The sequence below is a fragment of the Pyxicephalus adspersus genome, chromosome 9 (genome assembly GCF_032062135.1).
Source record: "Pyxicephalus adspersus chromosome 9, UCB_Pads_2.0, whole genome shotgun sequence".
Lineage (NCBI taxonomy): Eukaryota > Metazoa > Chordata > Amphibia > Anura > Pyxicephalidae > Pyxicephalus > Pyxicephalus adspersus.
Window position 1 is genome coordinate 43,783,229 of NC_092866.1, and position 72,089 is coordinate 43,855,317.

Here is a 72,089-nt window from a genome sequence, read left to right on the forward strand (position 1 = left end):
AGGGCAGTATATTAGGTCAGAGTAGGAGGGAATGCAAGTTTAGTAGTAGTGGCTTACAATGGCTTCTGTAATGCTAATCTTTTGGTTTGTTCAGTATGGCCAATAAACAGCTACATTCATTGTTCATAAATAAATACCAAATTGTAGAAATTTGGCAGCATGCTTTGTATACCACAATTCCTAGCTTTTATATTTTAGTGCATCATGTATGCATTGATACTAAGGAAGCCTAAATTATTTAGACTGAAATTCTAACTACAATATGTACATCGGTTTTGCTTTCATTTTAGCATTTTATAATGTTTCAAATCTAGGGAAGGCTTAAGGAAAACTAATTTACAGTATGTTTGTCCCAGGCCTACCAGAACATTAACATGGTCCCAGATTATGGTAAATGAAGTTTTAATAGTCAGAGATCAGCTAATGCCAGTCCAGCACCTTTCTCTTCATAGCCCCCAGGGACACTGAGCATGTGTTAGAAATAGAGAGATATGAGGGTAACCCAGGCTGTAAAAAGGCAGGTTACAGGGGGCTCCTGTGTTTATGTGACATCCAATGACACATTGATAATGTTACATTGGGATCAGGGGTAGGGCATGCTACCCTGGGGCAGCGTGTGTGCCGGATGCTCAGTTGTCCTTTTCTGCAATGACATATAACAGGAACAGGTCTGTGTACAGATACGGGAACCACTTAACTGTAGACAAGAAAAAAAGCCTGGGGCCGTGTAGAGAAAGATCAGGATAAAGAGGGGCATGACATCTAAAATTATCACTGCAAATGTACACAGGCAACTATTTTAGTGGTAAGGCCAAAAGAGAACAATTCAATTGATTACCTAGAAAAAAACCCTTATAGCTCTTACATATAGACTTAAATATAAAGTATGAACAACATTCTATCTATTCTGTTTGCTTAACTAGGTAAAATCAACAGTAGATATAAGGTTGATACAACCTGCATTTCCATGTTATGCAGTATAGGAAACCTTGAAAGTACACAAAGATGCCATAAATGTAATAATAAACCCAAAATTTGTCGCTGATTTGACTATACAAGAGTAGGCTTCAGCTTCATATGCCATCAAAGTACAGTCACCTTCTGGAAAAGCATGATAGGGGATGAATTCTGTATGAGGCCAAACATACAAGCCAGGATACAACAGAGTTTTGTGCAGATGAGATCAAAAGAGTTGATATTGTTGTGCATTATTGAAGACCAAAGGAGCATCACAGCCAGGGTCAGGCGGGGGGTCTGTGGACCACCAGAGGTAGTAAGAAGGAAATCCCACCAGGACAACTTTCTTAGTATTTGGTATTTTTTTTGAAAGTCCGTAGGAGCGCTGGGGCTTCCCAAAGAGGGTCCAAAAATGAATTTTCAGGACATATGACTGGGACCCACGAGATGTTTTTTTCTTTTTTCCCTGTGGGCCAGTATGACTTTGATCATAGGGATTGACTGGTCATAAAGTAATAAGAAAAAGATTGTGAATGACATCATTATGATCATTATGGTTAAAGGAGCACTCTTACCCCTGACTAAAAAGTAAGCCGAAACAAAACAGTACAACAAAGACTACAGTAACTGAGACTTAGATACAAGCTGAACCATTAGGAGTAAGGTTGATTATCTGTTTCTGATTTTCTCAGTGGACTATGAGAGAGAAAGTGATGTTTTACAATGGACATAAATTAGGTTGTGCTTAAGTAATAAAAGGACTAGACATTTTGAGATAATGTTTGACATAGAATACGGCAGTGGTCCTCTCTATTCAATACAACCGGCACAAGCTTATAATTGCAAAATAGGGTGATTGCCATGTGCCAATTATAACAGAGATAGCTATGTCCTCCAATAAACAGATCAGGAAAATGTGTGCGGAGTGAGAATCTAGATGTCATCAGAAGCTTAAATAATGAAGAGAAAAAGGAAATGAGGTAAGTACAGGACTTCTGTTGCATTCAGTGATAAAAGGGATGAATGGTGAAGAATGCCTTCAGGTCACAGGTGCTGTATAATAGACAATAACTCCTGATAACATAGCTGACATTGGCTATTTGTGACCTGATTAGGTGTTTATTCCAGAGATAAGGCCAGGCTGAGAGAAGGTCATGGAGAACAAATGGTGCGGTATAGTTACAGATGTCATTTCTATGAGTAGCATTTACAGGGTCACAATCTACTTTCAGTGATACTTGCAAATGCCACAATCAAGGAAATCCCGGGATCTATTCAACTCCTGTCTGCACCAGATTGGTGACATAATCTCAGCCTAGAAAATGTAAAAATAACTGTGTTTTAATGGTATAATTTATTATATGTTAGAATTATACTGGTGCTCCAAACTGAGACATGCATGTAAAGAAAATTTCCAAGCTGATAAAGATGGTATACAATGAAAAATGTACTGAAATGAGCCTCATAATAATGTCATAGAGCCATAGAGTCTGCCAGCCAGCAGACATAGATAAATATATTGGAAGTTGTCCTGGTCAAAGCAAAGTTTTAATAAGGAATGAATGCACGCTAGCTATACTCGGGCATCAATGTGTCTGGTTCAGATTATTATGTATGTGAGGCTCAGAAAACAGGACAAAGTGCAGCAGTTATAAGAACTGAAAAGGTCCAGGATATTATATTGTACTACAAAGATTTAAATCAAAAGTACCAGGAAAAATGTCATGATACACATTTAAGGTGCTCAAAGACTTGAGAGAACAGTTGAGCGTGCAGAGGTAAAATTAAATTCACTTAGCACTATAATAAAGTATAAGCTTTTTTATTTATTCAGCCATTTCTATATCTTTGCAAATACACAGGGCGACAGATTTATTAAAACTCTCCAACCTGGATGATTCAGCGAACCTGGAATGGATTTCCTAAAAAATCCTTTGCTTTTAGTTAGCAATTTTTTTCAATCCTGGACCAGATCCGTTACAAGTTTTTTTGGGATCACCCAGGTTCACCCATGATAGTCTATATTCTGCAGTACATCTAACCTCCATTGAAGTTTCTGAAGAACCTTCCTACAGCTTCCGGTGTACTCATCCACCATTACACTTCCTACATCTTATGCAAATAGTCTTATTTTTGGCAATAATGCAAAGTTGCCCTTAATCTATTAGAAAACATTTTACCAAATGTTTTGCTTGCAATGGGATGTCAGGGCATTAAGAAAAAGAAGTATTTATTATGGTGAATATGTGATAAATGGACAGAATATGTAAAGATTTTAAAATGCGTGTCAACCAGGCAACCAAAAAGAATGTTACCGCTTCTCTCTGCTCGCTCATAGAGCCTGATTTATTAATGCCCCCTAAGGCTGGAGAGGATACTCTTTCTTCAGTGAAGCTGGTTTATCCAGAAAACCTGGAATAGATCTGTTCCAGGATTCAAAACATTTTCTAGCAAATAGCAAATGACTTTAAAAAAATCCATTCCAGGTTTGCTGGATCACCCAGCTTCACTGATGAAAGTGTATCCTCTCCAGCCTTGGAGAGCTTTATTAAATCAGGCCCATTTTCTGCAAAAAAAAAAAAAATACTTTTGCAGCTCAGCTTTGTCCTTCAACACTAAGAGATTTATTTATATTGATATCCCTCTCCTGCTATGCACATCTTGGTCAGTCCCAAATGCCGGGCCATGGAGTGTTGGCAGCAGGGTTGTAGTGGGGCTTTTTTTGGGACCACCATAAACTCCCCCTGTGCACTTGCGATGGATAGCCTTTACTATTATCGTGCCCCTCTTTCTTTTTTACGACTTCACCCCTGGTTGGCAGCAAATATAGAGTTCTGTCTTTTACAGATGCAAGTGCTATGGAATTGTGACTTTGACAGGTCCTCCAAAAAAAAGAAGGAACCCTCTTGTACATTCTATAAAACGCTCATACATTAGTTGAAAAAGTTGGCATTAGAATATTTATCATTCAATAAATACCATTATTTTTTTTCTAAAACTACATTTTTAGTAGTATTCAATATATTATCCTAAAACTATTAGGAAATGTTACTATGTAATATGAGATATTAATGAACTTGAAAAGTAATCCAAGTATATGTGTTAAAAAAATGGGAATTGGCAGATATACAATATCTGAGCACTTGGAAAAGGTGATTGTATATTTGACAATGTCACATTAGAAAAATATCTGTATGTATTCAGGGTCAGGGTAGTAGGAAAGGGGTATCTGTGTATATGAAGTCAGCATATTAGGAATAGCTATATAGGAGAGGGAGATAGGTGACCTAGGTCGTCACGTCCATGCAGGAGAAGATGCTCTGTGTATTTGTCCCTGGAGGGAAGGGAGGGAGAGCTTTCTCTCTGGCAGATGGAGGTAATGACAGTGCTGGTGACACAAGATAATTGGCTGCTGATTGCTCGGCTGCTGTAAAGAGCCCGGATGACTAAGAGCAATTAAAAGATGTTCAAAACAAGAAAGCAACAAAATGGGAATAAAGGTAGCATTTATATGCAGAATAGGTGGAACATGTAGTTATACAGATGACAGGTGGAACCTGAATATTGACTGATACCTAAAAACAAAAATATTACTGTAAACAGAATTGTGTTAAATATGTAAATGGCTGGGGATGACACAGAAATGGATGTGATATTAGGGTATATATTGAACCACACAATCCTCTGTCAAGTGACGTGACTCAACCAAACAAGTATTATGCCTCATTCATAAATTGATAATTGATAATGGAAATTGCAGCCAATGAGTGTGGTTTTATGGGGAAATTAGAATTCGAAGGCTGACACTTGGTTGGATGTTGGGTTAGCTCACCTTTCCTCACTCAATTATATATGATAACCCTATAGGAAAAATATAGTGAAAATGTTTACTGTTTATTGAAAAGTTCAGTTTTATGGAACCTATAAAGTATCCTAGGCTAAGACCTTTTACTTACCCCCTTTAATATTGGTCTCCTTTCTTGTTGATTGGAGCAGTGAACGTCAGAGAACATCAGGCCCTTAGAGACCTTGGCTACTACTACTTGTACGAGCAGTGGTCTGATGCTTCAACAAGCTGCCAGGTTAGGTAGCTTTGGACTAAAGATTTGGGACTCAGGAAGACCCACCAAACTCCATAGCTTTCCTGGCACAGTGGCATTTTCTTTTGAGGCAGCAGGGTCTGGGGATCCACCAGAGGGCACAAAAACTTAATTTTAGGGTCTAATGACTAGAGCCCACCAGAGGTTTTTATTAGTCCTACTATGGGCCAGTCCAACCCTGAAAACAGTTTTATTTTATCCTGGGTGATGTAATGAGCCTAAGAGAACATTTAATAACTACAGAATATCCTGATTGGATGAAAATAATTTGCTTATTTCTGTTAATAAACATTTTTATTTTTTTTTCAATCCGACTATGTAACATTTTGATTAATATGAAGAGACTTGGACCTAATTGCTATTGCTTCATCTTTGTACACATGATTTTATGTGGAAAGCAGATCAGACAAAGTATCCTCATTACTAATAATAGAATTCTCTTTTCAGTTTAAATGGAAATATAAGATGGGTAATAGGTCTGAAATCTAGTGAGCTGAAAAAGTATTCTGCCTGTGCTAGACACATATCAATTGCAAGAGGAGAGGAAAAGGGGTTCTTCATTTATGTTTTAGGTTGATGAGGCTTCTCCAGTATGGATTTAGCTTGGTCAGCACAAATAAGTTACTGTTTGAATCATCAAGTGAACAAAAAGGTAAAAAGCCAGAACAAAAGAACAGGGATATTGCAAAATATTTTTTACTGGATTTAGATATGCTTAGAGTACAAAAACCTTTGCACCCTTCTGATCTTCCAATATTCTCTAATACAAAATAAGTCCCACCTAAAGGTAAAATGCATTAGAAGAGGGACAGCATTCAAATGGAGTACTATGTGCCCTTTGTGTATAGAAAAGGAGTGTGCAATTAGTGAGCATATGACGTGAAGTTTTGGGAGGAGGCGATGGATCCTATGACTTATTCAGGAACCAGCAGTCTGTGTGAGCAGCAGTACCATGCCTGGACCAATAACATTTCTTGGAATTTCTTAATAATAAATGCATTTGAAAAGAACCAACATATTACACAGCGCTTTACAAAAGTCTATAAGCATGTCACTAACTGTCCCTCAAAGGGCCTTAGAGTCTAAAGTCCCTACCATAATCATATGCCACAGTCTAAGGTCAACTTTTGGGAGAAGCCATGTAATCTGCATGTTTTTGGGATGTGGGAGAAAGTCTATGCAAACACTGGAAAACAAACAAACTTTTTGCAGATAGTGCCCTGGCCAAGATTTGAACCATGGGACCCAGCGCTGCACAGGCAAGAGTGCTAGCAATTTAGTCAACTACATCTTCACCCATGACTACCCTGACCACCATTTCATTTTTTCTTTTCTTCTTGTTAAAGAAAGTAGAAAAGAACAACTATAATGGCAGGATCAACAGGTCATATTAGGTCATTTTACCAGAGGATGGGGGGCTTAGAGAACTAAAAGGTGCTCTGTTAATTGTGACAGCCACATATATTATTTCTGATTCAGCCCAAAAGTACACTTTAAAGCAAATGTCAAGATAACATGACAGTACCGTAAAAATGAAATGTCTAGGGATCCTGGGAAAATACCATCCTTGGAATTTAAATCAGTGGCAGCTGGCTATGGAATGATAGTTATGCTGGATACATCCCTGCCCTGCATTTAGTGCATTTATCAAAGTGCCTTGTTTAAACCATGACAGCTAATGGTGACACCATCAATAGTGATAGCATAAATGTAAACACATTACCTAACATTACCAATACAAACTGGACCACCCTATACAGCATCCTGTGTGCTATGAAAGCATTATTCATATTGGCCATTGTGGCCATGTGTACAAATTTGCTTTTATACCCTATTCCTGAAACTATTATGCAGGGTTTCTGGAATTGGCTGTTACTATCTTATTAGTTTTCAAAAGGGTTTCTTCACCTCTCTAATCTCAGAAATGGGGAATACAGAAATGGGGAGATAGATGAATGTCATTGTGAAGACGCTGCGTCATTGATGTGTCTGTATCTTATCGCAGAGTTTCAGCTATTGTAGACCAGAGGAAGTGTTTGCACAGTGTGGCTGAGACCTGCAGATACATTCTGTGCATGTGTATCATAGGAAGGGTTCCCATGGACAAGATGTGTAATCTGTATAGGGAGTAAATGAACTGTTGTCTTGGGCAGCCATTTGGATATATATATATATATATATATATATATATATATATATATATATATATATATTTCTTGTTATTTGCATCAGAACAAAATTCTTGTCTGGTAATAAACATCTTCATGGCATACCAGGTGTACAGAAAAAGAGGTTTATCAAATGTAAGTATATGCTGATGAGAAATTTGACTAAGCAGTTTTTTTAAGGAATACAAAAATTCTAATAATCAAGCAGAATAATGATGACAAATATATATATAATATTACAAATATATAAAGGGTTTTTTATAAATGTGTACTGTCTAGCAGGTAAATTAGAGCCACTAAAGGGTTTATGTGGCAGCCAATGATTCTTTCTGCTGATCAAATGATGCTCTACAGCAGGGGTCGGCAAACTCTGGCCTTTACGTTAGATACGGCCTAGCCGGTAGTTCGTTCCGGCCTAACACCCCCTGGCCGATCCGGCCTAATGCCGGCCAGCAACCCTCGGCTCCAGAGCTGCGGGTTGCCAGCAGATCGGCCAGGGGGTGTTAGAAACTACTGGAGCTGAAGGTGCCGCCCCCCCCGCCCCCCTGAAATTGCTCCCCTGTTTACCGCGGCCGGTGTTGAGACTTCCACAATGCATACAGAGGAGAGGGATTTCACTTCAGGGGGTGTTCCCTAGTGAGGGGCGGATCCGGCCTAGTGTGTTCCCGCCCACCCCATAAATGGGCTAGTGGCCATTAAACTTTGGCAACCCCTGCTCTACAGTCTCACCTTCTACAAAAAAGTACAAATATCTCCTGGGTTACATACAAGATAGGGACTGTAAGTTTGTTCTTAAGTTGAATTTGTATGTAAGTCGGAACAGGTACATTATTTTAATAAATACAATTAGGACAGATGTTTGTCTCAACATATTATTAGGCAGTGTGGTGTCAGTTACTGTATAAAATCCTCACTGTTAATCACAAACAAAGCAAAAAAAACAACTTTATGGAGCCTAGACATTCATTAACTTCTGGAGCAAGCTGTGATATATATGATATGATATGCAAAAAGAAACAACTGCAGAGTTTGTCTTTGTCATTAAGAGTTACAAGAGGCTGCAGAAAGAGCTCTGGCTCAGCTGTGTTTAGCAAAAGATTTCTTCTGCAAGTCATGCAAACCGCCCCCTCCCCTCTCCAAGCCTCCGAGGGAGCAGGGAAGCCCCGTTTTTATGGAGGAGTCATTCATATGTCGGATGTCCTTAACTCGGGACTATATACTGTATATACACTTTATTAACATTTGTGTTTAAGCAGAAAGAACTATCATGTTAAAGTAAAGCTGCGTACACACTTCCAATTTTTGTCGTTGGAAAGGATCTTTCACGATCCTTTCCAACGACAAGGGAGTGCACGATGCATGAACGGTGCTGTACATACAGCACCGTTCATGCTCTATGGAGAGGGGAGGGGGAGAGCGATGGAGCGGCACCCTGCTGCGCGCTCTCCCCCTTCCCTTTCATTAGGATCGGCTGTCGTCCATCGTCCGTGGATCCGGCAGGTCGGTCGTCCGGACGATGGACGACACCGACTGTACACACGGCAGATTTTCGCCCGATAATTGGCCGATGCCGATTATCGGGCGATAAAAATCTGACGTGTGTACGTAGCTTAAGAATTATGTTTCATTAATAACGAGCATATATATATATATATATATATATATATATATATATATATGCATAGGTTGACTATTGAAATAAATGAATAACAGTAATAACAATGTAAAAAGAAAATAATATATTTTAAGCAGCAAAACTAATATCTAAGTTTAAGTTAATTTGTATATTACATTTTGAGTGGACAATATATGTTGAGATGTTAATATTAAATCACTGTGATTGTTTGTATAATGTTTATTCTCATCACAAATTCTTTTGAAGAAACAGAGGAGGCAACTGCAAAAGGCGTAAAGAAGAGATTTTATAAATGTATATTGTGATATTAGTATATCACTAATGGATACGTAATATATGTTTTAAAAGAAAATTTGAATAAATTATGTTTGCATGGATAATAGGTGTTTAATTGTGGTGCCACAAAAGTAATCATAGTTGTGTAAAGTATTCATTGAAGATGTTATAAATGACCCCTTTTAAAAATTCAGTGTCCTTTCTGTACACTGGACTAAAGTATTAAACAATGATATCAGCCTTCCAACCTTTACTCTCTATATTGTAAAACACATGTGATAAAGATGAAGAGAAGGGGAGATGTTTGTAGTCCAATCACCCCCACAGATTAAATACAATGGAGGGCACAGCCACCCTAGTAAAGAAAGTGAATTAGTTGCTGAATCACCAGGTAAAAATAAACTAAAACAATAAAATTTAGGAAGCCACCAAACCTATACTATTATCTTATACTATTAATATTAGTTATAATTATTACTAATTTATATTATATTGGTTACTGCAATATATTACATTTTAAGTTTAGGATTTAAAAATACCTTATGCATTTTATGCAATTTACCACTTTATTTTTTTACATCCTTCTGTTCTGTGATCACAAATATTATTTTGTGTGATTATTCCCACAGATATTTTCAGGCACATCCTTGGTGCCACTATTAAAAATGAATGCTCTTGTTGCTGGGTAAAAAAAATAATGCAAAATTTTCACAGAGAAATGTGTATAATGTATGTACAAGTATTTAAGAAACAGAAACCCTTTATCTTTCTAACTGCACATAAATTAGGCTTATTTGTCTACATAGCTTTATCACAAAATTTTAAGTAAATAAGTAGTAAGTCCCTATCTTGAATTAAAAAACATATGCATATATTAGTGAGCCTAAATATGGGTTTACACTCTGGTCACACCAGTAGATGGTGCTGTGTCCTCATGTACAGTGTGTAACAAACACCTGCAGTCTGATACATTATTCAGAAGCTTGTTACACATTTTACATGAGGACAGAGTGTAATTTACTGGATGAAGATAATCATGCACAAAAGGTCCAATTTAACTCAAAAGTACAAAATACTTTACCCTCTAAAAAACGGGAAAATGATACAGACTGAACAAATGTGATTTTCACTTTTCTCTTTTTAAATAAATATTTTAAAAATACCACACTATGGATATTTTTATTCACAATAATTTTATTGCCATTTCTAATAATTATGATGGTGGTGATGGCTGCATTTTGTCCCCCTAGGTTTATACTCAAGTCAGAGCATTTGCAATTTTTTCAGGTAACATAAGTACTTTTGTTTATATTTGGATCAGTTTATATTCGAGTATATAAGTATATGGCTTCTGAACACATGGCCTTTGTTTTTGGTATTGTGGATAGAATATTATTATTAATAGTAATTAATAATAATAATAATAATGATAATAATAATAAACAGTATATATATTGTGCCAACATATTAGGCAGCGCTGTACATTAAATAGGGGTTGAAAATTAGGTACACATGATTATCAACATCTTATCTTGTTTGAATATTGCATTTTGAACAATTCAGCACAGATGGTATTAGTTTTGAGCATTTCAATCAATTGACAATATCAATTTGAATTGTTACCTTTTTTCTGATCACAAGGTGATTTGTTTAGTCAGATGCTATAAATTTGATTGTCTCACCATAGTCAAAATAGTTCACCAAATTCAAAATAAATAAAGGATCTTTGGTTTGTGATTTTTATTTGGATATTGATATGAATGATTATTTGTCTGATTATACCAATACATTTGTAGCCATTTTCAAGAATCGTGTAAAAAGACTTTTCTAGTTTCAAGTTTGATTTGCATTGCCTTACATGGGACCTAAATGGGAAAGCAAAACTTGTTGAGAACAAGCCAAATCCATCAGAGCATCAGAAGAATCTGAATTTCATCAACACAAACTGTAAGGGGATGAGCACATTACAATACAATGGTTGCTTCTATATTAGTATATGATTACAAAATAATCATGGCTTTTAGTTGGACAATCCTTCATTTAGTTAGAAGTGGGCTGCATTTGGAAACAGAAAAGAAATACTTGGATGCAAAATGATTCTTAGTTTTGCAAATATAGTAACAAATATATATAACAAATATAAGCAACAAGTATAGCACTTTATATACTATAATATATATTTTCTTACTTTCCTTATCATTTCATGTATGACGCAGCATTTTGGCATGAGGATCATAAGTGAACCTTTTACAAGATTATAGGATTAATGACGCTTATACATTCCTGTACATGAAGCACATTTAATTTATAGTGAACATTACTTTGCTGAAACAATTTACCATAAGGTGGTGTTAGACAAGCTTTGTTTTGCGGTATCCCCTATGAATGGTAATTCTTGCATTTGTTCATAAATGAAGAGCAAGTCACAAGCTTGGTGTAATTGGTTGGCCATGCTCTGCAAGCACAGCTATTGACACTTCAGATAATATTTGTAATTACAGCATCCTGGCTGTGCTGGCTACCTGCTTCAACTCATTCCCAGAGATTCTCTGTGCTGTCACTTCCAGAAATCATTTGTTATGGGGTTGTTGTGGGGTCAAGAAGGAATCTTGTTTCTCTTGTATGGATAATAAAGTGTGTTTGGACCTCAGAACCAAAATGTTATATGTTGCAAGTTTCCAGTTCTTAGATAAGGTGGATGCATTAGTTTTTTTCGGGCTTTGTTTCCTTAATTGTCACCTGGTGATCCTGCCAGTAGCATTATTCCCGTTCACAGTCAAACAGGATAGACAGCAGTCACTCACCTTAATGTATCCATATAGATAAGTTCATAAAGTTATGTACATATGTTAGATTATTGTAACCTAGGATCAATGATCAATTCAGGTGAAAATCTAGCATGTGTGCAGTGGCCCCCCAACATCATTCATCGAACTGCCCTGACTAATCAATGAAGGACTATGTAGGGATGACCCCTGCATTTTCATATAGAGGAGAGGTCATTCATCCATCCCTCCAGAAAGCAGAACAGTTTGTTTCACTGTTACTGGAATTTATCAGGAAAGATCATTTCCATTTGTCTGAGATCTGTACTGGTCTAAAAGAGTAACTAAAATTCCATAATTTACCAGGTCATTATTGCGGAAAAGGACAGGTGATGTTTTAACCCCCATAACAGTAATCCCGAGTGTGACTCGGGGTAGTTTTTACCTGCAAAAAGTCACACTCGGGGTCCCTTAAAGCTTAAATAAAAACTCACTTACCTTGCTCCGTCCTGGTGACGTTGGTGCATGCGTCGGTGCCGGCAGGAGGATCTGCGGGAAACTCAATTAATTTTGTATTGGATTCAATACAAAATAGCTGTATTGAGTCCAATACAAAAGAATCTTCGTACAATATATATATAATAATATACATATTATACATGCTACTGTACAGTTATATTACAATACAACTATTTTTTGCATTTTTTTATTTTATTATAAGTTTATTATTGAATAATAAGAATTATAGCCTACAATGTAAAATAAATTTCCATGCAAAAAATTGTAAAACTTTTTGCAAGGAAATGCCCACTGAATTAAAATGCTAGAGGGGTAATAATGCCTCCTACCTGCATGATTAATCCAGGTATCTGGCAAAGAGCTGAGCTGTGCATGTGCATCATCGGCATTGGTTGCCAGAATACCTGGCAATTCCGGCTTCCACTGCATATGCTAAGAATAAATGAGCTTATGGAATCTGGGCCTGGCCAATCAAGATGGCCGAAGATCTTCTACATCAAAAGAAGAAAGACGATGGCAATGTCCTATGAGGAAAAAAGGACAGGTGAGTAATGCGGGTTTAGTTCCGCTTTAAGGTTTACATACACCAAAGGCAGGTAATTCATATTTGTCAATGCTACATGGGCATGTGTATGTTTCGGTGCAGGAGTATTACCAGTACCTTTGGCACACTGTCAGGAATTTCCTTGTTTAGGGATTGTTGGGGAATGCTAAAGTTTGTTAGGATTGTTTGGGAATTTTAGAGTCCGTAATAAGCCTTAATGCATTATTAGGTGGACCTAGGCCAAAACAGTTCACCACAATGCACAGAACAGCAGATAAATATCTCAATTGTGCTGCAATGCAGTGCTGTGAGAAGGAGGCCATCTTGGTGGATTTGCTTCCTTGTGCCAGAGTTGCCTCCCTGAATACTGGTGACCTGATTACAGCAGAACAACTTCGACATTCATGAATGGAATTCAGATGCCTATTACATTTTAGTATTATATCTTTCTTTCAAATAAATAAAGCAAAGCTTGTTAGTGTGTTTCAGAGCAAGGCTGAACTTTCCAGCTATAAGGACAGTGACAGAGGAGAAGTAGACTCCCCTGTCCCCATCCACAGCTCCTCACATCCAGGATTTTTCATAGATAAACCATCTGGAAGTTATAGAATTTCAAGCAATAAAAATTATGATTGCTGATAATTCTGTGCATATTTAAACAAAATACCAATACCAATCAATGGAATAGTTGGGGGCTTCATCCTTGAGTTCAACTTCAGATTTAAAAGATATTTAAGAAGAAATCATAAAAGTTGTGACAGCAACTGGATGTTTGATCTGACCACTGAATATTCTTTATTTCTTTAACATCACATAGATCTGCCAACTGACAAGGCACCATAGACAGTTCTGCATCGTCATCTGTTCTTAAGAAACAGGCTATTTGCTAAAAAACATGCTGACATATGTTTCCATTTGTAAAGGTCTGCTACTGTCTGGTGTTAGTAATTGAATTTTACTTCTTTCAGCCTCGTGTTAACCTCTGCACATTAGAAGTCAGACCATCAGGGGAAAAACAGCACCAGTAGCCAATCAGGTGAGCTGTGTTCAGAAATACACATTGAATGGTTGGAAAAAAGCTACCATTTATTTTTTTTTTGTATGTCTTTTGTTTTTTTAGCTTTGATATGAATTTTCTATTGCTGACAGGTTTTGCTAGATTTTCACAATATTTCTAAAAAGACATAGTAGTTAAAAAAGGCTGCTCTCCGTTGTTCCATATGCAGCGTTTATGGCTCCAGCTCCCATGTGATGGTAATTGGGCTCAGTGATTGGATGCACAGAGCACCACTCTGTAGGAACACAAGGGATCATGAACATATATTACATCCTAGGATTATCTACAAGGCACTAATGGTGGTGACAATATCTGCACAAATCGTCTGTGTGGGCACAGGAGGGTCTGCTGTACTGCCTGGGGTGGGAAATGGTGGCTTATTTTAGTTTAAATGCCCTATAAATATAATTTCATATAGACTGCGATTGACAATAATTTGTGGATAAGAGGCATTGACCACATTTGTTTTTACCAACAGTATGTTTAAAATGCTACTTTTCAGTTTTTAGAAGTTGCTGGTGTTTAACATGAGGTCAGCCAAGGGTTAAATTTGCACCCTGCAGGATCGAGAGCGAGAAAAGAGAAATGGCTGGTAATCCTGAGCAAATATCAGAGATGCGGGAGCTCCGGACACACAAATGTCAACCTAATATTCCCGCTCTCATCTCCTCCCTATTGCTTATTATCACTTTCTACGCTATCCTGGGGTATCTTTTCTTGTACGCTTTATCCCCTGTTGTCAGTGTTTCATGTTTTACCACCACTTCTAATGTCACCCAGGATATAATCCATCCCTGATTCCCTGGGCTCTCTTCACACACTATGGTTTGTCTATCTGCACTATTTTTAAAACATAGAAAATGAATATACAAACTGCATGTTACAGACACATACATCCTTAAAGGGGCTGTGCCGGCCATTGGTAAATAACGGGTAATGTTTTGTATGTTTTAATTATTGGAACCTATTTTTCTATTTACACAGCTTTCCATACCTGTCAATCATTGTGCTCACATCCTGCAAGGTTTTCTGTTATAAAGAACACAATTTAACAAATTCACATAGAGAAACTAGACATGTCAAGCTATAGATGGAGGTTAGATATGCAGAAGGCAACCAATAGCCTATGGCCTACATTATATTCAGAATCATGTAGCTGTTTCAGTTTTGGTTTGCTCCTCTTGGTGATCACGACAGTAAACCAAACTTTTTTCCTGTAATGAAAAGCTAATTAAAAATGACTGTTGATACCATGACTTGTCACGCACCATCATCAATTGCCAGTACTGTAATATTAGCACTCACTATGAAATAAAATGTGCAAGATGACAGTAGGAAGAATGTTTCTTACACTGCTGGCTAGTGGCAAGAACGTCACCCTTACAGATAGCCGAAAAGATCATTAGTGTCACTTAAACTGACCAGAGAGGCAGAAATTGCTCATCGTTCAAGGAACCCCCAGCAACCTCTAAAGGAATGGCAGAGTTTCAAGGTTTTAAAAACACTGCTCTAGACTGAAGCATATTTATATATATATATATATATATATATATATATAAATATATTCTAATCTGACATCATTTTTTTAATTCAGGGTACGACTAACGATATTTGGGATAAGGATGTGATAGACAGAGGGCCCACTTTAGTGTATATGATCGACTGGTTTATTGGGTAAAGAGACTACTAAATGGGGCACTAAATTGATAATTTGCAATTGCTGACCAACCTAAATGTCAGCTGTGTGGTTGTCATGTTATTCTTCTGCCTTCGATATTGATCTTGGAATTGGGATGATGTATGAGGATAAATACATGTATCCAATAAAGTGGAAATTAGGAAAAAGATGGCTTTTTGGCAAAAATAAAGTAATTTACTTAAATTCTTCACTTAGAGCATTATAGGCTTCCTTTTGAAGCTGTCTGCAGGCTTCCCGTCCAGGCTATCGTACATCATTAAAGTACAAAATTTGAACCTTGAATATACCACCACTTTCTCCAGCACTTACCTTCCATGGGAATGACATTCTCTGTCCTCCAAGCATAATAAAGTCTATTTGGACTGGAATTCTATTCCCTCCCTGCTTCAGCAGGAGGGACTGAGTACCTCTTTATCATTAGTGGCCTTAATCAACTTTTTTGTCCCTTCAAAATTACTTCAAAGTTAGACAAAATTATAACCTTATCACTGGAGAATACAATCTACCTCCAACTACATTGCAACTGTGTACTACTACTACTTTACCAAGCATTACTAACTACCAATAATAGTCTGTAAGAATCCCCTGAAGAAGCCAAAACGGTGAAACCCAATCTGACTGTTAAGATTGGAACTGTATTATACCATATAAATGTCACACGTTTGTACATAGACTGGTTGGGCTATGTTTAGCCTAGAATGTTCTAAGTAAAGAATTTAAGTAAAATACTTTTTCCTAATTTCTACTTTATTGGATATTACTTCTAGTCTTGGCAACCTTATAACAATAGACTTCCCTAGGTCTCCCATCATTACTCTACTATATGTTGTATGTATTTCGGCTTCCATCACTTGGTAGGTTCTTCTGTTTTGGTCCCAAACTTCAATTTTTTCATTAGCATGTTTATATTATTGTTGTTATTATTATTATACAGTATTTATATAGCGCCAACATATAAGCAGGGCTCTACACTGAAAAGGGTTGGAAATGACAGACAGATACCGACAGTGACACAGGAGGAGGAGAGGACCCTGGCTTGAAGAGCTTACAATCTACATTACCCCAAGGTGCTTTTGGAAAGATAGGTTCTATTTTATTTTATTTGAAATAATCAAAAAATTGCCTTATAATGCATTGAATACATTTAGGAACTCCCCAAAGGTATATCCACACATTACAAGAACATTTGTCCATGACAGTTTAAGATTCCATGTGCATAGAACAATGTGAAAATGACAAGCAGCCCAAATAATCTGTATACATACTAACACAAATACTGTGCATGAACAAGGTAAAAAAAAATCCCCATTACTCACTTCTTCTTGCCATCAATACAGGTATACCCAGCCATTAGTTTTCTAATGAATAACTAAAACAGACCAATTCTTACCATGCTACCTCAATGTAAAGCTTTGCTTTTGTGGAAATGCTGGCAAACTGAATTGGGCCCCTTATACTGGAGAGTGTGGAAGTGAGTTTTGTACACTTGAGTTCCCAATCCTGCTTATTGATATACATTATGAGTGCATGTGCTCATTATTTCCAAGGTTTTGAGGATATCTTTATTTTATTACGTAGAAAGGAGGAAAGTGTATCCCAAAGGAGAATGTTTCAATTTCTACTGTAGTAGTTGCAAAGCCAGTTAGGGTTAAACATGTAGAAAAGAAAGAAAGCGGCTTTTTATGGCAAACTTGTACTGATTAAAAAACATAAAAAACTTTATTCTAAACAATATAAAGAAGAAAAATAAACAATACATATGTTTGATACAAAATGACGCTCCACACAGGAAATCGACAGTATTGTACACAATATAGGTGTTGGGATTCTTACATACAGGTATTGAAGTTCAGTACAGACAGACCTTTCAAACTTGATCAGATATTCAATGAATATATATTCTTTATTTTTTGATATGAAGAATGTAACCGCAAGTCTATAACTCTGGAAATCTTGGGATTTTTCCACTAGAAATATATAGGAGGCCCCTGAGTGAGCCATTCAGACCTCCACTCATCAATGGGGATGAGTAAAAATTTGAGTTTTTTATTTCCCAGAAACATGGGGAATAGAAAATTTAGTTGAAATTTTGCCATATTGGCTAGATATATAATAAAGTCAATGGATACCATAAAATAATTGCATTATGGGTGAGTTTTAAGAGTGAAAAAAGATTTAAATGGCTTCTGGGATTTATGGAATTCTTTTCAACAATTCCACATCTGCTCTTTGACCCTCATTAGCTCTAAAAATAAAAGTGACAAAGTAAAAAAAGTAACTTTCAATACAACAGTATACAATAAAATGATCACAAACTAGTTAATTAAATAAGCTAATTACCCCCAAAACTTCCTACAAATAAATGTAATAGGGAACCAAAAACAATTTGATTTTTGGTACTCTAATACATTTTATCAGCTTTATAAAATCATTAAAGTCATCCCTAGGCATCAATAACTATATATAACTAAATATCTGTATTGGCCAGGCCATCCTTTTGAAAAAAAAACCTCATAGATATATGTAATATTTTGGAACATATATTTAATCTCCAACTACAACTTGTATTTGCAAATGCAAAATATTTAGTAAGTGAAATTGCTACCCTGGGAATATTTAGCCTCATTCGTAGTTTATAAAAAAGGAATTATTTAAAAAAGGAATTTTCTGCATATAAAAAGTCCAGATTATTGCTTGGCTGCAGAGCTGACGCTCTCTGCAGTAAAGGAAAGCTGTGTTTTCCAGCGGTTGTGCCCTGTCATTATGGGTTATTAAAAGTATTTTTGTGAATGAAAGGAGTCATGACGGCAAAAAAGCCACCATTGCAAAGCGGTGCTAATTACTGTGTTTGACAAAGTCTAATTACCAAAAGAGACAGCAGAGGAGGGAGAAGGAGGAGGCACGGATGGGGAGCAGAGATTAGGCAAAGAAAAAAGGGCACCAAGCTGAAATAGAAAAATGAAAAGACAATGTTTACTAGGAAAAGAGGATAATAAAATAAAACATTAGAAATACAATGGCAGCAAACAACGGCAGGATTTAATATGGCAGTGCAAACAGCATTGGTGATGTCATGTGTGCGCAAACATATAACAATCAACAATTTCAGTTCTATAAGGTGACTTATGACTGATTGCTACAGGGCAGTGCATTTTGCACAGTACGTATATAAAGTATCAGCTAAGGTGTCATACAGTTGGAATTGGTTAGAATTTAAATAAGGGCAACAGACCTGATTTTTTACACCTCTCCAAGACTGGAGAAGATAGATTATTATGGGGGAATCTGGGTTATCCAGCAAATCTGTACTTGATTTCTTAAAATCATTTGCTATTATTTATCAAATGTATTTATCATCTTGATCCAAGTTTGTTAGATCATGTAGGTTCACACAAGAAATTCTATCTTCTCCAGTCTTGGAGAGCTTTAAAATACAGGTCTGTTGCCTTTATTTGAATTCCCAACAATTAAAATTCAATGACATTGTGGCTGATACTAACCCTTATTGGGCCCAATGTATACAGTGATTATAAAGTACAGCATTATGCATTGGAAAGCCACCAGTATTTGTCAGATAACCAGTACCAGGGAAATCAAGCACCAGAAAAGCAACCTTCCATCCTTGGTGGAGAATTTTCCAGGTCTATATGTTTCAATGGCAGTAATAATTCTTCATCAGGGAATGTTTTCCTTAAATGTTAGATTCACTGCTTTACAAACTAAGATTAGGCAAAGACGGTTTTGGTGATCCTCACAGTGGAACTGGCAGTATAATGCATTTTGAAGAAGATGGCACAGTTATAAAAATAAAATAACAGCTCAGTGTACAGTTTTGGTTGGCACAAAATGACTCCTATATTTATGCCCAGGAGCTATGTCCTCCATACCTGGTCAATCCAAACTCCAAATCTGGAAGTGGAGTTGGAAACAACCATGTGGGAGCATCACATCAGAGCACGATGCACATACTAAACATTATTGAAAAAAAACTCTGGGGGTGAGGAGTTTGGGCATGTTGGGGTGAGGGATTTCACTATTAAGTCTTTTAGACAAGACACAAGTCGGCCTTTGGACCTACACTACAACTACCCAATGCCATATGTTTTGTGCTAAGTGTCTGCAAGCACCAAGTAAAGTTCTTGAATTCCTTGGTTTGATGTGAAACTGGACAAGGATATCTGCAATGGCAGATCACTAAATAATAGACCTGAGATAGCCATTGCCATTTCTTATGGTGGAGGACACAGCAGGGTGCCCCTAGTTTGTCCTCCCTGCTCTATAGAACTGAGCACCACTGTTTGTGCATTACTTATTTTTTCTGCCACTAACGGAAATGATCATAACAATCATTTTTTCACCAACAGAAGTCTAGGATGTGTAAGTAGCTTACATTTTTGCAATGCAGACAGATCATTGCTGGTGGGAGAGGCTGTCAGAGTGCTTCGCATAGCGTCTTGAATACAGGAAGTTGTAGTAATGCCTACATGTAAATCTGAGTCTCGAAAGAAGTGCAGTGCAATGAAGGAAATGGATGGACCAGGAACAGTCCAGAGCTAGATGATGCTGGGTGTCGATCAGCCAGGAAATAAAGTGGGTTTATGGTTGTGACTTCTAATGCACTTTGGGAAGTTGACTGTGTGCAATGGAACCAAGGATTTAGTACAGGGGAAGAACCTGTACATCTGTGTAAGGCTGAAAGTGATAAGCTTTAACTAAGGTTCAGCTTTAAAGTAGAACTATGGCTTAGCATAAAATATTTGCTGCAGTACTTTATTACAGGTACATCTGCAACAATTCTCTCTTTTTCCCCTACAAAGTCCCACAATTACCCACTGAGTCTGCCCGTAAAGTCCACCTAAAGCAGATTCTTTTGATAGTGTGGCAACAATTCTGCGCTGCTACTGAACAGAGCAGAGTTGCCACTCTCACGTAGATTGTGGCTACTTGCACTATATTGGGATTAAAAATTGTTGGCTATCAAAACAGCGCTGCCTCTGTGGCTAAAACCCTCCCACTGTCAGCCTCAGTGTATGGGAGGGGACCATGGGAGGCACAAATTAGGGATAATTTTGCTCACTCTACAGAGGTAAAGAAAGTTTTGTTTGTCTTAGGAGCTATGTGAATCCCATAGTACCTGGATTTGGTACTTGTAAAGATTGTCATATAGGAACCTTCAATTGTCATTTGAGTTATCGACTTAGAACAGGCATGCATTACCTAACATAGGAGGTATACCGAAGTCATTTAGGCTATGTGGTTGCGGAGTGGTTACAGCTTCCTCGTGCCAGTGAACTATTGACTTAAGGAACATACTACAGGTAGCTTCCACCCTTAGCAGCCCAAAGGGAATGGATGGGGTGGTAGTAAGTGGTGCCACCTTTTTTAAAACCTGCAAACATTGGACTAGTACCACAGTGCGAGTGACCAAGTGGCTGGTAAGGTGCTAGCTGCCAGGATTTGCACTGGATCACATGACCACAAAACAGGTCAATGATCTACCGTGGTGGATCACTAAACGGCCAATTGGGGTGACCGCCATTATTTCTTATGAAGAACGACACAGCGGAGTGCCTCCTGCTCATCCTCACCTTTCCTCTCTACAAAGAACTGAACAGCGCTGTCTGTACATTGCTCATTTATTCCCAGGTCCCTGTAAACTATCACGAAAGATCGTTTTCAGCTATGTAAATCTAACGCCTGTACATAGTTCAAAGAATATTCTGAGGATATCAGACAGGGATTTTAGGAAAAGCAAGACGCTCAGCAGGTTGCACTAGGTATGGGAGAGATGTGCTAGAGGACCAGTGTCCAGCCTCCTCCCTCAGGCTTGTGGTGGGGGGGATGCTGTGACGTCTGATGAGCCCTATATAGCTGGGGCTGGGAGCAGGTGCACACAAGACCCTTCTAAAAGAGTAGTGATGCCGACACCAAATATCTCCGGATCTGCTGGGAAAAGCTTCAGGAGAGCTGTTTCTGAACTCGACCCCAAACAAGCTGAGGCCATTCTGGTAAGGGGCTCATTAGCTGGAAGTTATTCTGTGCAATAGATGCTTGAAGCTCACACCTGCACTGGTGGAGACTTTATACAACAGATCTGATGTGCATGCTGGGTGGTTTTGTGTGATGTTCAGTTTTATTGCTGCTTGAGTGGTGCATTGATTCACTACATTATTATTATAAAAAAAAGAAAATTTCAAACAAAATTCAGGGCAAAGAATTGTGCAAAGAAAAGTTCCAATATAGCAAGGGGCCACCAGCCAGGATTGGTTGTAAAAGTTATCTACATTTGGGCTGCACTTTTTTATATAATACTTTATATTTTGTCTTTTTTTCTTTTTTTTATCATTGCATTGGATAACCTTTTTTTCCTAATATTTAAATGGAAAACTAATGTTTTGCTGAGAATAATTGCTGTAATAAAACTAGATGAAAAGTGTTTGTGTGACAACTCATCAGATTCCAACTGTGACTTTTTTTAATGAAAAAAGGAAATACCTAATTGGCTGGCATAGACATCAAATTTTTGTCTTTGCTCCAGTTCTTGTAGGTTGACTAATTTGTCTTATTTATATGAAAATCGTGAGAAACTTAAATGCTTTTTAAGGCAATCCTAAGCACATTGTTACTTTTATCCTTTTTAAGTGTTTTTATTTTTAAGCAGAAGCCAACCTAAAAAAACAAAACTGAGTCCATTTATAAAGTAGTGAATCTGATATTCATCAATATTCCCCAGTGAAGTCAATCACTCATGTAAAAAACAGATTGACCTGTAAATTCCTCTATCAGAGAATCCTGCTGAATGTCAGAGTCAGTATATTTTATATAAAGATTTTTATTACACTTTTTAACTTACTGCTCCCAAGTACATTTTCCCTATTTCTCTGATTGTATCCTGATTTCATCAATTCAGATGTCAGATAGACATCACATTTCTGTTGTTGGAAATGATCTTTTGTGATCACTTCCAGTGATAAATGAATGAAGAAAGAGCGGAGGATAAGCTGGCAGCACCCTGCTGAGCTCTTCTCTATAAGAATGCACACTGGCTGTTTCCAACTGCTCATTCATCAATCCACCAATGCAGATTGATAAATGATGCCGGGAGGCTGCTGTACACATGTTGAGATGAGCACACCAAGACAACAATCATTTGACGTGTGTATGTAGACTTGGGGCTGACAGTTTTTTAAATATCTACACATGCCGAATTGCTGTTATTTAAAACAAACTTTTGTGATCATTTCCAGTGACAATGGAACCAATAAGCACACTGTGTAGTTTAGTTCAATAGAGGCAGGGGGATGAATAGGAGACATCCTCCTCTACAGAAAATGACAATTGTGGTCCTGATTGGTCATTTAGTGATCCGCCAGATCACCAAACAAAATCGGAGAACTACAATGCTTGCTAGATTTTCACCTGAAACAATTGCGATTTGTCTCATGCAACAATTATCAAGCACATATGTATCTTTAGAAATGTAATACAGAGTTACTGTGTAATATGTTAGTGCTTTATAAATACAGTTTTATAATAATAATAATAATAATAATAATAATAATAATGTATGATGTTCTAGATTCAAGATAGTTAAATGACCAGACCAGGTGTAGTTTTATTGCTGCTTGTGTCACCATTGACCTCTATTTTTCCAGGTGGGACTGTTGTGGACATAAGTGCAAATCTTAAATGGGAAAAATGTCCCTGTGACAACTATCTACAATGGGAATGCTTCTCATTTTGGAGAGATTTTGGATAGAGTCTCCGGGACAGGACATTAAGGGAAATCTCTCCAATAATACAAAGATAGCAAAAAAGAACATGAGACAGATATAACCCTTACATACTTTACATACACGTTCATTAACCTTAGCATATCCTTAGAAGTCAAGCTTCAAATCCATAGGGCACAATAATACCAAGTCACATTTGTATTTAAAGGAAATGGAACTAATTGTGGTTACTTTACAAATAGAACAGAGGCTGCTCACTTGGCTTCATCATTATAAGGAAGTTGTGTTCATGTTGGATATCCAGTAAGAGAAATGTTGGATATTCATTATGAACACAACTTCCTTATAATAGTTAAGCCAAGTAAGCAACTTCTGTTCTGTTTGTAAAGTAACCCAAGTTAGTTCCATTTCCTGTAAAAACAAATGTGACTTGGTATTATTATATAAAAAAAAACATTTTTGATTGAACATAATTGAATGATTTGAGTTATTTCTTTTATTTAAGATATACCATGCATTTATTTGTACATCAGCCCCATGTTCTCTAGATACATGTATTGTGGCTGTGTAATGTCATTATGGACAACAGGGATTGAATGCGCCTAATATTAAATGTTTATTTCCCCATTTTGTTTTTCTATAGTAAAAAAATGTGTCTTAAAAGATCAGATTATAAACCCACAAATTAAAAAAAAAAAACAGTAACACTGACAGTAACACTTGTGTATTGCAGCAGGATTAAATAGTTAAATAGTTGTCTATTCCAAGTACCCTGCTTGTAGGACAACTATATAGAACAGTCAGATATTTTCATTTGTATTTCAGCTAAGATGGCATGGGGTCAGTACTCTGTGCAAGATGCCACAAATTAAGACTTAAATGGGGAATAAGGGGGGGGGGGGCACAGACCACCTTGAACTATGTTTCTTCCTTCAGATATATAAAATTGTGCTGTATGTAAGGTTGCCACTTGGTCCGTATATAACAATTCTGCCCACTTGTTGCACAGGTTATAATAATAATAGAAACATTCATTTATCTGTTTTCTTATCCCCTAAAGAAGGTGGCAACCCTACCTGCATATAGACATCATTAATCAAATAGAGCCCTCTAAAATCACAAGTAATAGAGAAAATGCCATTGTAACTCTGCATTGTCCTTTTTCGGTTCCTGCATTATACCATAATACCAAACAATGCATCTTTTACCTGTTGAGAGCCACTAAAAGTAGTACAAGACATACAGACAAAAAGCAGTGTGCATTACTTGTTGGTTGTATACCCAATAGAGACACCTGTCCTGCAAAAAACATGCTAAAACTTGAGAAAAGAGGATGAGCAGAAAATTATAGTTATTGCCAACAGCAACAAATCGGGTAATGCAATCAATTCATCAAAATCTGAGTCATTTGCAAGTTTTGCTTTTCTTTCCAATGTATTCACTGATCTGGCTTTTGTTCTGCAGAATTTACAAAACAAGTTTTTATGAGCTTTTTGTTTGTTTTTTTTTTCTAGAAAAAAATTACAGACAGGTAACACAAAACATAAAGTGAAATACAAAAATAATTTTCAAATATTGAAAAAGGAAAACACAAATACATAAAACACTAAACTAAAAAAAATTAACAATTCAAAATATTCATAGAAGGTGATAAAACCCTTTTAGTCTGAGAATCACTTGGTATAGGGTGACATTATTGGGGCATAATTGGGAAATAGAAACAAAATGTTGTCTCTATAATAGGAATCCTTAAACTTCATGGCAGGATGACCAGTTATTATTTTTAAAGGTGCAGTTTAAAAATTACTTTTGAAATGACACTTGTTATGTTATTGTTATTTTATCTTTTTGGTTTACCTATGCTTTGTTGGAAAATTGAACAGATAATCCATTTTGCCAATAACGGTTTATTCTGACCTATTTGAAGGGGTTTCTTTTTTTGATTTTAACAAATATGTAAACTTCTATTTATGGTATTATGAGTTTTATTAGAAACTCTTGTATAAGATTTTTTTTTGTGATGTTTACTACGTATATGTTTATTGCTGGCTGTGCTTTTTTTGTTTTTGCAGTCTCCCCGATTCTTGGGCAGGAGGCAGAGTTTGATAGAAGATGCTCGGAAGGAAAGGGAAGCAGCGGCAGCAGCAGCAGCAGCGGCAGCAGAGGCAACAGAATGCTCTGACTCCCTAGTGTTTGAAGAGAAGGATGGCAAAGCCATTGTCAACATTCTCTTCTCCCTCAAAGGAACTAAACCATCTTCACTATCCCGTACACTGAAAGTGTTTGAGGTAGGATGCAAACAGAATTCCAAGTCAGTGTTATAAAGGAACAGAATGGAAGTAATCCATAGATTTGTTTTCTTAATGTGGAACTAAAGTCACCTGCCCTTGCTCCTTTTCACCCAGAACTCTTTGGTCATCTTGATTGGCCAAGCCAAAATGATGTTATTCCTGCACATGTCCACGGGAGATTTACAATTCCAGCAATGGGGGATGCAAAGGTCATACACACGCCAACTCCCAATTATTTTTATTTTAAGGTTTAGTACTACTTTAAATGGTTCTTAAAAATGCAATGAGCTATATAAGTAAGATAAGGAAGATCTTCTTAATGCCCAAAGTCTCACAACTTTTATCTCTTTATATTCCTGTACCCCTGCATGTTATAATTTGTGATCAGAAATGCTAATTATATAAAATAATAAAGTAAGCTTAACAAATAAAGTACTGTTAGTATCGGCTAACATGTAATACTTCTGTAGTTCACAGGAAATCTTGCCCCATTCAGAAAATTTTCTGTGGATATTTATGCCTCAGGGACTGCTCCTTTGATCCTGACCTTGGGAGTCTAGGACCTGGAGTATTTTTTGCTTGTTCTGGATATGTGACTCTTTTGATAGTATAGGTAGGGTCTAAAGCAGTGTTTCTTGACCATATTAATATGGGGGAACCCCTAAAATATTTTCTGGTCTTAGGGAACTCTTGCCATAATAACCATGTCCACAGCTCAGTACATAGTGTATTGCTTAAAGGAAAAATGCTTCCTACAATGCTGGCCATTGGGAAGAATGACACCCTTACAGCCAAAAAGTTCATTGGTATCTGTTAAACTGACCTGAGCGTCACAAACTGTTCCCCAGGGCTCCATGGAACCCTAGTTCACAACACAGGGAACACTGATCTAAAAGATTTATTACTGACAGAAAAAAAGAATGGAAGTATGGTAAATGAACCTTTAGAAACAATATTCATTTTCTTTTATTTTCTGCCAATATAGTGATAGCTTACAGTATTCATACCGGGGATAGGAGACTGCAAGAATATTAGAACTACATTGTTCAGTAGTATCACTGCAGGTGTTAGAGAATTATTAAATAAGGAAGCTTTGGCAATATTTTTATGAAAGAAAATCCCATACTCCAGTGCAGACCTCATACTCCGAAAATAAAAGTTATATTTTATTCCTCGAGCAGAAGGATGTGACTCATGTCTGCATTATGTCATGGTGCGGACATCCTGCCTTGCCTATAGGGTTATGTCACGAAGTCACGGTGACCTTGGCAAAATGACATTCACAGAAATGTCAGAAGTCTGAAGGTTTTAATTAAGTATGGGAGTTTGTCTTCTTAACAAAGACACGGCTAAACATGAATTAAACGTTTCTGGCACATGCTTGCTAAATGAAAAAAGAAATATGGATATAATTCTTTACTTGTAGAATAAACTCTGATATCACTGTTTATTTTTTTCCTTCTAAAATTAGTATGCATAAAGACACACAAAATGTATATTCTAGTTTTAAAAGATGGAGGTTGATTTACTAAATGAGATTAGGCTCTTTGCTTTGCTTGTACATATTTGGATGCAGAGCTGGATGGTGATCATTAAGAAGTTTTTGCACCATTTCAGTCTGCCTGTAAGCTGCAGTGTTCTGCTGAAGATCTGAACTGCGGTCCCAACTGCTCCCATTCAAGGTAATGGGTGTTGTTGGGAACCTTTTTTTCAAGCAGCTGCAGCAGATTGTGGCACAGTTCCCAAAAAGTGACAAGGTGCTTTTGTCCTTGCGCACCATAGCGGCTGCTTGCAATTCTGGTTACCTGTAGTGTGATTTGCTGCTCCTCTGAGTACAGCGCATCGTTTGCTGCGTACCTGTGTGGTTTTATATCACAGGTGTGAAAGAGCGCTAAAGTTCTCTATTAAATCAATTCTGTTAAATCTATTCACCAACTTTGTACATCCACAGGCCACTAGATACTTGAATAGTAGAAAAATGAATATTTCGCTGTAATACTCACTTTCTGTGCTGTTCTCCGGAGACTCAACTATCCAATGCCAATCTACTTCCAAGGTGAATCCTACCAGTATAAAGTGAACATGGACATGGGATGTAAACCTATTTTTTCTATACTGGGCTCTAGGTGAAGCATATACAGGGTTGTGTCTCCAAATGCCAAGTTTGAGCAAAGCACCAGTGCTTTTACATATAATGAACGGGAGAGAGTAACATGCTCCTCCATACCTGGTAATTTCCTATGAAATGGAATAGCAAGTAAACAAGGTAAAGGTGATTTTTTTTTGGGAGTTTAAAAGCAAACTTGTGACTTTTTCTCCCATGGGTAAAGCACGGGTTTGTTTCAACAACTGGCATTTCTGGCTCCTCCCACAGGAAATGTACTATACTGTTGGAATTTGTATTGATTGGTATTGAGTTGATATTGATTATCCTGAAAAAGATTGTACAAGCAGGTTTGAATTTGTATGGCCAGCTTAAAGGTCTGGTTTTAGGAAATAAATGCTTAAAATGCTTGCTAAGACTAGATTACAGTCCATAAAACCACAATATTTTTCAATCAACATTGTATTAGGTAACCCTCTTACCACAAAGCCTTTTCAGGTGTTAGTATGGCAGTAACAGTTAGGTTCTTCCATCATGTGTCTATAATAGATTTTTTTTACCTTAAAATACTATTAGAAAAAGAATCTCAGTTTATACTTGAGTCACATCACTAGATGGTGCTGTGCACTCATGTAAAGTGTATAACAAACTCAAACTATCCAAGAGTGTTACACACTTTACATGAGGTCAAAGCGCCATCAACTGGTCAATAATAATGCACACATATCTATTTAAAAGCAAGTTACTCCCCATGACTAACTAAAAAGTACAAAATATTTTAATTTGTAAAAGGGGGAAAAGACATAAAGAGACTGAGCCCATGTGAGTTTTTCCCACTTTGAAATACATGTTTAAAAATAATGTGAATGTATTTTTCCACCTTAATTTTATTGGTATTTATGTTGATGTTTAGTGTTTTGATTGTTAGCAGTGACAGCCACATTTTTTGCCCTAGGTTTATACTTGAGTCAGTGTAGTATTCTTGTTTTCTCAGGTAAAAGTAGGTACCTTGGTCCATCTTCAGATCAGTTAATATTCAAGTATAGATGGTAATCTGTCAATAAGCATGTAATGAATAATATTGATTCAGTATTATCAATGTGTATTTAATATTAGGACATTCCAAAAGATGGGATCTTCTGTCATTTGCGTCTTTTTTTACTTGCCAAATGTCGTTATGAAAAAGCAAAGGTCCTCACCAACAGCAAAACCAGTTATTTATTAGGAATATATTTATACATCAGGTCATACTTTGAAAGATGACAGTGATCTGATTAAATGTGACAGTAGGAGCCCAGTATCCACAACCAAGTAATATTCCAAAGAAAGGAGCCCCTGCTGCCTCTCCAATATATATATATATAGTATCATGGTGATTTGTCCTTACCATATGCAAGAGAAGTAAAGTGATACTTGTAGTGAGATGTCCTGCATTGTCTTTGAGACAGTCAATGATGTGCCCTCTGGCTGGGATTGGGAGGCAGACAGCAGTAATGTAATTTCCCTGTGTATGTGCCAGTTATCTTTTGCTGTCCTCGCTCTGGTAATGCGATCAGTGCTGTCACATTAGTGGTAATGCATTAATGTGCAGATAAGTGCCACACAAATAAAGCAGGAGGAGCAGCTTTGTGGTGCCTCTAGCACACACTGTGTACCCAGCTGTGTTAACCCTTCCTTGTATAGCACCTCATATCTGCACAAAAATATATAAGCTTATGGTATCATTGACCAATGAGTTCCTTTGTCAGTTCCATATTGCAATGATTGGCTAACTTACTTCCTTTCTGAGAACTTTGGGGAACAAATTGGCACATTGAAACCCCATTAATGACCTTCCTGCTCTACTTGGTTACACCCAATTTTAGATACTATTGGGCCTATGTATTGAAAGGAAGTGTTTTCATTTTTTCAGAAGAAGCCCCTTCTTATAACTTCTACACCATTCTTGAGTGGGATATGTGCTGGACTGGCTTTGCAGGAGGGCCACATATTTCCAAGCCCAGGCTTTGGGATACTGGCCTACATTTTTGCTACATCAAGCTGATATTTTTCAAAGGGGATGGGAGGGGGGAATTAAAGAAAAAAATAAAAATCTAAAAAAGGGGGAAATGCCAGAAGATGTAATCTTAGTACCTTGGCATGTAACAGATGCAAAGGCCCCGTTTTATTAAAGCACTCTAAGGCTGGAGAAGATACACTTTCAGTAGTGAAGATGGGAGATCCAGCAAACCTGGAACAGATCTGGTCCAGAATTGAAAGTATTTGCTAGCAAATCCATTCCAGGTATGCTGGATCACACAGCTTCACTGATGTAAACGTATCTTCTCCAGCCTTGGAGAACTTTAATAAATCAGGCCCAATGCCCTCAATGCTGATGCAAAATACTACATAAACAGTGCTTGTACTATTGAGTTTATAATGCATAACTGGCATGCATTGTAGCATAAATCAATAGAAAAAAAATCTTGAAGCTCACCTGTAGACACTGTTTAATGCAACTCTGTAATTAATATTACATTAATAAATCTATATTATTTATTGGAAGCAGGGAGGGTATTTAATTTTGACCTGTTATCAACCTACATTAGTCTACGTACAGCAGAGATGATGATCTCATCACAATGTTGATTCTCTTTTCACTGTCTAGTCACAGAAAGGTCTGGATGATCTGGGCTCAGAGGAAACAAATTCACGGATAGTGGTCATCAAACTGTAGACATGTAAAAAAAAAAAAAAATAATGCAGGAAAATTTCAGGATTGTTAATGATGAATATTACAGTTTTGGTGCTTTATCTCCTATTGGGATATCCATCTTTATCTTATCATTTTTGGCTTTCAAAGTGAATAGCAATGTTTATATATTGACAAAATTCATCTGGAATGTATGATACACAATGCTCAGATCTACAGATCTAGTTTCACAAAGCAAGCACATACACAAATATTCCGATCACTGACATTTTTTTGGCTTCTAGAGATTCACACACACATTAGTTATGTGTTAATGAACTTTTCATGTATCATTATTGGTATAGGACATTGTCTTCATTAAAGCATATTTGGAGGATTAACTTTACTTGTGTTTGCCGTGTTAAATCCAAAATAAATAGAGTCCAGAATATGGGCCTCAGATCTTGTGAAAATGGAGAGTCTTTGCACATTGACTTAATAAAAAGACATATTCAGATTGAAAAATGGATTATCCTTTGCTCTATTAGCCAGGGAAAAACAGCTGTAAACACGCCAGCAACTGTTCCGTGCAGAGCTTCAAAGATGGGAAATAAATTGTGTTTTTAGAATTTGGAGTTCAAAAGTTCTAACAAATGTATATATATAATTTTGTATTTTTGAAGCTATAACCACAATTTTCCAATAAGCTATATTTTGTTCTTCTAAAAATTCTAGATATTTTGTCCTAGCATGGGGTCTCCAGTTGGGGAACCAATGTAAATTATGATGTGCTACACCATGTGACCAAATGCCTAGGTATGTGGCCTAGAGTTTACTGATGGTGACAACAGTTGACCATGACTACGCAATTGGATGTCAGTTAAACCCAATCCCTATTTAAAACTTTAGCCTTGTTGACCAGTTAGTTTCATGTATAAAAGTGTTTAAAAGAGCTGAAACATCCAGGTTAAGTTTGAGAACTCATGCAGATGGTTAGAGCTGGGTTCCTCCCTGAGTTTTCATAAGAGAGGATGGACTTGTAGGCACTTGCTGTCCTAGGGGACTATATAGGTATATATAATGTACATAAGTAGGCTTTTATTGCGCATACTGCAGTCTTGTCATTTAGAGGGATGGATGTTTGTTACCATTCCCTAGAGTCCACTTCTCTGGATCAATCAGGTTACATATGGTATTTTCCAAACTTGGTCTACAAACGGATCATAAACTTGGTCATGAACAGATGGATTGGGTCCAACAAAGCAAATGGTGCTTCAGGCTCTATAAGTCTTCCAATACTGTGTCGTTTAACTCACCTACTTTACCTTTAGCTTCTAGGACAGTGAAAAACTTTTTGGATAAAAAAAAAAATCTAAACACACAATATAAATAATTCATGTTTATCATTCTTTGCCTTTAATTTTCCTGTATTCCAGACATTTGAAGCTAAAATACAGCACCTGGAGACTCGACTTCCAAAGAAAACATCATCATCAGACGTAGAATACTTTGTACGATGTGAGGTTCATCGCTCTGATCTCAACACACTAATGAGCTCAATTAAAAGAGTGTCAGATGATGTTAGGACTACTAAAGAGATAAAAGGTATGTTCTGTCTAAACTTTACCTAAAGTGGAACAAAACCAAAAAAAAACCAAACTCACCTCTACTCCCTGATTCCTCTGGCGTTGTCCTCATTTGGATACCACGCCGCTCTGTAATCCTCCGCACCAGGCTCTGCCATCTTCCTCTGTTTTCTTCCTTCTTCTGGCTATGTCACCAATTTCGCATAGCCCAGTCTTGATATCAGGTGATGTAGCCTGCTGTAAATAGTAAAAAAAATCTCTCTGCGCATGCGTGAGATCTGCATTTTTCATTACAGTAAATGAAGCAGCAGCTAGAAACCTCCCGTAATGCATGGCGTGAGTATCCCAGGAGGCTCTGCATTCCCATTATGTCTTTACTGCCACAGCGGTAAAGACAAAAGAGAAGGGTCTTCTCTCCCACCCTCTTTTTATAGTTAAAGGGTTTTTGAAAAAATATTTTTAGTTTACATAAAGGGGTTGTCTACCCTTTTATGTAAAGTAACAAATTTCGTTATAGGTCCACTTTAAAGCAGGGGTATGGTATGGCATAGCATATGATAATAAAAAGCTGTGTCCCCACTCCTTATTGCCCAAATGAATTGCATTGACCCCAAAACAAAAACACAATTCCTCCAATTTTATGATACATTTGTGGTTGTAGCAGACACATTTTGTGGTTAGGCCATATCCTGTTCCAATCGAGAGCTGTACTGGCTGTCTTCCTGGTTTGTTTGCACTGATGTTGGAAGCTTATCTTTTTCTCTTTGTACATCCAAGGAACATTCTTCCCCACCAGGGAGGACCTAAGGCTATGTACACGCGTCATATGATTCTCGCCCAATTCTTGCCTCAGGGCCAGTATCGGCTATGACTCTGACGTTTACAGCGGCCATCCCATGTTGTTCATGAACAACGAAAGTTGAACAGCTGCAATGCAAGTGAAAAGGAGAGAGCACAGCGGGGTGCTGCCTGCTCGTTCTTCCCCTTCTCTCTCCATAGAGCAGAACAGTGTTGTATGTAGCATGTAGCACTACTATGTAGCGCTCATTCATGCATCCTTCATCCTTTTCTCTTTCACAATCCTTTCCAACAACTAAAATCTGGCGTGTGTACATAGTCTTAAGCTACGTACACACGGCAAATTTTTCTCGCCCGATAATCGGTATCGGCCAATTATCGGGCGAAAATCTGCCGTGTGTACAGTCGGTCGTCGTCCATCGTCCGACGACCGTCCTGGCGGATCCATGGACGATGGACGACGACCGATCCTAATGAAAGGGAAGGGGAGAGCGCGCAGCAGGGTGCCGCTCCGTCGCTCTCCCCCTCCCCTCTCCATAGAGCAGAACAGTGCTGTATGTACAGCATCGTTCATGCATCGTGCAGTCTTTTCTCGTTGGAAAGGATCGTGAAAGATCCTTTCCAACGAGAAAAATTGCAGGTGTGTACGCAGCTTTAGTCCTGCACATTTAACCTGCTCAACCTCCCTGAGATGACAAAATAAATTGAGTTTATCTATTCCAGGTACTGATTTTTAAAGAAAGAAGTACTTCCTTTTAAAAGGAAAAGGAAAAGTTTGGCTTTAGTTGCAAATTAATATACCTAACATTGGGCCACATCTGTCTCTCTGGAATGTAGAAGAGAGTCCTGAAGTTTTTGTTTTTTTAATGAAAGATTGCATTAACCAAACATTGTTTTGGTTACAGATAGATGTTTGTTGGTTGAATCACCTGCTTCCCTTTTATAAAAGGTAAAGGTTATATAGGTAAATCCGGATTATCTAGGACTGCTATAAACTGCCATTGGTCGTTTTCTCTCCATGTGGTTCACTACTCTTCCTTCAGCTCCAGATGTAACACTGGCCTCCATGTAGGAAGGTTTTAATTAGTGAAGCTTAAGTTTAAATTAAAAACAGCATGGTGGCAAACCTTGCAACAGCATACATATGTTTGCACTAAGCTTCTTGTACTTAGTACTTAGTCTTATAAATATTCTTCTCGCTTTGAGAATAACACATTTGTTTCATGGTCACACATGTAACAAGAAATTAAGAATAGCTATACTATTCTTATTAGGAAATGTGTGACATTAAGGACATGGGGGATGACAGTTACTATTTTGAAGGAGGGGGTTGAAGGGAGCAGTGAGCACCTTTTTGGGTTTCTATATGAACATAAACACAAACATAAATGCTATAATAATATATTTATTCATACTTAGTTTGTATGCAAGTTATACTAATTTTCCCAATCTGTCTCCATGTCAGATCTAGGTCTTCCTGTTGCCACACAATTGTAACAATAGCTCTTTCTTGCCTTGGCAGTTCATTGGTTTCCCAAAAGAATTGCAGATCTGGACAAGTGTCACCATTTGGTTACTAAATTTGATCCAGACTTAGACTTAGATCACCCGGTAAGTTGAACAAATCACCATAATATTCTGAAACATTTAATATTAATAATAATAATCAGGCAAGGAATGATGGTAACCCTCTGGCAGTTCTGCGCTCTTTTCTAGCCATCTATTCTATCAATCTGTATTATTGTGGCAGCTTTCCCAATCAATACTACACCCTCGTTGTCATTCTTTTTAATTGGCATCCTAAATTAAACAGGAGAGGTATGCACTGTTCACTATGAGCATTACTACAGATAAATGCAGCAGTTCAGCAAATCAGCAAGTGCAGCTTCAAACTTTTAGTATTACTATTATATAGCTTGGAGTAAAAATGTTATTTTAGAAATATGTGTATACTCGGTTCTAGTTGCAGCCAATTCATCCTTTCCAGTGTCTAAACTAAAATCTCTACAGTTAGCTAAATACAAATTTGGGAGAGCAAGCAACATGAAATGTTTGAGGTGGATCCAAAACTACTTTAAAACTTAATTATTAGTTAAAAATTTAGAGTCATATAAAACTTTAAGTATATCTAAACCAAACATTTTTCATTATAAAATAAATAGACCGAGGTCAGTTTTTTTGTGCCTCTTTACAGAGATGTCCCTTTGCTTTCTATCCTGCGGACTTAAAGTAGAGCTAAATTCAAAAAACAAAAAGATAGAGGTTTTTGGCAGAGGAGACATGCAAAAACTCTTTTGCCCTGCTCATGGTGAATTTTTGTTTTTCTGGGTATAATTTCCTATTTCTTGGCAGTGTCGACCAAGATTTAGTTGCCTGTTTTGTTCGATTCACCCCTAATTTTATTCAGCTGACACTTGTGATCAGAACAACTAGAGGGGTTGAATTTTTTAATGGGTATACAGACATCAATATTAACTTGACAGTGGTTAACTGCTTATCACACTACCCAAACCTTAAAAATGTTGTCTTTTGTTATAGTTTAAATCAGGTTATTGGTCAATGTCCGAACAGTAGATTAAATGAATAGTTTTTATTCTTAAAAATGTCTGAAAACATTGGGAGCTTTTGACAAAATGTCACCATTAAAGTCAGTGGGGTTTAGTGTGTTCACTTAGCACAATAAAATATTACTCTGCAAAGAAATATTCACATAACTTAGTAAATGTGGTGAAAATTGATTTTTACAAAGAATACTAAATTACATGCAAGGGGAAAAAACGTTAACACTTCTGTTCCAAAAAAATGAATGCGTAAAGCCTATTTAAAAGTAACCTTGCAGAATGCAACAAGTGAACTGCCATTGTAGATGAAGGCCATGGAACTGCACTCTTCTTTACTTCTCCATGAGTTACAATCATGTACCTATTAAGTCTGCTGCCATTTCTCTGGCTGAATGTTTGTTACTGTTCATCATGTATATGAGGAAAGATGGAGCTGTTATCAAAAAGATGAGGCAGTTTCCATAATTTAATTGTGACGAGTTCTCTTTAGATCAATATGCTATTTGATATCATGCAGAACGTTGATTGGTCTTGTTATTCCTTACAGGGTTTCTCTGACGAGGAATATCGGAAAAGGAGAAAGATGATTGCTGATATAGCCTTCAAATACAAACAGTAAGACAATGAAAAACATTTTATATGTACAGTAAATTATATTATAATTATTTAAAGAATAGAACATTTTTAAAACCCACTCCACCGACGACTTATCTGTTTGATTGCAGGAACTGATCTATTGCTTGGTTGCATTTACCAATCTGTGCTATTTTTCTGCTTCTTTTTTTAATTCCCTGAAGCCACTTCACCTGATTTTTACCAAGATAGTATACCTATAAAGCACTGAATGTAACATTCACTCAACATTAATTTCTGGTGTGTCTTTTTTTTTGCAATTTATGCACCTGCAGTGAATGTTTGCTGAATGTCACTCACTATAACTATAAAAATAGGCATGTTACACCCTTGGTGAATCTACTAAGCCTTACTATGCTTTTTGGATATTGTGACATTCCCATACTCTGCTTCCAGTGCTCAAATTCATCATTATTATATTGAATATGCAAATTTGTGGTTACAAGACCCTCTTGTATTATGTAATCTTGCAAATAGGGAGGGTTCCTTTTTAATTCCTAAACCTTGATGTGTTTATTTCACTTTTTCTTTGTGCTGAATGTATGGTTAAGGCCCTTAAGTAAAACTATGTGGTATTATAACTAATATCCATCCATGTGCCTTACACTTACCAATGGGTCCACTAATATATCCAAAGAGCACCCTCAAAATATGCTGGATCCCTGAAGAAGGTGACAACATTTTTCCTTCTTGTACTGCAGCTGAGTGGAACTGCCTATAAATTATATCCATAAGCCAGTCCATATGCGGGGATCCCAGGCACAGTTCCCTTCTCATGTTTTCATGAATGATAGAATGTAGAAGTGGAGTAGTTGACAGGGGTGCAGGGTCAAAGAGTCACTTTCTGACTTCCCAAACCATACAGAATTGAAAAGTTGGAATTTAAGTTATCTAGAAACAAATAAAATGTGTGTGGATAATTCTGCTTCAGCAGGGAAAATATATAGACTTCTATTAAACTTCTATAAAACCGGAATACCAATGTACCTGCCCATATGGGGCACAAGCAATTTACAGGTAAGTCCTCAGTACTCAAGCCCCTTGCTTGGGTGCTATACCTCTAGAAAAGAAAAAACAAAAAAAATCTAAATTGGCCAACATCTAATTTGATTTTCCCCAATCTGTGCATCAGTTTACTGACCTTTAAACTTGATGTGTACCTCTGCAGGGAGGAATATTCAAGAATTAAATAAAATAAGCTTATAATTAAAATATAAATAGGAGTAAAACATCAAGCTCTGTTCTGTAATATTATAAAATCATAAAGAAATCAACAATATAGAAAATACAGTAGAACACATTACTGCAAGCAATACACAATTACCACTGGGTGTTGTCGGCTAGATTTGTAGACGGATAATTGCAGGATTCATGAGGAGGTCAGGAGTGTGATTTAGGCTACGGCTCTGTAGTAGAAGTAATTGCACGTACATAATGATTACCTTCTGCCAATGGGAACCTGAAAATGCCTTAGGAAATACATGGAATTTGGTAATACAATTTGAATTCACCAAGACAGCCATTGAATAAAAATGGAATAACGTTATATATTCTCTTTAAAGAACAAGTCTGCTTTTATTTGAGAAAGGAAAAATGTGCACAAACTTTTCTTTTTTAGATTCTAAGATCTAACGTTCAGATTTCCCACAAATACTCCCTCTTATCCTGGATAGTAGTAATCCTTTAAAATGGTCACAAAAAGCATATGAAGTCTAGTGAAAACTAGAGAAGGTAAAAAAACATGTAACTAAAAGCCCTTTCACACCTTTATGTTTTTATGGTGTAGGATCATGCATATAACAAGCATGTCAATCAAGAACAACAACATAATCAAATGGGAAACAAAAAGTTCATAAACTATTTATTATCTTTCTTTTGTTTTACAGCAATGATCCAATACCCAGGGTAGAGTACTTGCCAGAGGAAATAGCGACCTGGTAAGATAAACAACATTGATTACAATTTGTTTTTAAGAAGTAATAAGTGATTTGTTTCATGGAAAGATGATTATTTTGCTGTCCTGGATCAGAATTTAAACTTGGAGCATATAAAGTATATTACCCTTGAAACGCCACTGTTGGTTGATAAACACAATCTTCTCTTGGCTAGTCATGTACATTGCAAGGATTTTAGAAAAGTTTCAGATGCTTAGGAAGTAAAGTCATTCCTAAAGTTACAGGAATGAAAACATGTTTGCATATTTTATTTTGCATGTGTAGGTTTTAGCTTTTATCTAAGACTCAAAAAAGAAAAAGAGACATTAGACGCCATTAGACCACTGCTACTGGCCTAGGCACTAAAACAGTCACTTAGCTGCACCCCCAGATTTTTTTTCCAGCATTTTCAATGGGAGTTTAGTAGTTCTTTCTACTTTAGTCACGTGTTGCAATAGGAAAAATCTTGGGAAAATAAAAATGCATTTTTAACAATTCTTTATAATACAGAAATGTACAGTGTGCCTCTTATACCCATGCTTGCATTTTTTGTCACTTATGCTTATGTTTTACAGGAAGGAGGTCTACTCTACCCTCAAGAGCCTTTATACTACACATGCTTGTAAGGAGCACTTAGATGCCTTCCATCTCCTAGAAACCCACTGTGGCTACAGTGAGGACAACATACCACAACTGCAGGATGTCTCCTGTTTTCTAAAAGGTACACATGTTAGGGAAACAGTAAAAAAAATTTGGCTGGGCGGACTGTATATTGATAAAAAGAAATCACCGTCTTGTATAAACTGTGGGATCGCCTGTAGCAATGGGGAGGGGTATAGCAAAGTAATAGGGTCTAGGTAACTTCACGGGCGGGGTATTTCAGACAGGAAGCAGGCCCAGCAGGTTATCAGTCCAGTAAGGTTTTACCCACCATAGTTGCTTATACACGTGCAATAATTATCGTTGGAACGACCGTTAACAACAAAAGTGCACAACGACGCTGATGAATGAGGATTGCCGCTGAACGAACTAACGAATGAAACGAACGACTGTCCCGGCGGATCTGTTTGGGCTACGAACGTTCGCTATCTATTGTGTGTACGGTCGTTCAGTGATCGTGGATTGTTCTGCAGTACACTTTCTCCTTTCCATGTCACTTCCTGCATCGTTCAAATGATCGTATCTAGGGAGTGTTCATTATTGGTGGATTATATTTGAACGATCGTATCGTTACAGCATGTACAGAATTGTGCATAATATGATCAGTCAAACAAATTGTGCATAATCCTTAATCGTTCGTTTTCTAACGACAATTATTGCACGTGTATCTGGCTTTAGACTATTTTCACATAAAAACATGCAAAATAAACAAACAGCAAAATAAAGCCTGGCCACTTGGCCTCTAACTGACTGTTAGTTCTTTCACTAACAGCCCTGGAGAACCTACTGCCGCGCAGGACTCTAATGCCTCAACCGTACAGCTTTTCCCAAAAAGTCTGTGTTTTTGCTCACAGTTTCACCTAGGACTCCTTCCAGCTCACAGGCCAAGAACAGAAGCCCAGGAAAGATCAGGCTGGGAGTTTATATCCACAGGTTTCAGCTGGGATAATTTACTCTTAATCAACCCCAGCCCTCTTTAGCTCCCCCACCTGGCCTAGAAGCCCATTGTCATTCAGCCTGGTACTTCAGCATCACTGTTTGGCCACCAAACTGCCTGCTCAAACAGAGAAGTATTCTGCATATTGTCTTGAACAAATATACCTATCATCCTGGATACAACCATGTGTTTTTGTTGTCCAGCTGTTACAGTTCGGTATGTGTCTGTGCCAATCCACAGTATGTCAATGGGGCAGTACCACCACCAAGATAAATATATATATATATATATATATATATATATATATATATAAACACACACATTGCAGTGCTTTTTATAATTTATGGTTTTTCCAATCCTTTACAAATATTGCAAAGCCTTCTTGGAGCAGCTCATATACATATCAGAAGAAGAAGCCGGTTTTCTAGCTAAGCTGCAAATGCACACCATTTGTAATCTGACTATATACTGAAGGTGTAGAATCAGTGAAATCACAAAGTATACTCACAGTAATAACTGAGAATACTCAGTACTTACAGATGCTTCACGATATTTATAACTCAATGACAGCAACAGGGCTTTTGGGAGTAATTCATGTCAAGTTCCAATGAATCAGTGTGTTAACATAAGTTAGGCAAAATCTTAAGGAGTCATGAGAGCAACACTTATTTTGATTGTAGCACTTAGGTAATAAATAATGCAGTATTGTAGTAATATAATTTCAGCTTTCATCATATTATTCCTGGAAAAAGAGCTCAAATGTTTTTTATATTCAAATATTTTGATTGCTGCCAACTTTTAGCATTGTAACTAAGCAGTACTCTAAAAATGTGCCTTCTGTTCTCAATGCGTCAAGAACATAACAATGCACTTTGATGTGTGATGTGTGAGTGTGCAGAGCTTCAGAGCTGTGTGTTTGTAGTTGGGATCACTTTGCTAGTCTTGAGGCATTTGGAGTAAAATTTGGTGCTCTATGTATAGAGCTTCCTACATCCCTGTCCCCGCACTGGAGCTCTGACATGAAAACGTAAAGTCCTACCTCTACCCCATATGATGACCCAGTGTGAAACAAGCCATGGTATATTACTAATGGGATGACCACCTCATAATTAACTAATGAGGTGGTCATAATAAAAAATATCCAAATGTGGCCAAAATCCTCAAATATGTCCAGACAGCCCATTTGGTAATGATTAAAATTATAGCAGCAAACACTTTTGTAGAGAAAATCATAATGGAAACAATTCCAAGAGACGCTTCAATTATATTTGAATAAATGGTCAATATCTGTGGTCATGTTTTCTCTTAAGAGTGTATATGCTTTATAGAAACGCTATAAAAGAACTTCTGCTGCCATTGGGTCTGGTAATTATTTCATTGATCCATCTGGTTTATGTAATACCTTTGTTCTGCTTGTCACAGAAAGGACTGGTTTCCAGTTACGCCCTGTGGCTGGGTTGTTATCGGCTCGAGATTTTCTCTCCAGTTTGGCTTTCCGTGTTTTTCAGTGTACTCAGTATATACGACATGCGTCATCACCAATGCATTCACCAGAACCGTACGTATCAAACCAAAATTGGCAATTTTCTTGTACATTAAAGAGATGTTCTTTCATAACTGTCAGATTTGACTAATTTCATAGAGTTTAACTAGCCAATCAATTCTCCATTGGTAGGACCTTTATACTTATGTATGTTTGGATAATGTATGTGTATATCTTGTCTTCTGTATTTGATGAATCTCTTTTTTACCTGTAGTTTATATTTTTCCTAACTATGGTACTATGATTGCTTGAGTTATTATCTATGCCATATTTATAAAATTGTGTGCCCTCACATGATGGGCCCATGGTTTCATATAATTTCATATGGTGCCATTTCAGGTACCAGGTTTTTCAGGTTGTGTGTGTTTTGACCTTATAAGCAATTTGCATGGGGCACATATTTTAAGCATTTACATTAGGAAGAAGCCACATATTATGGTGAAACATGTAGGGTTATTGTGAATAAGAAACAAGTGAGAAAAAGGTGTGGAAAAAAAAAATTAAGAAAGACAACATAGCTAAAATCAGAGAAGGCAGTAACAGGAATATATATAGATTTTAAGTTAAGAGAGATTAAATAAATAAAAGATACCTAGAACTGAGAAAACAACTGCAAATGGTCTATTTAGTGTATGTATGTGTATATTAAAGAGGAACTAAACTCAAAAGTCCCCCAAAACAAAAAAATAAATTTACCTTTAATCCCACATGGCTGTCGAACAGTCCGGAAGTCCCATTGGGTTCCACGTTGTCCTGGCATCCGTCTTCGTGGCAGCGCTCCCGGCGCCGCCATCTTCACCTCTTCTTCCTGGTTCTTTTACCTACGTCACCCAACCCAGGTGTGAGATTGCCTAGGCCAGGGGTTCCCATCACGTCGATTGCGATCTACTGGTCGATTGCAAAGGCAATGCGAGTTGATTGCGGAGCTCTGCCTTACCCCTCCCTACTGTACGTCTAAAGGGATGCTGGGGATGCCTTTCGTCTTTGAGTCCAGGGCTCTTGTAACAGTGGGCAGTGGGGGGGGGGGGCAGGGGGGGGGGCAGAGGGGGCGGGAGGGCAGTCTGAGGTGAGCAATGCTGGGCAGCCCAGTCGGTTCAGGGTGTCAGGGTTCAATTACCGAGATACCTTTGCACAGATTAGCAGTTCTTTTTCCTGTGCTGCTTGACATTCTCCTATGATAGGTTGTCAATCCCTTTTATGTAAAGTGAAAATAGTGAGTATAGGTACACTTTAAATGTATATTTGAAAGAAAGAATTTTGGTGACAGAGACTAGGAGGTTTCACTAAAACAGTTTAGGAATGTAAAAGAATGAATGGACAATGATGCCACGTAAATACATAACAGTAATAATAAAATATTATTAACCTCCTGAGCGTTACACTGAGGTCTAGATTTCTGTACCAAAAGTGATCCACTGTTTTTCATGAATTTTTTTTTTTAAATTGTAGACCTGTAACTTACAGAAATATGTCCGAACAGGGGTTCTAGTAGATAATATGAATATAAAAAATGTTTGAAACACACAATCATTTAAAAAAAAAAAAAAAATTACTTTTAATAAAATTAAAGGAAAAACACAAAAATCAGCTTAAACATGACTACATAAACAAAGCTTGAAGCCATGGCAGGGGGGGTCAGGCAGGCGGTGATGTCCAGGTCCAGGCAGAGATGTCAGAGTCCAAGCAGAGGTCAAAGCAGGCGGAGATGTCAGAGTCCAGGCAGAGGTCAGGGCAGGCGGCAGGCAGAGATGTCGGAGTCCAGGCAGAGGTCAAAGCAGGCAGAAAATGGTCAAAATTAGGCGAAGATCAGCAAAGGTAAGATAAGACACAGTGTTACACACTAGCCATCCAGGGAATAACTGGCAATTTTTAAAACTTTGATTCTGTATTTATTGGAGTTTGTTTTGAATTATTTTGTATTGATTGGATACGGGAGTTTGTATCCAATCTAATACAAAATAAGAATTTGAATTTCCAAGTTATTTACTTTTATTTTATTTATTTTTTTATTTTTTTGTATTGGATTGGATACAGGAGTTTGTATTCAATCCAATACAAAATGAGCGTTTGAATTTACCAGTTATGTACTTTGTATTAATTTTATATTATTTTGTATTGGATTGGATACGCAAGTTTGTATCCAATCAAATACATAACATAAATTTGAATTTCCAAGTTATTTACTTTTATTTTATTTTTTTTTTATTTTTTGTTTTGGATTGGATACGGGAGTTTGTATCCAATCCAATACAAAATGACAGTTTGAATTTACCAATTACACACTTTGTATTTATTTGAATTATTTTGTATTGGATTGAATACAGGAGTTTGTATTGAATCCAATACAAAATGAATGAATGAGTTTCTATTTGAATTTCCCGCACACGCGCCGACGTCATCACGCACGCAGGGAGGAGCCGTCCGGTTTTTTTTTTCTCCGCCGGACGGCTTCTCCCTTCAGAGATCACCCGGCGCTGGAACGAGAAGGACGTGGGACAATCAGCGGGACCAGGTAAGAAGCCGGCCGGCGGAACACAAGATGCCGGGCGGCGGAACACAAGATGCCGGCCGGCATCTTACCGGTCCCGCTGGCACCCGACGCTGGAGAGGGAGATCGACGGACGACGCTGGACGGAGGACGACGCTGGAATACGAAAACGACGCTGGATGAGCACAGGGGGACCAGGTAAGTATGGATGGGAAAAATCTCGGGGTTAACCATCCTAGCCGTTTTTTTTTGCCCGAACGAAGGTCGGGCTTAACGGCTAGGTGGTTAAAGATCTCCTTTGCTAATTTGGGAAAAAAGCGAAAAAATACTTTATATATACACATTTTTATTCGAATATTTGCATTAATTTAAATTATATTGATCTAACAATAAATAATTATTTTCAAATAGAGGATTTATTTTATTAACTTGAAGAAGGGGCACTAAATAGGAGAAATATATATTGATTCTCATTAGACTGGTCAAGAATCAGTTCAAGGGTTACTACAGTGGGAAAACAACTCTTTCACTTGTCAGTAGGCCTGGAGCAAGACAAAAGAAATAAAATAGGCGAAGGGCCTCATGACAGGGGTGAGAAGGAAAGTTCCAGAACAAACGAGGTTTTTGAGTAAGGGGTGGTCAAAGCAGCGTAGAGTGATGAGGAGGGGTAAGTGGTAGGAGGGGTCAAGGGCGAATGAATAAAAGCATGGGGCAAGAAAGGGGGAAAATCAGTTGCGGTGAAAGAAGAACAGAAGGGAACAATTGCCCACCCCCCCTCCCTTATTGTTGTTTGTTTGCTTTGGTTTTTCGGATGTGAGTGTCACTGGGTATGGGGATTGTGTGTCATGGCAGCGGCGGGGTTGCAGGTCAAAAGAACCCATCAGAGGTATGGAGTTCCTGTTTAAGTAGAGCCTCAGGTGACACTTGGTTGTCAGGGAGGCCAAGGGGAGCTGCGGATGCTGGTACCGTTGTCCCTGAGCCGGTGGTATAGCGGCGGGGGGCCAGAAAACGGAAGTATACACAGTAACGCAATCTGATTGGGGGGCGTTAGTACTTGCAGGGACCTGCAACTCTATGTTATTAACTGTTTACAAAAATGTTAAAAGGTGAAAAATGTAAAATGTTAATTTGTTATAAGAATGGTTTTATAAATAAAGGGCTGCTATGGCCAATTTAAATACAAATTAATGGTGTGGTTATTCATAAGGTAAAGGTGGTAAGTTAAGTAAGTAGTGTGTTCGGGGGTTTTATATTATTTACACTAGTCATGCATAATAATCGTATTCAAGATTTAATATTTCACGTTCTTGCCTAATATCTTGGCATTGTTAGAATAATGTTCACTTGAAAAATGCCCCATCCAGAAGCAAAGTTAGTTGCTTTGTTATATTTTGGAGTGAGAAGTGTGGAAAAGATCCGCAATAACTTGTCTCTGTTTGTAAACAGCTATCACAGACAGTAACAGCTGCGGGAGTTTTTTTCTGGATGCTCTCACTGTACTCATAGCAGAAATACTTCTCTTAAAGAGTAAGCAAACCCTGACAAAGAAGTCCCTACCCTTATGCCCACACCCTCTTGGCAGATGTAGTCCACACTAATCCCCAAAACAAATCTGTAAACTTAGATCTTTCACAGCATTTTTTACATTTTTTAAAATAAATTTCCATGCCTAATTTTAGCCCTTATCAATGTTTCAGTCCCATAAAACCATGAATGTTATATTAAATAATAAATTAAATTAATAAATAAGTTAACTAATGGGCTTGAATAAAAGGAAGGGTTAAAGATCTCGACAAAATCTTGTTTACATGTGTGTCACTTCCTGGGAATATATCCAAGTATGTCAGGACGGGTTCTGCTGTATAACCACAGTTAAAAATTTGCGCCTGGATAGAACTAACATTGAACACCCTATGTGATGGTGGTCTGATGTGTAGAGACAATAGGACACAGCTGTATGCAAAGAAGCTTTATGTAAGCCTGCATATTTCAATGAGTAGTGCTGACAATACAGCATATCCCCTAAACAACAACAACAAAACACTACAATAGATGGAAGCCCTATACCAGCCATTCTCAACTTGGATTCCTCCAGGGTTTGCAAGGGGTTTCTAGAACTGATTGACCTCCCATGTGATGATACCTACATACTTCTGGGGATAAACACCACTTTTGCTGATTCAGCTCAATGACTCTTATGATTGATGCTAGCCACCATTGTAGGGGGGCATTCTTTCCACTGGCCACCAATTTAAGGGGCTTTTTCCCATCAGCCGCAGAAGAATTTATTTTAATAGGGTAACCAAGATCTAGAAATTATTTCCAGGGCTCCTCAAAGATGAAAAGGCTATGAAAGGCTGAGGCAATGTAGTCTGTAGCTGCCAGTTGGTTTCTAGAACAGGTTTATGGAGAACAGTACATAGGGAAATGATATTATTAATAGATCCAATCCAAATCCAGATTAACACCAACTGAATAAAATTGTGTATTGATTCTTAAATTTCGCCCTAAATCATCCGTGCAAAGTTGGTAAAATGTAGAAATCATGAACTACTTGGATTTGCTAAAGAGAGCACAGATTACTGTGTAAATGCTGTGTCCAATTATGTTAATACATATTCTTTATTTTTTACTGTTCCACAGGGATTGCTGCCATGAATTGCTGGGGCATGTTCCTATGTTGGCTGATAAAACATTTGCTCAATTTTCCCAGGTTTGTTTTCTATCATTTGTGTGATTTAGAATTATGTTATTTATGCTACGTCAAAATAATCTTCTGTTTTATGGAATATGTTGTTTAATTGGGAGGTTTTAGAATGGAAATATGTTATGTAATGGAAATGAGCATGAAAATGCATCACTGATGTGAATTATAGTGGTAATTGGGTTCATTTCAAAGCCCATGTTGTCACCAAAATTGCTGGCGAAATGGCAAGACTAGGAGATCTGTGGCAAAAATAAAATGCATGGGTTTTCCATAAATCATAACTATAGTATATCTATACCCAGAATTCATTTTTCTTAGTTTTGCATAGAATGGAAATAGGATGAAACTTTCAAAATGTACTGTTCTCATGGGGTCTACTAGAGAGTTTTCCCCTAATTTTCTATTCTTGAGGCAGCCTTTTACTTAAGTGAAAAAAATATGAAGAATTAAATCATACAATAAAAAAGTTGTCTGGGTACCAAAGAGGAACTTTAGAAGGCTCTTCAACAGAACCTTTGCGTGCAGTGCAATTACCAGAGTTATATTCACCAGTTTTTAAATTGGTTGTTGGGAAGAAGCCCTGTCTATTTATCAACCATGGGAAAGTATAGAGCCTGGTATGGACAAGAAGGGGGCACATCACATGCTTGCTGCCCCCTTTTCCTGCCCATCCTTGAAAAGGGCCTGGTTTGAATATTAGAGATGGATCTCTGGGTGAACCATCTATTTAAAATGATTTTTCCCAAGTTTTTGACCATTTGTAAATGTTTAGAATTTTTAATAAAAATATTCATGAGGGTCAGTTGTGTTAATCTATATTTGTATTTCTTTGTTTGCACATTGTTTTATGTAGGATATTGGATTGGCATCTCTGGGAGCCACAGATGAAGAAATAGAGAAACTGTCGACGGTAAGAACTTTTAAATATTTGTATGTATAGAGGAAAGAAATAGTCCTACTTTCCATTAGTGGACTCAATGGGGAAATTGCTGGCATACCCATATCAAAATTTTATTTCAAACATGTACTTATAAGAACATATTGGCAGCATTTACAACATACAAAAAAAAAAAAAAACATTAAATGGCCTTACTTCACGGCAGCAGCTTCATCAGGGGTTTGATGGCAGAACAACAAGGCAAACAAACAGATACCCAAAGCACCAATGTGATGTTAAAATTTGTGTCAGTCCTACACTGCAGGCAAGGCAGATATTATGGAGAGCACTGGATTAGTATCATTGGTAACAGGTGAGGGTAATGTCTCCAAAATTTCTCCAGTACCCTTTTCCTGGGTCAATAAATCAAAGGTTGTTTGATACACATGGAAATATGCATTGTGTTTGTTGCTCTTAAAGGAGAAACATTCAGCTAAGATAAAACAGAGCTATGCACTCTTGTCCAGCCCATGTTGGTCATTCTGTTCAATACGTTCAAACGAAAATTTGCCTATTGCACATGCAGGATCACTTTATTTAAATAAGTTTTTTTAAACCAGCATTGTTTGCAAACTTTCATTTCATCTGACTATTCATGTTGTACATGTGGAGGCAGATACATCAATCTGCAGTGCAAGTAATTGGAAAACATTTTATAACTTGCCTAAAAACTTTCTCAGACTTCTCAAGTGGTCTCCTGTATAACCAGTGATTGGATAAATACATGAAAACTAATAGACTAGAAGACTAATAATGTCACAGAAAGATCTCATAGCCATCTCTTGTTACGTCCTGTGTTATTATCAAACAGCATGGAAATAGGAAAGCTTAGTGTACCTTTCAATGGTCATCCTATGGTAAATATCTGGTGGGATTGAATTTGTCACCTAATCCAAATATAAGTGAGTTTGCTCATCCTAAATGGTATGGTATAAAATGAATATGTAAGTATGATGTAGGCATGTGTGTTCCAAGAAGAAGCCTTCAGGGTAAAGTGAAGAACCATGTCTTGTAAATCAAATGCCTGGTAAAACCAGCGTCCCAATGCCCGTAATATTGGCTGTGATGGGCAGTGGTATAAAAATAAAAGTCTGCAAACTTTAATGAAAATGTTCTTTGTAGTTTGCATCTTATGTAGGAATAATTCATGCATATCAAAAGATCCAAGTTTAAGTTTAAGAAAGGGTTGTTGAAAGAATTCTACTTTATACCTTATAGAGACCAAAATCATCACTGAGGAGCACTCAAAAGTCCTTGTACGCAAGCTCCAAATAAAAGATATTGTTTATTTACTAATAAAGCCATATATTAATTTTTTCAGCTATACTGGTTCACAGTGGAGTTTGGTCTGTGTAAGCAAGATGGTGAAATAAAGGCATACGGTGCCGGTCTGCTGTCATCGTACGGTGAATTACTGGTAAATTATGTTTGTCCTTATCAGAACCTAAGAGTCATAGCTTTCAGTATGTGCTACATTCAGGCTTATATGAATGAAAAGAGTATTTATCAGCACAAATCAAACATTTTTAGAGTCTGATCCTTTATCATTAGGAAAGTAATAAACTCATTTTTGTTTGGGTGTGAAAATTCATTTAAAACAATGCTTAGAGTAATTCGATCATGGCAAATAAATAACAGAAAATAAAACATTGTCCTATATGCTGCAATATTGTGCATTGTTTTGTTTGAAACAGTAGGCTGCAATGATTCCAAAAAACACAATTGTCTTTGGGTTTGAACTGTAATTCAATAATGTAAAGTAACCGCAGTGTGATAGTTTGGAGACTCCGCTTTTTCTACAGTTTAAACAAGGAAGTATTTGTGTGGCAGATCCGGGATTATTTGTAACAACTGCTTCAAATATGTCACCTGTTGAAAAAGCCTGGACTTCTAGATGTTAGTGTTTCAGTTATCTACCAACACTTCTACAATCTAAAGGAGTCCCTATAGTTCTCTGCAATTACATGTCTAGATGAGAACCACAGTTTACTATGTGGTTCTACAATATGTAAGTAACTTTACTAACATATTTGAGAACACAATCTAATTAATAATGAATTCATTATGCGCCCTTGTTTTTTTTTTTTTTTTTTACAAATAACTCGACATAACCATTGTAAGTAATTCTGAGCCAATCAAACATTAATACTTTGCATAGTGCTCTTAGTCCTACAGTAGGCAAGAATATGAAGGAAGGGAGATCATTAAGATGATCTCATCATTGTGCCTAATTGTCTGAAGCTCTGTACAGATATCAGAAATCTGTAGGCAGAAACAAACTCTGATGATCATTTTCAGTGACAGAATGAACCAATGCTGTATCTACAGTTTTGTTCTGTTCTATGGAGGGGGACAGACTGGTGAATGATGTTGAGGGACCACCGTGCACATGGTAGATTTTGGCCTAAGATGAGCATGAACTCAGTAGACCACCGCCTAGCATGTGTTTGTAGCTTTATACTGGGCTATATTAATTTCAAACTCTCACTAGTCTCTGTAGCTGTAGGCACTTTGGGGCAATATATCCCCAAAGAACAACTTTTTTTTATAGAGCAATTTTCTTAAAGTTGGTTTGGACCCAAATGTACTAATAGCACAGCTCAGTTTAGCAGATGGGAGGTAAACTGGTCTTCCTTTCACTGCAGTTTCACTTTTCCCTACTCTCATCACTAAGCAGTAAAAGGAAAAGCAACACACAGCCCACATCTCCCTGTAACAAAGCTGGAGAGGATACTTTGTCATCAGTGAAACTGGGTGATCCAGCAAACCTGAAATGGATCTGGTCCAAGATTAAAAACATTTGCTAATAAATAGAAAATTACTTTTAAGAAATCCATTCCAGGTTTGCTGGATCACCCAACTTCACTGATGAAAGTGAATCCTCTCCAGCTTTGCAGAGCTTTAATAAATTAGGCCTATTATATTTTCCCCTCACCAGGCTGTTTCAACTGCAGTACACCCTATTGGCTCCTTGTGCTGTTTTTTTCTCCTCTGCTCTGGACTCTTGTGCAAAACTGTGCAGCAGACCAGAAGAGGCTAATACCAGGTCAAATTGAGGTACCAAAAAAAAATAATGATGTAGCAATGATTACAGATGAGATTTAAAATAAACTCATACTAATTTATGTAGCTGCATGTTCTGAGGAGTAATTCAATCTAAAGTTTACAGTAGAAGCACTTTAAGAAGCAGCCATTTAAGTTGTTTTCCTTAACTGCTCAGTTCCCTGAGAGTTCCTACTTTGTGATTTGAGATCTAAAGGCTGCTAAATCAGAGAACCAAGAAAGCAGAGTCACTGAAAAATCAACTTTTACTTTTGCTCGTGCTTTTACTGTATAATGTTAAGACAAATTATTGCATAGTACCTGCAGCTACATAGGTCAGTTTTTATTTAATTGTATTTGCTTGCAAAACATATGAACATAATTGAATAAGTAATCTGCAAAGTCTTCACTACTTTATTGTATTTGGCAAGAAGGTCCAGGAACTAGCTTTGTGGTCTGGCAGGTGCAGGCAATTACAAATCCTTTTGGCAGATAAACAGTCTATATACATATATCCAGTCAATAGATTTTCACTTTTACACAGTTTTCTATCTTATTTTTTAGCTGTATCATTTTATAGTACAGTATAACCTGCCATGTTTTTTTCCAGCATTCATTGTCAGATGAGCCAGAAATTCGACCTTTCGACCCAGATGAAGCAGCCATGCAGCCATACCAGGACCTGAATTACCAGTCAGTCTATTTTGTTTCAGAAAGCTTTACTGATGCCAAAGAGAAGCTAAGGTAAGAGGAACCTCAGGCTCAGACGAGTGGTATTTGTCATTGGAGAGGTTTTACTGCCATATGGTTAACATTGGATCAAACAGGTCTGTTCTTTATCAAAGTTTTCCTTTTCTCATAATAAAATAATGTAAAAACGTATGGAAATCTGTATTGCCACACCCAGGCTAATAATACCCACTAGTGCCTGAGTGCTGGAAATGTTGGTAATTAGCGAGGAAGGATAGTAAAGTGATGTAATTAGAGCTGATGATTCACAAGTAAAGGAGCAAATACCAGTAAAAGAGGACCTGAATTTAAATAGTGAAGAGTTGCTATCTTAAGCTACTATTACATACATAATTGTGTCTTAGCAGTATTCTGAAAATTAGCTTCTGTCTTGAATGCCTGCTGAAATAAAACAGTGCTTTTCCTGTATCTAAACACTTCCTATGTCTTTAGCCTAATAGCTGTGTATCTGAAATAAGGACATTTAAAAATCACAGCTGGTCTACCAATATTTGGAATGAGATGCAGTGAAGGCACTACTGTGCTGCTCATTGTTCTGTTTTCTGGGGTAAAAGCTGTATCTTAGGTCCTGTATGCATTCAACCCTATTCCACTGTGTTATGAATATTTCCACACCAGTCACCAGATCAATAATTTGGGATGAAGCATCTCCAACATTGCATTAAAAAAGCCCTTCACCTCCATCGAGATGGCCATTTCCACCCAGAGGTGACACAGTAACAATAATGTGGAAAATAATCAGTTGAAGGCTTTAGTAGCACTGGGGACTAGTCCTTTCCCCCTAGTTTTGAGCACAATGGCAACAGCACATTAATAATATTAATATTAGCTTTTATATATCAGATGCCAACATATTGGGCCTAACCATGGGATAACCTGGGTGATGCAGCAGGTTAGCTGGATTACCCAGATTCTCACATGATAGTCTATCTTCTCCAGTCTTGGAGAGCTTTGATAAATCAAACCCATAATGCAGCGCTGTACAATAAATAGAATTGCAGATGACAAACCTACATAATAGACAAGACTTAGACACAGGAGGAGAGCACTTTGTCCATTACAGCTTACAATTTAGGAAGTGGGGAGAGAAGAACACAAATGATGGGTTTAAAAACAGATAAGGATGGGAAAGTGAGTTTGACAAAGTGGGTTTTTCTTTTAATTAGGTTTTGTAAGATCAAGTCTAAAAGTAAGAGAAAGAGTTTTCCAGAAAGTGGAGGCAGCTCTAGAGAAGTCTTCAAGACATGCATGGGAATAGGTTATGAGTAGAGAAGTCATGTCTTCTTTATTAAAATACCAGTTTTCAGAACTTAAATTAGTGAGAAATGTACACTAATTGGTTGGCACACATTACTGCACTTGTCATTTTCAATAATGCTTACAGAGTTAGTATTTACATTTTTGCTTCAGTGATGACCATTAGTTTGTGAAAAAGTCTTGCTTGTCTATATTGCTTGTTTTAAGTATGTGTTTCTGTTCTTATGTTGCTTGCATTTTTTCTCCTGCAACAGGAATTATGCTTCCCGCATAAAGAGGCCTTTCGCTGTTCGATATGACCCATACACTGTAAGCATTGAGGTTCTGGACACACCTAGCCGGATTCAGAGTTCCCTGGAGGAGCTTAGAGATGAACTGCAGACCCTCACCAATGCCCTTAACATACTTTCCTAACACAACGTACCCACCATGGTCTGCGACATATGCTTCCTCCTCGCAGTGCATGCTGTTCAGTCTCCAACACTCTCAGTATTGTCTCCTGCTGTCTGTCCATCAGTATGTACAGATTTCCCCAAGCTTTCATTACCTATGCTACTCAGTACATAAAACATGCCACATCTTTTATGGAAACTCAAAACCATCAAACTGTAAATCTGTTGTTGCTGATGAATCTATGGTTCAAACATTTTCTTGGTGAAAACATTAGAAATATGCAATATGATTGTGGAAAATATTCTTGTACAAGCTTTTCACGGCTTGCAATAAAAACAATTCTGTATTTACTGTGGATTTCTGAGATTTTACATAGTTAAAAAAAAACAAAAATACACTTAAAAAAAGCACATAAAGCTTCATATATGTGGTTAGAGCAACTTTTTTTTTTTAGCACATTTTTTAAAAAAGTATACCCTGATAAACACTCAGTATTCTTGTAACTTTGGGTGTACTGAACTAAAACTTCAAACAATGTTATCAGATTCTCAAGGTGTTTTTTTTTTTACCTACAGAACACCTATAGAGAAGAGACGGTGTTTGTAATGCAAAAAAGGCAAGCCCATTGTGACAATGATGTTCCTACATTTATACAATAGAGCAGGGGTGCCCAACAGGTGGATTACGATCTACCGGTAGAACGCAAATGCAACGTCCCGCCTTCCGAAATAAACTCCACTGTGCACGGGAATTTTTAAGTCATTTTGACTTAATCATTTAAAAAGTAGCTTGCAAGCCAATAAAGTCTGGGCACCCCTGCAATAGAGTGAGTGGTCATCCTAGGACAGAAAGTGTGTCTGCATGATCAGCAGGGGGTAATAATGCAATAAGGTAATGCATATGAAAAGAAAACTAATACAGCTACATCTAAAGAATAAACAACACTATGTTCATTTTTTTATTTTTGGGTTTAAAAAGTTCATAATGACATATTGATAGCACAAATAGATAAAAACATATAATGCATTGATCATGGGTATAGTGAAAAGACTGCAATAAGAATCTATTTAACAGAAATCAGATCAATGAAAGATACACTCACAAGATTACTCCTTCTTATACTCATGAATGGTAGGTTAGTCTATCTTCACCTTAACCCATAGAGATATGTATTGTAGATGTAGGAGTAAGACCAAATAAAACAGGGGTGTCAAACTCTGGCCCCAAAAAGGAATTATTTTGGCCCTCAAAGGAATTCTAAATATGAACTGCAGCTGGCTGGCCACTGCATTGAAATATCGCCCCTACTACAATTCCCAGCATCACTGGCGTCTATAGACCAGTGGCCTCTCTGCCTATGCGTGGCCCCGAATTGGACTGTTTAATAGACACAGGGAATTGTAGTAGCGGTGCTATTTCTCTACTATAGGCTTGTTCGAGATTGAATGTGAAGCAAAACCTAAATTTTGGCCCTCTGTGTATTTGGGTTCGACACCCCTGAAATAAAACATCCTTCAGTAGCTAAGGTTTAGATAAGCATGACAATTTGTCTTAGGTTTTATGGTTGTGCAAGGCATCTAAAAATACTTGCAGGACATTCTAGATGTTTCCTTTTCAGGTTCCTTTTCAGGATTTCATTGAAGAAGATAATGCTTTGATTATCAGTAGACCCTGATGGGCTCAATCACTTCTAATACTGAATCAGTACAATCCCACGCACATTGCATTACTACTTTTGTTATAGGGCACAGTAAATAAAAGCCCTAAGGTGTCACATTTGGTACCTCTAACTCTAATATACTTTAAACCCACTCACGTGTTTCACATTGGTGACAATAAAGACTGATAGACTGCCAGGCCAAGAAATAAATAAACAAACAAATTCCCCAAGCCTGTGGGAGCAATTGTATTATCAGAGGTTGCTTCAGTTTGTAAGGTCTGGGTCCAATGTATGAGCCCAAACATTAGGTTAGCTGAATATTTGAATATACTAAAAAACCATCAATAGATCAATAGATTTATTTCTTCCCTGATGGCTCGGCTATAATCCATGATAACAATTTTAAGAAAAGTTATTGTTCAAATAGTAATTTGGTTCAAATTGTGAAAGTGTGGTTCAGGGAACATGAGACATTATTTTCCCATATTTTTTTGCCTTCCTCTGGATCAACTATGTCTATAGAGTTTTTATATGGCATAGGTTTATTTCCCTAGTGGTTGAACTTGATAAACTTTTTTCAACCTGATTAATTATGTAACATGGATTGGTCAGATTGTAACCCCACTGAGAATCTTTCAGATGTTCTGGAGAAGACTTTGCACATTGGTCTGACTATCCCATCATCAACACAAGATCTTGGCAAAAATAAAATAATGCAATAAGGTTTGAATGACCAAATGTATGTGGATAGCCTTCCAAATGATTAAATTTAGGTTTTTCCAGTGAATAGTCTTGGTAAATCAACATAAAAATACTTTTGAGAATTGTGCACCTTTCAACCTGTTTTAGAAGGATAGTTTCCTGTTCGAGCATGACTGTGCTCTTGTGCACAATCCAGGCCTATGATTTGATGTACTTGGAGGAACTCAAGTGACCTGCACAGAGGTCAACCCCAATAATCATGTTTGGCTTGAACTGGAATGCCAATTGTTGGCCAGGTCTTCTGTTTTACCATTAGCACCTGAACTCAGAAATACACCTTTGGTTAGGTAGATACCAATTCCCACAGGCTTGCAGCTTGAGGAAAGCCTTTTCAGAGAAATGGTGTCTGATTTACTGTAGCTGCAAGAAAAAGATACTCATATTATTCCCATATAGATTTGATGGTAAGGTGTACATATAATGAATGTCAAAGCTAAGATCAAAAATAAAGAAACAAATTCCCTATATTACTAAAAGTATAGAACATGACTCAGGTAGCTTGTATGGTGTCCCCCTTTTAACCCATACCATTTTCCCCCTCCCTTTTCACCCAAATAAAGATTCTCAACGCTAATGTGGTCCCGCGGCTGCATGCGCCCATTTATCGCATAACAACTTTAACTATAACTTTAAATAACTTTTAAATAACTACAATTACTTTTAACATATACATAACATACAGATAACATTCTGCCAACTCTCCTATACTTTTCCACCTGACCATCTGGCTGCTGACCCACAATTCCAACCTTGGCTGCCACACCAATCTATGTTCCTTGCTACACCACACCGTTTCGGAAACAAAACCTTTGCTACTGCCCACCATCCCCACCAGCCAGTTAAATCATGTCTGATTGCCAAATATATGTAGTGATATAATGAATAGATGGGTCCCAACACCTCTTACCCACCCATAAGGCTTTTGCTTCTGAGGACCTCAGCCGTCTCCATCCCCGTCAATCTGAACCGCCTCCCAGCAACCAATAGGGTGGGAGGGAGGTCAACTCCTCACACTCTAAACTGCTTGTCTCCCTCCTTCTTTACCCCCACTTTTCCTACTGGCCACCTGATTACTCTTAGCCCACATTTAAATACCTAACACTGAGATGTTACTGTGTAGGGGCCTTGTATTAGGGCCATTTTGATCCCGTAGCACACAATACAAAAAGTCCACAATCACATATACTTGGTACAATTTTAGCAGCATAGGTTGAAGATCATGGCTGCCCATGCATTTTTTTTATTGAGGTATTCTGATACATATCCACCCAAAAAAGGGACAACTGAAGAGGAAGGAGAGACAGAGGGGCATGGATCTGAAAGAGAGACAGTCCCTCCAAATCGGGAATTATTGGGAGTATCTAAAATGTCAGCCAGTCTGGGAGTAATTGTTACCTCTCCTCCCGCAGATCATCTGTCCAGCAGCCTGCAGCATCCTCAGCTTCCCTTTAGCTGTGCAAAGATATACCATTTTAGCATCCCCTGCTCTGAAGCTGTGCTCAGCTGAAGGGTATTTCAGGGAATGCGAGCAGCTAATGAGCAGAGTAGTTTCTGGTTCCAACCTTGTCCTGCATTTGGCTGCTAGCTGTATGTATACCTCCCTGATTCAAGGCTCTGTTTGCTGGATCCTCAGTGCATTTCTTGCCTCTAGTCGTTTGTTCGGATTCTCTGTATTTGACCTCGGCCTGTTACCTGACCTGACCTTGCCTTGCCTGCTGCCTGCCCTTACCTCGGCCTGTTACCTGACCTTGTCCCTGATGTGCAGTGTCCCTACATCGATGTCCTCTGTCCCACTCCCCCTGTTGGGGAGAGCCTGGGGGCCATGACCTGGCGTTCTCCCACATCAAAGCAATACAGTAGACATTAGGGTCACCAGATCATCATCCCTTGCGGGGTGGTCTGGTGAAAACCAGGAAACACTCAGGTAATCCCACATTACCTGCCAGGTTGTGCAGCCCTAACAGTAATGCTGTAAGAACAGTTGAGTATTATATTTAGAGCAGCACTGGTCCTTCCCAAGATCTGGTCCCACGTCGTCCTTAAATTCCTCTTCGTCTTCCGGTCTTCTTTCTTTGTCACCCAATCTCACACTGCGCAGGTGCGAGATCGAGTGACATAGCCGCTGTAAAGAGGAAAAAAAGAGAGCTGATCCGATGAGATCAGAGATCAGCATCTCTTTCCCCTAGGCGGAACAATGTCCCTTCTGCGCAAGCCCGAGATTAGGGCATTAGTGACAGTGCATGCAAAAAAAAACAACAACATTTTTACCTTACATAAAAAGGTTTTCTACCCTTCTATGTAAAGTAAAAATCTTGAGTTTAGGTACGCTTTAATAAAACTGATCTAGGGCAGTTTGTTTTTATACCAACTACAGGATTTCCATTCTGACATACCCCTAAGGCCTTATGTTCTGCTGCAGGACAAAATGTTTATTTTATAATTTGAATTGTGCATCAAAAACAGAATGCATGCATACCAAAAAGTTTTTCACGTTAGATATGTAGAAGTAAATGTTACATTTTGTCTACAAGTCTTACACATCTGCACAAAACGAAGTCTGTATTTCCTCTTCTTGTCCATAAGATGGCATGTTTCCACAAGGTTAGCGTTGTCCTTCTATTACTAAAAGGAAAGATTTTTTGCACAAGCAGATGTGTAATATTTTTATTTGGCTCAAAGTGGCCAAATCATTTTTGCCTGGTGAACATGGACGGATTTCCCATTTGGCAAGAAAATGCACATGACATACGGCTGTTAGCAAAAGATTTAGGTTGGGCGTGGATACTTTAGCTAAGAGATCGACAACACAAACATATCGGGGTTACCTCAGCGTAGAGATTCACAGCTGCAAAGTACAACTATGAATTCACACATTGCACACACATATGACATGAGTACAAATGAGGCCACGGTCTTACTTAAACCCAGGACACACCCAGGGTTTTGCTAGCAGCCACACTAGAGTTTTAGAGATACATGTATGCACGTGTGTGAAAAGTACCATATATTATTAATGGGTCCACCCGAATGTGATACTGGCAGGCTGTCAGACCTCGGTTTATATTACCTGGATACTCCAGAAGTGAGATCTCTCTGCCATAATTCCTGATTACGCTCTTACCCAACTAGAAACTTTGGGTGTTCCACTTATGCCTAAATGGGAGCTTTGGGTGTTTCCACCCAACATTCAACTTGTACTCCTTCCTTTGACCTCCCATTGACTTTAAAGTTGAACAAATTCAAAACTGTCCTTGTACTCTAGACCTAAGCAAGCATTTAACTTTTGCAATGTATTTTAAGACTCACAGAAAGGTTCATTTTTTTTTTTTATTCCTTGAGTACGACTTTAGTAGATGAGGCTGTGTCTGACCTGCTTTGCATGGGGTTGCATATTTGGATCCCATTGAGGTACATTTGTTTGGAGCTAATGTCAAATTCATCTATTTTTGTTAAGTTCTGTGGTATGTTTAAATAAATGAGGCTGCATTTGATACAAACAAGCACCTATACACACTGTTAAATAATAAAACTTATAACAGGGAGAGTGAAAACCCCTATAATGGCCCCAGCTAGCATGGAGGTTTTTTTTAAATAAACTTTTTTTACCTCTTTTTTTTTTTTGTCCTTTCTTTCTTCTAAGTACTGTTGGCCCCCCTAAAAGCCTTTTCATTCACTTCCTGTCAACGTTCACTCAGTCCTGCACTGGCTGTGCCATGGAGCAATTATTATTTTTGCTATTATTATTACGGTATTTATAAAATGCCAATATATTACACAGCACATAGTCATGTCACTAGCTGTCCCTTAAAGAGGCTCACAATCTAATTTCTCTACCATAGTTATATGTCATTAATACAGTCTAAGGTCAGTTTTAGGGGGAAGCCAATAAACCTAACTGCATGTTTTTGAAATGTGGGAGGAAACCGGAGTACCCAGGGGAAACCCACGCAAACATGGAGAGAATCCCTATTTAATGTACAGCGCTGCGTAATATGTTGGCGCTATATAAATCCTGTTTAATAATAATAATATTAATAATAATAATAATATTAACCTGCAAACTACATGCAGATAATATCCTGGCCAAAATTCAAACCTGAGACCTAGCACTGCAAAGGCCAGAATGCTAACCACTGAGCCATTGTGCTGCCCCAACTAGTATTACCCAACTGTGCACCAGTGGCACATGTAACAGGGTGCAGGGACACAATTGTGAGACAGAACATTGTCACACTGTCATGCGCCATTAGGCCAGGATCACCAGGTAGTATTTGAATAAAATCTGCAGATTTAAAATATTTAAAGCACACTTTTGTAATTACAATAATAAACCATAGGACTCATTCATATGGGGGTTGTGAGAGCAGTTATGGGTTGGCTGAACACCTTCCAAACATTACATTCACCCTATACCTACTAACACAGCTGCCCGTGTGAATTACTTTTAGATAAAATTTTAGTGACTGTGCTACATTCACTTTAATTTCTCATCTAACAATAATGTAAAATAAGAACTTAGGTGATTTTTACATTTTCAGTACCCAGAAAGCATTATGTGTATATAGTAAATTTGAGTTCATTCAAGAAATCACATAGAGACAATGAGAATTTACGCTGTACACCAGCATGCAAACAATATGCATCACTTTTAAAGTTTTGGCAAGTGCACATCATATTTCCTGAAGACTTTTCTAAATGTTTTCATGTAGTGACACCTTTTTGGAAGCTGCACTGATAAAATGGGATAGGTTTGATTTCTTTCCTTGAATGTGCTATTCTGGCATGTTTTTATGCACATTATATATGCATACTATATCAAGCCATTTATAGAAAACAGTTTACACCCTATTTATGCTATCCTGTTTTATTGTTTGACATGTTGATTTTAGACTTAGAATTTGGAGAAGTCCTTCAAACACGGGAGGGTGAAGAACCCTAATGCTTGTTCCCTTCTAACATAAAAACTTCCCAGTCTGGATGAAGTTATTGCTTTAGCTTTGCAAGAAACAGATTGTTCCAATCCTGAGCAGATAAAGGGAAAGGACTCTGGAGGTCATCTTTCACTATGCGTTAGGTTATAATGCCCTCGGTCATCTCTAACTGGTTTTAAAATGCTATGGAAAGAAACCTTGTCCTTTCCCAGGGTGGTAAATCACGCCTACTCATTGCAGTCTAAATAAATGACAATCTACCTCCCTGCTTATATTATGGCAGATTTATCACTTGTTCGGATAAGACCAATGACTTCACAAGATGAAATTAATAAAGAGACTTTGCATTGCTTTTTGTTTTATGGGCTCATGACTTGGAGAGCGGATCGGATCCCTACACTTGTGGCTTACCCAGCAATGTAATGCTCATATGCTATAAATGTGGTCCTTTTTTTGTGGTCTGTGAGTGTCTTGTTTGTGGATTTGGTTGGCTTTGGTTGCAGCATACTCCGTGATATCTACATAAATTTAGATGATAAAAATTACATATACAGTTCAATGTACATCTAAAACCAATCACTAGCATTTCACTTAAGGTTTATTATAATAAATTTATACATTTTTAACTGTCAATGAAAGGATAGTTGCAGTGAACTCCTTTGTTCTGGATTTTCTTCATATGGGTCAGGCTGTCATACATCCTAACAATAAAGACTACAGTGAGGCATACAATGTGCAGGTGTAAGTAGTAGTGGTGGTGGTGGAGGGGGGTATTAAGTAACGGTAAGAAAAGTAAGACATTACCTTATTCCTCATGATTTGAAATCTATTGTCTGTTTTTGAGTATGTGGACCCTACCTAGGGTCTTCTGTCTGTGCCCCCTCTAAATTCATGGGGCTTGAAATACGGAAGGGGGGTGCTTAGTTAAATATCATTGTGGTGGGGCAGGAACAACAGAAGCAACCAGAAGAAGCCCACAAAAGAGGGAGGCTGTGAGGGCTACGGGGCAGAGTGCCAAAGTGTCATGGGATGCTGTCTCCAACACCGTAATAGGCAGTAAGTAAAATGACAAGAAGCATAATCTTACCCATTGGCAAGATCCAGCACATTGCCAACAAATGGACAGGAAAAATATCTCCATGAACTTGTAGATATTTTTAAATACTTTATTGTAGTGGCTGACTGTAATTCTTAACAATATAGGCGGAAGGTCCTCTCTGGTTTTGTGTATACCAAAGTCACCGGGGCTTGGGATGGGGGGTGTCCTCAGCTACATATCATTATGGTGGGGTAGCAACAACAGAAACAATCACAAGAAAGATGGTAACCCCACAAAAGGAGGCTGTGAAGGCTACAGGGCTGTGTGCCAAAGTATCATGGGATCTTGTCCCCAACACAATAGCACGCAGTAAATAAAATTACATGCAGCAGGATCTTAATCAACGGTGAGATCTAGTAGATGTAACCACAGAATAGCAATATGGCAAGGAAAACATCTTTAGACTCCATGGACTTGTGAATATTTTTTTTTATTTGGCTGACTGTTTCTTTTTTAAATATAGGTGGAAGGTCCTTCATATTTTGGTGGTGACCAATGTCACTGGTACTGAAAGTGAGTGTAAATCTAAAATGTTGCATTGCCACCAGAACAAGAATAGCAGGAAAGTCTACCATTGGGGACATCAGTTTTGTTGACAGCTGATGCTTCAAACCTACTTATAAAGATTGTTTTTGCTTTTCCCTCACTTCCTGTCCTGGTGGCAATGTTCAAAAGACATATTCAAGTGACGCGTGTTGGACACTGAAATGTGTTGGCTGTCCCATGTGATGACAGAACTTAGGTTATTTTGGACCCTTTCATCTTTTAGTTTGATGCTTCAGTTGTGACAGTTTTGTTAGAGAGAAAGGAAGTAGAAAGGGAACTCCCAACAGATAAATGGAGATCAGTAAAAGCAGAGATCAAAGATTATCTAACCCCTCTCAGCTTTATACAAAAGGTTTGAAAGAGCTCCCATCATTTTTAAACTTTTTTGTATAGAAAATAGTTTGACGTCAGCCTTTTATTTTTCTGTTTCCTTGTTTTTTTAAGATTTATACTCATTTTTCATTTACCTAATGGGCAATGGACAAAACCGGTGGTGAGGAAAAATCCCTCCTAATGTTGATTTAATGGATGTGGGATAGATCTGCTATGTTGTATGTATATATTAGAGATTTCACTTCAATTCCTGATCAGGTGACCAGTGCCAAAGAGGACAGGAAGAACAAAGATATCTGAAAGCAGAAGTGGGGCTTAACACTGACCACCGTACATCCTCATTACCAAACAATGGGCCTGATTTATCAAAGTTTTCAAAAACTGGAGAAGAGAGAATCATGGGAGAACTTGGGTGCATAGATCTGATCCAGGATTGAAAACCTTTGCTAACTAATGATTTTTGAAAAATCTAATTCCGGTTTGCTGGATCACCCAGAATCTCCCATGATGGTCTATCTTCTCCAGTCTTGGAGGGCTTTATTAAATAAGGCCACATAAGTGTATAATCTCCTGTAGCTCTACCAATATTTACCTAGTACAAGACTTGCCTGATATGATGGATATAAAGATATACTTTAGCTGGGCCCTTCCACTAAATAAATTATGATAATAAGGGAACTAGTACAAAGACTGCACTCAGATTGTATTGCTATGTTGTACTTTATGAGATAACCAGGAACTGCATATACAGATTTTAAATATATAATAAAGATAGGATAATGTGTAATGTACAGAGACCATTTTTGGGTGGCAGTTAGGTTGTCTAAAAAGTAAAGTAAGTGTCAGACTTTTTTTCTATTTTTTATTGTGCTGCAGCCCATGGTAAATTTGTGCATGTTGGGTTTTTAGATCACAACTCTTAGTGGTTCACATTTTCAATGGTCTGACATATCCCCTGCAAAACTGCTCCAATCAGCAATAAATATGCTTGTTGTTCTAGGTAGGGGTATGTCACTGAGGATGCAGCACAGGTCATCTGAGCTGCTAGCATGGGCATTGTCATACTACCTGTAGATTTCTGTGGCCTTCACCGGTGAACCATCCCGTGTGTGTGGTGCTCTGGTGAAGACCAGGTGTTGCTTGGATTCTGCTCCTCAGGTTATCCCATTTACCTGCCTGAGGGCATCCCAACAAGAATTTTACAATACACAAAACAAATCTCTTAGGAAATGCTTATCTGATCGATTCTGTGCCACCTCAGTATATCATGCCATGTTTATTCTCTCCAGCAGTGTTGTTCACAGCAGCAAGGAGATTAAGGAATTAGTTGTCTGTGTCTCTGATCTCCTTGCAGCATCTCCTGCCTTCCTTTAGCCGTGCAACTTGAGATGTACCTTTTCGGCATCCCCAGCATATAAACTGAGGCTGTGCATAGCTGAAGGAGATTTTAGGAGCAAATTAGTCCCAGGCTTCGTCCTACCCTGCCATTGGCTGCTGGGACTTTGTAGCCCACTGATCGCCGTCGTCAGTTGCCTGTTGTGGCATTAGGTCTAGCTGACCTGCTGCTGGCATCCGATGAGCACTGGACCAGGGCCTTACAAATACAACACAAAATTGTGCTTTGACTGCATCTTGATCATTTAAATTTAGGTTTAAAAAATCAATAAAGAAAAAAGCCTATATCACAATCATTGGCCATCAAATGCCATCAACATGACTTCATACAGAGGTTGGCAAAGAAACTGCTTTCAATCAAATGTTGTGCCATCATAGCCATAACCATTAAACACAGAATTTCCAAAAAAGAAACGAGATAGAAGACTCTGGTGATTTAATTTCTCCAGCATCTACCAAGAATGAAATACCAGTTTCAGGTTGATGGACCCTTTGAAGTTAATGTAGATAAGAATCACCTATACCAGGCTATTTTGTAATAGACATGTTAAGTCCAAGGCTGGGAACTCTACAACTTAGAGTTAAATGGCTGGATGTTATTTCATGTTTTCCTTATTTCTTCCTTAATATCCATGTAACTAAGCTTCTACACGTGAGTGTCCTCACTGGTAAATATTTACAAAGAAGAAGAAATTCATCCCTTGCTGTGTCACAAAAGAAAACAGATGGCATCTGACGAATAAAGATGAAAACACACCATGTGCTTGAAAATTGTCTGTGTTGCATATTGGAAGGCAGCTGAAGACAAGTAACAATGGAAACATGTCAATCCAGTCTACGTTTATCTAATCATTACATAACACAACTGAGTCAGGATCCTTTTCCAGATTGATGTACAATCTGACATTGTTGGTAGAGCCTTTTATAAAAAAAATACATTTATTATTTTTTACAAAAAAAAAAAAAAAAAGTTGTATTAAAGGGTCCATTTATTTCTCTGGAGATTTGCTCAACTTTCATGTTTTTTACATAAGCATGAATAAGAAAAATGAAAATTTGGGGTAAATATGGGGTAAAAAATAATACATTTATTGAGTTTATAAAGCCAAGGTAAGAATTATTTTACCAGAAGTGAAACCGATCCACATTTGGCCTATTGGAAACAGTTATGATTCCTATTTTAGGGGGTGTATGAACACCAATAATGAACTTCTATTCTTTCCTCCCCTTTGGTCGGCTCTATTTAATATAAAAAATACCCTTTTTCTCTGTTTGTAAAATGCAACAAAAATATGTCTACAGAAAATCTGGCTAAAACTTCCTTTGTTCTCTGCCTGTTTTGTTATCAGTTAGCATTGTTCCCCCCAAATCTGATGATTGTGTATCTATGTAGGAAGAGCAATGTCAGCCAAGGATAGGAAGTATTTTAGAAGAATAGAACAACTTCCTCAATAAAGAAGAAAAGAAAGGGAGGTATACACTTAAAAAACTTTCTGTCCAAAGGTGACCATGCCACCCCTCCAAAGATGCAGTACTGTAAAACTGAGTGTGGTCATCCAAGGGCAGAAAGTATGCTACTAGCAAGATCAACAGGTAAAAAAAAAAAATAAAAGCTAAAAAATGGATAAACCAGTTGCAATATATTTTTGTCTTTTTTTAGTTTAGGTATTCTTTAAACTAATTCACTACAGTTGTAATAGTAATTACAATAATAGTTCCATAAATTTCAAGTCTTACACTAGTGTTTTCTATTGTGATGGGCCCATTTTAATTGAAATTTTTCCATACGGTTCCAGTAAACCCAGGCTTATGACATCTTTATATCTTCTGCACAGAAGACTTCAGTTTCAACCATTTGTTGCCAGTCGCTGCTCCAAGGTCCAAGAATTGGCCCATACTTTGTATTGGCTCCTACTGTAATTACAATTGACCTTGGGGGAGTCCATGCTTACAAACATTTAGTGCCTTTAGCCAGCTGTTTTGTTGTTAATATGGATATATTTTTATTTTTTTTACGTGTGGGAAAGGAAACGCCCCAATAATACAAGAGACTCTAAGGATTTAGCTCCACCAAGAAATGTTGTCTGTAGAATACAGGCAGCACATGGCTTTATGAATATTTAAAAACACTGGAATACAATTACAGATACACTGTATAATATACAGCCAAATACTAAACTATAAATCAAATATAGTAATAAAAGCCACATTGTAGGAAGTGTGAGAGAGCATTATAGCAACTTTGGGAATTTCTGTGTAAGTAGCAAATTAAAGTCTGAGCCAAAAACAAATCTTAAAAATTATGTGGTGCATCTTCATAGAATAGCTGCAAGAGCTTATTCAAAGTAAATCTCAGTAGACTGTAGTAGTCATTACAGCTCCAAGATTGTAAAACATACATAGTAGCAACATCCACCATATAAAAACCAAAAGACACGGCATGTACATTACTTGGTCAGGGCTGAGTACAAAAGAGGTAAGACAGGAACTATATACTTTTAAAACTGCATAAAATAAACTGTATGTCTCTAAATAAAAAATATTGATATTGATGCCTTCAAAGGATTCAGTTGGAGCCCCCTTCATGTTTTTGCGTTAGTTGACTTGAAATCAATTTATATACATACAGGTTTCCCCTCATTTTTGTTGAATCTTCTATATTACCATCAATTTCCAGTTCTGCTCATTCTTCATTGAACAATAACCAAACACCAACTATGGCATGGCACAATTGTGTGCACAGGAGTTACATTATCTCCGCCAGCTGGATCTGTGGGCGGTGCATGCACTGTACCGTGTAGAGCTTAAACAAAAAGCCACCAGAAGCCAGGGCTTAATTTTTTGGCGAAAGAGACATTACATGTCTTCTTTGTCAATTAGTACTAATTCTTGGTGACTTTTTATTTTCTCAGTCTGCTTTGAGGCCTAAAACAGCTAAAATAACTATATGGGATAAAAATAAATGAATTTTCAACCTCCTGGCACTCTCTTAGCAGGACTAACCAAGTCCCTGACCCATAGTGGTCCACAAAGAGGCCAAAGAAAATGCCAACTTCAAGGTTAACGTCTTGCATTCATCAAAAGTTGTAGAGTTTCAAAAAGCTGCCTATAATAGTTGTGCCATAACCCTAGATGTTGCTGTATCTTTTGTCAGCTGTACTCGCACATGCTAAAGAAAATAAGGCTCCACTAGTGCAACGCCACTCTGCTGTGTACCAGGAGTGCTGTCATTTACCATACGGTTGATTCTGCAACTCTGGTGGATATTGGGGAAAGAGATGAGCTTACATTTGATGGCTGTCCTGTGCTGTGTGTGTCCCTAACCCAAAAAGTGGTATTCACTTGTTACTGACCATCTGTTCTTGGATCTGCCTTTTGTTTGCAGAGCCTTGCCTTGTCAGTTAAAGAAAAGAATAACTGCCAGAACAATGTACATTTAAACCACCTCTAATATTTTAACTTATGATACATTTAATGTACCCCCCTATCCCAATCAATAATAAAAAGAAAGTGTTTTAAAGTAAGCGAAATACAAGTTATTCCCCAATAAGTCTGTCCTGCATCTAGCCCGGTTTTCTTGTAGAAAATCATATTTAAAAATTTGTATATTTTCAATGTTGCCCTCAAAGTAACATGATAATGTTTTTTTTTAGTTTTTTTTTTAGTTTTATTTTCATTAGTACATTAGTATCTCATGACAGTGCCCAGTTTCCACTGTTTTTAGGACAGTAGGTTGTCTGGTAGTCCCACTAATGGCAATACAGTAGTAATAGGATTTGACATCATAGATTTCAATAGGATTTGCTGCAAAGTTTTAATTTTACACATTCCTTAATTCCTTAATCTCTTCCCAAATTGAATTTGGTCTGATTCATTCATTTCTAGCCACCACCATGTGGCCAAATATTTACAATTTTTACATTGCAAAACTAGGCCGGGATCGTGATGCTACTGGAACACATCTGTTATTAGGCAAATTAGTCTTCTCCTACTTTTCCCAGCTCCAATAATCAACCTTGAGCGTTTTTTATAATTAAGTAATAAATCATTTTTACAAATAGATGAGCCTCTGGCATTCTCGCAAAAATTTCCTCGAAGTTCCCATGGGTTTCATCGGAAATCACTAAAGGAGGATTGTCATGGCTGCGTTCAAAAAAACAGCTGTGGGAATCCTCCTGTCAGTGAGCGATCCCTGGGCACTACAGGTCAGAATGAGGGCTTGCCCAAGGATCTCTCACTGGGAGGAGGATTCTCACAACTTTATTTAAAAATGCAACCGTGGTAATCCTCCTCTCAGAGTCCCGAGTCATGTGGCTTGCGTTTATGAATGAACACGGTCATGGGAAAAATCAGAGGATTTTTCCCACGCTGCATCTGATTTTTCCCACGCTGCATTCATTCATGAGCAGCCAGTGAGACTCACACTGTGTTCCTGGATAGAGAAACTCAATCCAGGAACACATAGTACAGGACTGCAGGAGCAATCAGGGGAGCGAAGCTGTGACCTGATTGGTCTTGCAGGTCCCAAAAATTTGCCGGCTGAATTTACAAAGGCCGTTCTCGCCTACATGTTTGGTAAGCGAGAACGTCCCAATGTCCCAATGTCCGAATTTAAAAAATGTGCTCGCTCATCCCTACTCTAGGGTGCTATATATGTCTTTTAATCAAAAGATTAGCTAGTTGTTAACTGTGAAACCCTTTATAGAGTTAGCACATAGGATATTAACCCAAAAAGTAAGTGCCAAATATGATTGTGCCTGGACATGACATGGCGAGGTTATCTATCTCATTGGGGATAGGTAAGGGGCAAGTGAAGTCGACTAACACTGTGGAGCTTTTGTAGGGCCCATTTTCCTGTTAGTCATCACAAAGGACTGAGCTGCAAATGTTGTGTCATAGCCCTTAGCTAAAGCCAAAAAAAAAATCTTAGGACCTTTTGATGTTGTTTGCGCATGTGCTGTTTAGCGTAGGACACCAGGATATTTACCACTACCCCTGTGGCTGAAAAAGCTAAAAAAAACCCCTGCACAATAGAGAAGTCCTTCTAGCTCATAAAGATGGCCAACGATTGCAACAAGGTAAATTGAAAGTGTATTTAAATAAATTGCAATCAGAGAAGTAAGGTTATTCTATTGCAGAAAAGACATCATGTTTCTTTTAGAATAAAGCATCTGCCTTCCTGGATTTTTTTTAAAAAGGGTTTAGTTCCACTTTAATTTTTTTCTGTTACCTAATAACATCTTTGGCATACAAAGGTCTCTCAACATACATGAATACACTAAAGAAGGCATTTAAATGAATATAAATATGAAGAGAAAAGGAGAAGAATTAAGTCGAAGAGTGTGGAGAGAGAGTGCAGAATGATTAGAGGTAAACAGTGGAGAAAGTTTTCAGTGTTGTTCATATTGTGATAACAGCCATTAAAAACAATGTGTATTGAATGGAACTATATGTTGAAATTTTAAGTCATTGCCCTTTAGACCTTCCACCATGTTAATGTCAATTATTCTGTAGAACAAGAACTTTACAAGGGTATATGCTGCAACTGTTCCACAAATGTCCAATTGCAAGCACAGGTACCATTTATTATATGAATTTAATATGGATTGAACAATCACTTACTGGGTTATTGTATGGAATAAGTCCTAAAATAAGGAAAGGTCAGGGCAAGACCAGGATATATATATAATTTGAGCTAATGTATGACCACATTGTAGGCAGTGTTAAAGGGGACATAGAGTTTAAAACCAACAGGTTAGATTCCTGTAGACTGAGTCTTGATAGCAATGGCTGACTGAGGGTCATTATTCTGGGTTTGACTGTTTGGGAGAACAGGGAATTCCTGGTCTGGTGAAGAATTGTTGGCATAACCTTTAGGTAAGCATAATTTTAGGACAATCTTTAAACGAAGGGAACCCAGGTATTTGGCTCCAGCATGGCAAGTGATATTTGTGAGAAAGTTTCTTCTAAACTAATTCAGAGTTCAGTGGTCACATGTCTTAAACAGTTGATTACTCTGGTTAGAATGATGACCAAGTAATAAAATTTAATGTTAGGTAGAGAAATGTGGCTTTCATTCCTAGTATATCTGGGGATAGTGTGTAGTGAGTGGTTTGGAAAAAAGGAGTTCAGAATCTGGATTCTGGGAGTTTGTAGAAGATACAACAAACAGTCTAAGTCAAATATTTTTATAATAATATTAATAATCGTATTACATCTTATCATCCAAAAAAAGGATGCCAATGACCAACATGTGTTTTTAAGAAATGCAAGTGATTATTTTGCGCATGAAAACTTCAGATGCTCTCCCTCTCTCTCATTACTTTTTGACCTTAGTAAAATCCTGTTCCTAAATGTTTTAAGACACTTCTATACCTATGTGGTCTTCACAGACTATGATGTTATGAATGCTGGCATTTGGTCAACCAGGTATAAGGACTAACATAAAATAAAGTTACCTTCTTGATTTAAAAGGTTACCCTTACTTCCATTACCTAACTTCCTAAAAAAAAGCAGCCTGGACTCAATACCAAGCATACAGCCTTCAAAGCCCCTGCATGGGATAGGCTAAAAGGGGTTTCTCTGTTTAGGTGCAAACTGAACACAAGCTCATCAGGAGTTTGCAGCTGAAAAAAACATATGTGACTTTCTGTGTCAACCTCTGACACAAGATTTTGGTGTCTCCCCAACAGAATGTCAAAAAAACAACATACACTTCAGATCATCCGTGAATGGATTGCTCTGCAAGATCAAAATTTGGATGTTAGTTTGCAAATGATTGTTTATGTGTGTCTAACTTTTAAATAATCATATTTCTATATCAGTAATGAAGTAGGTGAGGCAGATGCCTGAAACATGCTAACTGAATCTTCAATAAATATTATGTATTTAAATTTCCTGTTATTTTCTTTGAATGTTGTAAAATGTTTGTGATGTGTACATTCTTTCAAATGCTTACATGCCTGTTAAGGCTTTGATGTAATAATTAGAATATCTGCACTTGTTATCCTAAATCGGGGGTCGGAAAACTCCGTTCTTTAGGCCAGATACGGCCTAGCTAGTAGTTTTCAAGCCTAACACCCCCTGGCCGATCCGCCAGGGGGCGTTAGGAACTACTGGAGCCGGAGCCGCTGGAGTGGCTCCCCTATTTGCCGGCGTTGATACTTGTGCCAGCGCAGTAAATAGGGAAGGCTCCCTGAAGGGAAATCCCTCTCCTCCTTAATGCATACGGAGGAGTTTCACTTCAGGGGGCGTTCCCTGGTGGTGGGCGGAACCATTAAGGCGGGTCTGGCCTAGTGTACTCCCGCCCACCCCATAAATGGACTAGTGGCCATAAAACTTTGCCAACCCCTATATTAAAAATATACCTCTTAATTATGGAATTGTGATAACTACTTCAGATGGCACTCAGCGGAATGGTTTTTCTGGAAAGGAGGATAAATCCGAATATGGCTGATGGAAGCGAGAATCTCTAGTCTTTGGACTCTCAGGGGGCCTACAAACCTTCCCAATGTGCAGACACTATGCTCTCACTCATGAAATCCCAATAAATGAGCACAACTTTTATGTAGGGTCAGCATTTACTTCCTAGACTGAGATTGGACCTGAAGTTTAGTTATTTGGATCTATTACTAGTAATCAAAGGGAGCCTACACTTCATATAGTAGGCACTGTACTCTCACTCGAAAAAACACAGAATCTCAAGCCAAGTCATTATCCATGTTCAGTGTCTATTTCCTGGACTGAGATTGGACCTGGAAAAAATAAACCTATGAAGGATGAGAACATCAAATACCAGCAATATACATTGCATCTCAGATAGAGAATTTGTGAAGTGGGACCCATTACTCAAAGTAGACCCAACATTCTAAAAAAGTGTAACAATTACACCCATTGTTGGTGGTGAGATTCTACCATAATTGGCAAATATGCACAGCATTATTGGCACAAATGTACCCTGTGCGGTCATCCTGCAGTGAAGAAAGGTCCAGGACCTGTCATTACTGCATTCTATAGAGCCACAGTCTTTTCCACCTGCTCCATGGTGGACTTCTATGGAGATGGCAATCCGCACAGAGTCAAGCTCTAAGCTACATGGCACATGCACCGTGTAGTTTAGAGCTGAAACAAAATTCCACCAAGAGCCAGGAAGTTAGTTGCAATAGTTAGGAATTGAAAATCTCATTTGTCAAGTAGTAGTACCTCCTGGTGTTTTTTGTTTTTTCGGCTTAGGTCGTGTTGCTATATAATATGACATATCAGGAATTTAATTATGCAGACTTGTAACATTGAGGAGATGTCCCCTATGAGTACTGCCTGGGACCCCTTTAAAAGTTTTACTTGCTAGCTGATTACAAACTGCATACTTCAGTTTCTTGATCTTCATCTATAAAATTGCCTTGGCATATGAAAATGATGCCAGAAATATGAAGATGCCTTCAAGAATGTTTTATCAGTAGCCCCTGTTTACTGGATTTTGTTGCTAGTTTCAGTCTGTATCGTGTTGCTATTACCTATATTAAACAAAGAACATCAGCAAGATAATGTCAAGGATATACTAACACCGATTGAGGCATAAACACTCCATTTTACAGGCTGCTATGCAGAGATTAGACTT

The 72,089-nt window shown here is 37.7% G+C and overlaps 1 protein-coding gene across 1 annotated transcript; it reads left to right on the forward strand.

The window, feature by feature from the left end:
• The first annotated feature begins 21,634 nt into the window (after positions 1 to 21,634).
• On the forward strand, positions 21,635 to 53,092 carry TH (tyrosine hydroxylase). The gene is made up of 13 exons (XM_072421731.1): positions 21,635 to 21,729; positions 25,527 to 25,742; positions 31,957 to 32,125; positions 34,427 to 34,515; positions 36,013 to 36,080; positions 37,985 to 38,035; positions 38,608 to 38,753; positions 41,052 to 41,187; positions 46,304 to 46,373; positions 47,221 to 47,277; positions 48,626 to 48,721; positions 50,957 to 51,090; positions 52,608 to 53,092. Exons 1-13 carry the CDS (start codon positions 21,640 to 21,642, stop codon positions 52,765 to 52,767), a joined length of 1,482 nt encoding a protein of 493 aa, XP_072277832.1. The 5' UTR covers positions 21,635 to 21,639; the 3' UTR covers positions 52,768 to 53,092.
• Positions 53,093 to 72,089: the final 18,997 nt, after the last annotated feature.

Excerpts from the sequence above, each read along its gene's own strand:
- TH (XM_072421731.1), top strand. The coding sequence starts at position 21,640 with ATGCCGACACCAAATATCTCCGGATCTGCTGGGAAAAGCTTCAGGAGA. Across the intron at positions 34,516-36,012 it reads ACTTAGACTTAGATCACCCG|GGTTTCTCTGACGAGGAATA; the intron begins GTAAGTTGAACA and ends TATTCCTTACAG. Across the intron at positions 36,081-37,984 it reads ATAGCCTTCAAATACAAACA|CAATGATCCAATACCCAGGG; the intron begins GTAAGACAATGA and ends TTTGTTTTACAG.